Raw genomic sequence first — 72,089 nt, forward strand, 5'->3', positions numbered from 1 at the left:
CTCTACACAGAAGAGGGCACTCAGGAGCAATCATGTCAACCACCCTGGTCATTTCTGTATTCCACAGTTCAACCAGGGTTTCGACAGGAGCTCCAGCCCTATCAGCCAGAAAACTCCCCAGAGCCCTTTGGAAATCATCCAGATCCATTAGTCTCTGGGGGCAGACCAACTTAATAGGTCCCCCACCCTTGCAGAGGGGAAAAGCCACTAAGTCTAAACTTCAGCAAGCAGTGATCTGTCCATGACAGAGGAACTGATGTAAGGCCCCCCACATTCAGATCACCAACTCCATGTCCAGTTGCAAAAACCAAATCTAGAGTATGCCCTGCTACATGTATTGGGCCAATGGCATATTGGGACAGTCCCATGGTTGTCATGGAGACCATGAAATCCTGAGCCGCCCCGGATAAGGTGGCCTCGGCATGGATGTTGACATCCCCAAGAACCAACTGTCTGGGGGATCTCAACAGTACACCCGAAACTACCTCCGTCAGCTCAGCTAGAGAGTCTGTTGGGCAGCGGGGTGGGCGGTACACCAACACCAACAGAATCCCCAGTCTGCCCGCTGACCCATCATAAGGTGCAAACACTCCAGACCAGTAGTCACATGGACAGGGTGCTTGCAGAGGGAGATGGAGCTCCTATAGACCACAGCAACCCCCCCTCCCCGACCCTCAGGTCTACTGGATGCTGGACCAGGTACCCTGGTGGACATAGCTGGGAGAGACTGACTCCTCCCTGCTCACGCACCCAGGTCTCGGTTACACATGCCAGATCGGCTGCCTCATCCACAATTAAATTGTGAATGAGGGAGATCTTATTATGCTCTCTGGAGATATGAGAGCTGGCTGATATGGCAACCAACAAACCTGCGGGTGTGGGGAGGACTGGAACAAGGCACAGCCGTTAACTGCCTGGGCCTCGTTCCCCTTACCTGGCAAGTCCTCCTCACAATGCCATATCTCCCTCTACCCATCACTACACTAATTGGGCCTCCCTCAAATCTCCCCACATGGCTCTGAGTCTTCCAGGCACATGACTCAAAACCCACAAAAGGCGGGTAAAGCAGGAGCCCCCTCAGCCAGCCAGCTTATGTATCCCCTCCAGAGAAGGGACAGGTGGAAGAAATCAGCAACAATCTCCCTGACAAGGTGCGCCTGGAGCCAACACTGTTATCTTTTTCAGCGCCAGGTCAAGGCTTTCCTCTTCTCCCAGGCATGTGTTTTAAATTGTTTTTATATTGTTTTAAATTTTGAAATTGTGTTTTAAATTGTTTTTAAAATATGTGTTTTAAGTTGTATATTTGTTTTAATGTTTTTGATTGCTGTAAACCACCCAGAGAGCTTCGGCTATGGGGCGGTATACAAGTGCAATAAATAAATAAAATAAATAAATAAATAAACAGCTGGCTGAGTACCTGGGGGCCTGGTCCTGCAAGGCGTGACACCCACAGAGCAGAAGTCCAACAAGGAGAGGGTGGTGGTAGTGGTAGCTGAGCAGCAAGCAAGCAAGCAAGCAGGCAGGCAGCAGCGGCAGCAGCAGCAGCAAATGGTTCTCCTTCCCTGGATGATGGTGTTCCCCTTCTTCCTGCAGGCACTGGGTCTTCATGTCAAAAATCCTGGAAAATTTATGCCAGTTAGTGTAGACAGTACTGAGCTACATGGACCAATGCTCTGATTTGGTATAAGGTGGCTTTCTATGGTCCTTCCTAGGATGCCCTGGCTCAGTTCTTGTTCCTGCTGCCCTGTTAATTGCTGGCCATGGGCAGTTTGCTTTATACAGCTATTATGGATATTGGATGGATGAAGATGCAGAAGACTTCTTGGTTGCCAGGCCCAGCCTCCAAGAGGTCTTCTGCATATTTAAAAGTTGTGCAGGGGGAAGGGAGAATTTCACCTTGTGGTTTTTCCCATTACAGTGTTGCAAGAAAACCTGCACTTGGCTGAATTTTCTCTTATCTTAAAGATACAGAATCATTCTCAGGCCCTGAGCCTGGCAACCCTATTCCTGATGTTTGGCAGCTGAAAAGAACTCACAGGCACCCTCTTTCCCCACTGTCCCTTGCTTTTTCTGAGTTAATTTTTCCCAGCTGGAAAAACAAATCAATATAGTATCAATATTTTAAATAAAATATAAATATTTTCTCTAAGTATCAATATTAATATCAATGTTTAAGAGGAAACTTTTAATAAAAAAATCCACTAGATTGTTTAGGGGAAAAATCGGAAACCAGGCACAGAGAGATGTTACTTCAAAATTCTCTGTGCAAAGACAGAGAATATGAGAAAGAATAATAAAATCCAATGGCAATTCCCATCGCTAGTTACAAGGAGTGAAGGAAGTTTACTTAGGAAGAAATAACGGAGAGCTGCAGCAAACGGTGAAGGCGGGGAGAACAGAGCAGTCAGAAGTTGCTGGATAAAGCACCGGAAACAAAATGGAATTCATGGGAGAGTTAGTGGACAGAGAAAGGGGAGTAAGTGAAAGTGACAATTCACCCACCCACTAAAAACCATCGAACCAAACCGTCTGCAAAGATGTGTGCAGCGGAGTGGAGCTGTATTGTTCTAAACTTTTCATATCAGCGGAATGGGTTGGTACAGATTTACAGGGGGAAAACTGAGTGATAGCTTCTGTTTGCCTGTAATGTCATGTGAACCATGCGAATTAAAAAGAGATGTGAGTAGCACCAAAAACACCAAACACCGTGTAGATTATCCCCAGCTGTACATGTTACAGTGGCTATAGAGTTAAATGATCACACAGAGGCTATTGCAATCTGCATGATATTTATAAGATGGAGAACAGTCTTAAAAGACTGCGTATAATAATAGTGTGCCCATGATACCAGTGCTTTTCACTTCAGACAAGCTCACACACCAACCACCAAAGGAAGTCTCAGGAAACTATTCCACCCCCTCTGGCAGGCTTCCATCGGATTTTTTTCTGCCATGGCAACTGACCATCATGTTTCTACACCCAGCACCCAAGATATGTTCATACTATTTCCATCTACAGTGCTCCCATGGACTATTTGCATCACAAATGCCAAGAAGACAGTGAAACAAATTACCAGGAAGCAAGACTCTGTGGGATTACCCAAACATATTCAAGGTGCAAATCTATGGACCTTAGTTAGATGCAAGTCCCATTAACTCAATTGAACTGAGCAAACATGCCTACCATTCATAAAATGCTAACCACATTGTAAGAACTGATGTGTGCTTGCAATAATAAATAAATAATATTATCCTGTTCCAAACACAGGAAATAGCAAGAGTACTGGGCTCCCTAGAACCACAGGAGGAACTTGAAATACAATCCCATAGGATCTAACAGTAAACCCCAGGCCATTATCACACTTGATGGCATTCAGTGTACTTTCCAGCATTAGGGTTCTATGATGGGACTGCATGTTCCTAATATGCTTGCAGTCCATTAATTTTTAATGGGCAAAGGTAATTTAAGAGCTTCACTATTTGAAAACTCATGTCTCATTTTTCATCTTCCAATCAGAAGGATAAATGCAATAGTACTATTATATCAGCAGAAGACAATATGTCTAAATGGATCCAGTCTAATAAACAAGGAGGATCCATCCAAATCCAATATCAGTTTGGACACAGCTATTCAAGCTCTGAATGTCTCATAGTTTACATAAGGCCTCTCACTCAGGGTCATTTTCCAGGTTATTCTATAATTGTTCTTAAAACACATGCCGCTTTAAATGATGGATGAGTTCTCCTACACAAGAGCCACTGAAATGAGCAGAAGTGCAAGAACACTACTCTTTGAACAGGGGATTGCACAGGAGAGTCTCGGTGTACTGTGCCCCACATTAGTATGTATTTGTGTGTGTGTTTCTGGGGATGCCATTTGTATTTGTATTTTCTGCCTTAGGCACAAAAATGTCTTGGATTAGTTCTGCCTCTTTGGATGCATGCCTTAACGTGGTGAGGGGGGTTGCGTGTGTTGAAGAAGCTGAGAGCAAAGCCGTCAGGAGTCTCGACCAAGAGGCTAGACTCCTAGCAGGGGCACCCAAGGCGGAATGGTCAAAGCTGAAACACCAGACTAAGATGCATCCAAACTCAGAGGAAGGCAATGGTAAACCACTTCTGAATATCTCTTACCACGAAAAGCCTATGAACAGAGTATCCAAAATGCAACACGAGATAGTGCTGGAAGATGAGACCCCCAGGTCAGAAGGCACTCACCGAGCTACTGGGGAAGAACAAAGGATAAGTACGAGTAGCGCTGTGACTAATGACGCAGCTGGGTCAAAGCTGAAAGGAAGCCCAGAGGCTGATGTGCACAGATGCAAAAGGAGAGTCCAGAGTTGTACGACACACACAATAGGAACATGGAATGTGAGAAGCATGAACCAGGGAAAGTTAGAAATTGTCAAGCAAGAAATGGAACGCATCAAGATTACAATACTTGGCGTGAGCGAACTAATATGGATGGGAATGGGATATTTCCAATCAGGCAACTCCAAAATATTTTATGCAGGAAATGAGAAATTAAGAAGAAATGGGGTTGCTTTAATAGTGAGAAGTGATGTAGCAAGAGCAATTAGGAGCTACAATGCAAGGTCTGAGCGAGTTACATCAATGAGATTAAATGGGAAACCCATCAACATAACCATCATCCAAGTCTATGCTCCGACGGCAAATGCAGAAGAAGAGGAATTGGAGAGATTTTACGCAGAAGTACAGGAAGAAATTGATCACACACCAAAACAAGATGTGCTGATAATCATGGGGGACTGGAATGCAAAAGTAGGGAACAGAGAAGAATTAGGAATTGTGGGGAAATGGGGCTTAGGAGACAGAAACGAAGCAGAAGAAAGACTTGTTGAATTCTGTGAAGCCAATGATTTGTTTCTTGCAAACACATTTTGTGAGCAACCGAAAAGATGACTGTGCATGTGGACATCACCAAATGGTCAATATAGGAACCAAATTGATTATATAATTGGTAGCAGAAGATGGAGAAGCTCCATACTTTCTGCAAAAACAAGACGAGGAGCAGACTGCGGTACAGATCATGAACTGGTCATATCGAAAATCAGAGTAAAGCTAAAGACAAACAAAGCAATCACAATGCCAAAAGACAATTTAAATAACATCCCAGAAGCATATAAAGATCAAATAAGGAACAGATTTGAGGCTTTAAACTTAGTTCACAGAGAACCAGAAGAACTATGGAATGAAGTCAGAGACGTTATCAGAGAACATAAGAACATAAGAACATAAGAAGAGCCTGCTGGATCAGGCCAGTGGCCCATCTAGTCCAGCATCCTGTTCTCACAGTGGCCAACCAGGTGCCTGGGGGAAGCCCGCAAGCAGGACCCGAGTGCAAGAACACTCTCCCCTCCTGAGGCTTCCGGCAATTGGTTTTCAGAAGCATGCTGCCTCTGACTAGGGTGGCACAGCACAGCCATCATGGCTAGTAGCCATTGATAGCCCTGTCCTCCATGAATTTGTCTAATCTTCTTTTAAAGCCATCTAAGCTGGTGGCCTTTACTGCATCTTGTGGGAGCAAATTCCATAGTTTAACTATGCGCTGAGCAAAGAAGTACTTCCTTTTGTCTGTCCTGAATCTTCCAACATTCAGCTTCTTTGAATGTCCACGAGTTCTAGTATTATGAGAGAGGAAGAACTTTTCTCTATCCACTTTCTCAATGCCATGCATAATTTTATACACTTCTATCGTATAAAAGCTTTCTTTTTACCAATCCCCTCATTTTTGTGAAGTTTCCTCTTTTGAAGTCAAATATGACCGTGTTGGATTTTCTTGGCAATTGGCCAGTTACATGTATGTTTAATTTAATAGCACTGTGGTCACTGCTCCCAATCGGTTCAACAACACTTATATCTCGCACCAGGTCCCGGTCCCCACTGAGGATTAAGTCCAGGGTTGCCGTCCCTCTGGTCCCTCTGAGCCTCAAGTGACAAGGAAGGATCGAAAAGAACCCCCAAACTATGAACCTGTTTCTTCAGGGGGAGTGTAACCCCATTCAGAACAGGATGAACATCCTCCATCTGTGCGGAAAAGGCATTCACCAACAGCGTCTCAGTCTTGTCTGGATTGAGTTTCAGTTTATTAGCTCCCATCCAGTCCATTATCTTGGCCAGGCAACGGTTCAGCACATCAACAGCCTCACCTGAGGAAGACGAAAAGGAGTAATAGAGCTGCGTGTCATCAGCATACTGATGGCAACGCACTCCAAAACTCCGGATGACCGCACCCAGAGGCTTCATGTAGATGTTAAAAAGCATGGGGGACAGAACCGATCCCTGAGGGACTCCACAATGGAGAGTCCAGGGTATCGAACAATGCTCCCCAAGCACTACCTTCTGGAGACGATCCGCCAAGTAGGAGCAGAGCCACTGCCAAGCAGTACCCCCAACTCCCAACTCCGTGAGTCTCTCCAGGAGGATACCATGGTCGATGGTATCAAAAGCAGCTGAGAGATCAAGGAGAATCAACAGAGTTACACTCCCCCTGTCCCTCTCCCGACAAAGGTCATCATACAGGGCGACCAAGGCTGTTTCTGTGCCAAAACCAGGCCTAAAACCGGATTGAAACGGATCTAGATAATCGGTTTCATCCAAGAGCACCTGGAGCTGGCTGGCAACCACCAGTTCCAAGACCTTGCCCAGAAATGGAACATTCGCTACCGGTCGATAGTTGTTCAAATTATCTGGGTCCAAGGACGACCTCTTCAAGAGAGGTCTCACTACAGCCTCCTTGAGACAGCGAGGGACAACTCCCTCTCTCAAGGAGGCGTTGATCACTTCCTTGGCCCAGCCAGCAGTTCCAGCCCAGCTAGCTTTTACTAGCCAAGAGGGGCAAGGGTCCAGTACCAACGTGGTTGCACGCACCAGTCCAAGCATCTTGTCAACCTTCTCAAGCTGCACCAACTGAAACTCATCCAATAATTGAGGACAAGACCGTGATCTAGGTACCTCAATGGATTCAACTGTCCTAACATTAGAGTCGAGATCCTTACGGATGCATGCGATTTTATTTTGGAAGTGCCCCGCAAAGTCGTTGCAGCGGGCTTCAGATGACTCTGTGATATCCTGAGGGCCAGAGTGTAAAAGCCCTCGTACTATCTTAAAAAGCTCCGCTGGGCGGCATAAAGATGATCTAATAGTGGCAGCAAAATAACACTTTTTTGCTGCCCTTACCGCTTCTACATACAACTTAGTGGAGGCACTTACCAAGGCATAATTGCATCCGTCAGGAGTTCGCCTCCATCTGCACTCAAGCCTTCTCCTCTCTTGTTTCATCACTCTCAGCTCCGGGGTATACCACGGAGCTGTATGAGCTCTACATCGAAGGGGGCGCGCAGGAGCGATCGTGTCAACAGCCCGGGTCATTTCCGTATTCCACAGTTCGACCAGGGCCTTGACAGGAGCACTAGTCTTATCAGCCGGAAAGTCTCCCAGAGCCTTCTGAAAACCCAGAGGATCCATTAGTCTCCGGGAGCGGACCAACTTAATGGGTCCCCCACCTTTGCAGAGGGAAAGGGACGCCGTAAGCCTAAATCTCAGCAGGCGGTGATCTGTCCATGACAATGGGGTAGATGAAAAATATCCCACCTGCAGATCACCATCTCCATGTCCAGTGGCGAAGATCAAATCAAGAGTATGTCCCGACACATGCGTTGGACCAGTAGAAAATTGAGACAGCCCCATTGTTGTCATGGCGGCAATGAAGTCCTCAGCTGCCCCAGATAAGACAGCCTTGGCATGGATGTTGAAATCCCCCAGCACCAAAAGTCTAGGGGATCTCAACAACAACTCCGAGACTATCTCAGTCAGCTCAGCTAGGGAAGCTGTGGTAAGTGGAATGAAAGAGGAGGGGGGAGTAAATGAGCAGTAGAATGCTGGATGATTGGCTGAGTGTTTGGATGGCTGAGAGTATAAATGGAAGGATGACAGTTGAATCTGGGTGGACATGAGTGGGTTGTTTTGGTGGAGTTTGGAGGTGGGTGTGAGTTGGTGTATGTCAGGAGAGTGTGGAGAAAGAGGGAGGTGGAGTTCGGATTAGTAATAAGTCAAATATCACAGTAATAGATGAAACCATAAGCTTGTAGATCATTATCAAAGTTATCTTGTTATTAATGTTATTTAATAAATATTATTTTGGTTTACCGAAGGCCTGATCCTTGGCTGGGGTTTCACAGACCAGAAGGGAGGGTAAGGTAATAACCAAGGCTGAAGGGAAACAGTAACAAATGGTGGCAGCGGTGAAGAGGAGAAGATAACATTATAAGTATCCAGAGAAACCCCGAGTTATGAGTTATCTGCATTGATACAAGGGGGTTGGGAACAGCATAGGCACGCAGTCACGAATGTAACCGGATAGAGAGACTCAGGCAAGGTCTCTGGGAACATTGGTTGTAGAACATGACTGGTGGTGCTGCCTAGCAGGGGGATCTATTGAGATCTGTGCTAGAGCGGAGAGAGAAACCATAAAAAAGGACAGTCCGGACTGGTGGAGTCCCTGGTGGTGCCTAGTGAAAGGCAGTAGCCACGAGCAGGTAGGAACCTGACAGGGAGAGCCAGGGAAGGGCATCACAAGGGCAGCTGTAAGAGAAGTAGAAAAGGTCCTCAAATGTAAAGATGTATCACTGAACACTAAAGTCAGGATCATTCAGACCATGGTATTCCCGATCTCTATGTATGGGTGTGAAATTTGGACAGTGAAAAAAGCTGATAAGAGAAAAATCAACTCATTTGAAATGTGGTGTTGGAGAAGAGCTTTGCATGTACCATGGACTGCAAAAAAGACAAATAATTGAATGTTAGATCAAGCTAAACCAGAACTATCACTAGAAGCTAAAATGATGAAACTGAGGTTATCATACTTTGGACACAAAATGAGAAGACATGATTCATTAGAAAAGATAATAATGCTTGGAAAAACAGAAGGAAGTAGAAAAAGAGGAAGGCCAAACAAGAGATGGATTGATTCCATAAAGGAAGCCACAGACCTGAACTTACAAGATCTGAACAGGGTGGTTCATGACAGATGCTCTTGGAGGTCACTGATTCATAGGGTCGCCATAAGTTGTAGTCGACTTGGAGGCACATAACAACAACAACATGCACCTGCTTGGTCCCTGTAGCAGAGAACGGCTACGGTCTGAAATGCGTGTGTGGCAGTGTGTGTGTTTACCTAAGAAAGCAGGCTTTTACCCTGCATTGAGATCACTGAGACTTAAGACTTAGTAAAATAAGAAAAGCTACTTTATTTATAGAAATACATAGTAGATAGAAAGGCATACCTAGTTCTAACTAACTAAGTTGGAGGTGCAGTGCGCAGGCTTGGGAGTTGCCCTCATGGCTCAGGAGAGAGAGAGCAGAGACAAAGATGTCTCCTCTCTCTCGGACAGTTGAAGAAGAGAAGAAAAGGGTGGAAGGAGGAGGGGCAGATAAGCTTCCCTAAGACATATCAGTCTAGCGATGGAAGGAAGTCAGTCAGAGCATGACAGGTAAAGCTAATCAAGCCTATCCATCTGTAGGACCCTAACTCTATCTCCCTTCTGGAACATAAACAAAAGTACAAAACAGGAGTTGCTCTTGCCCCACTTCCAACACCTAATACCATCTGCACAGAGAAGTTAATGTGATCCAGTAGAAAGAGTTCTCAAGTGGGAGATCATGGGGCAATGGAGGATGGATTTCTTGTTCTGCCTCTGGACTTTTATGTGATGTAGACCTCTAACTTTAGGCTCATATATACAAACACTAGTTAAATCATGCACAGTGTGCTTACAACCATGTTCAAATTGGGAGAGAATAAATGCGTTCTGCTCTGCAAACTCCAGTCTTCCCTAAAAGCTTTGGAGTAGGATGGAAGGGACTACAAAGGGGATTATCTTTTTGTGCTTCTCCTGAATCTGGGGCGGAGGAGGCTGTATGCCAAAAGGTATGCCCCTTCTTCATATTAACAGACATCTGAGCAATTGGAGACGCAAGAAAGATGGAGGTACATGCAGTAGCGTGGTGGCAAATTCAGAAGTGCAGGGTCCCTTCATCATAGTCATAGCTCCACCTCCTTCCAGCTACTCCTCCTTTTACGATTATATAACCTTCTAAGATTATAGAATAATCTGGCCAGGCTTCCCACTTCTCTCTCACTGTCACAATTTGATTGTCCTATTTCACTGTTAGAGATATTGTTTGAATGACTGAAATCTGTGTCTGCACGTTTATCTCCTGCTGCTGTCAACGGATGATGTAGATGGGATGCTATTTTTAGGATTCACCATCTTGTCTTCTACAGTTACAGAACACAGCTTGGCTTTTTGAAGTAGGAACTAATAGAGACTCCTTTCACTCTGATTGGCTCCAATCAACAAGAAACGACAAGGAAGCAAGTTAAAAGACTCTTCTTAGTGGCTAATACACTCCCCTTTCATGTTGGGTAGCTCATAGGATGCTGGAGACATAGAAACCTTGCTGGGACCTGACTTCCCAAAAAGTAAGGGGTCTAAGACCTCCTGAGACCCTGGACAGCTACACCCCTTGGTACATGTCTTGCTTCTCCATTGGAGAACAAGGGGAGATGACCAGAGGGGATGATGGGAGAAACATTTCTTGTTAGTGAGTAGTAAATATCTTTCTGCCCTGTCTTGTTAATTTTGTTGTTAATGTATGCTTTGTGTATACATTGGGGAGGGCCTTTTTCTTCTTCCTACTCTACCACCTGTGCCTTCTCTGTCACTTTAGGTGTATTATCAGTAATCCTTATTTGCTCTCAAGAACAGAGCAGGTCTCCTGCTGGAGTTGAGGCCGATCCCACCTTGAAGACTACTGCCATCCTACAGCAAACAATATAAAGACTGGAGTGATGAGTCTTGGACACAAGCATGGCAACACTTCACGAATAGGCTTGGCTGGGTAGACAACAATGGTGAGAAGCTAACTTAGCCATGTGGCTTGTTATGGTTTTATTTTATGACTCTGTTTCGTCACTGTGAGAGGGCATGTTGATAGCACTGGACTAATCTTCCTACCAGGTGTATGCACGTTATTTATTTGTTTGTTTGTTTGTTACATTTCTACCCTGCCTTTCCTTCACCATGGAACCCAAGATGGCATACATATGGTTCCCAGGGAGTCTCCCATCCAGGCACTGACCAGACCCAGACCTGCTTAGCTTCAGCAAGGTGGTGGCCTTCCCATACTTTCCCAACCAGTGTGCCTCCAGATGTTGTTGGACCACAGCTCCCATCAGCCTCAGCTAGCATTGCCAATGGTCAGGAAGATGGGAGTTGTAGTCCAACAACATCTAGAGGCACACTGGTTGGGAAAGGCTGCTTCAGACCATAGCCTGGGTGTAAATATGCACATGGTGTAAATGTGCATGTACAATGCTGTGAGGAAACCACAAACCCATAATATGTGTGTCCAGTTTATTTGACTTTAGAAAGACATATTGGCTAGCAATTCTTTTAACTTTTCCCATTTGATACCGTACAAGCATCATGTTGTAACCTGATCTAGGGGAAATACTTGTTTTCTCCTGAACTATTTTAAACAAATTGCCACCCAAAGCCCCAGACAAAATATCTGCTCAGCTATGAAGTTCACTGGGTGACCACGGACTGGTCATTTCTCTCTCAGCCTAACCTGCCTCAGAATTGTTGTGATGACAAGATAGGCAGGGGAAGAACCATGTATGTTGCGTTGAGTCTCCCTGGAGGAGTATATAAATGTAATCAATAAATAATAAAATTAAATAACTTATTTATGACTAGGACTTTCACCAAATTGTTCTATTTAGACTAGTATGCACCATGGGTTGCACTAGTTTGCAGAAAGCAATAAAATACAAGGAGCGGATGATCTGTGTTAAGAAGTCTTTTGAGGGATTGCCCAAACATTTGCTAGCAGAGAAAAATAGTTTTGTCCTCAGAGTGTTGCCTTCTGTGTCCAAATTGTTCCAGAAGAAGGCTGCTCCAGTTAGTTACCCCTAGCAATGAGCACATTTGGCAAAGGTCTGAAAAATCAAGACAGCTGTGACATCTGGAACATGGGCGTGTTACTATGCATGTGAATTATTTTCCTTCATTGTCCAACTGGGTTAGCAACCCATTAAACATAGAGACTAGAGGGTTGGATCTAGCCTCATCCTATTCATTTTGCCCATTGCTGTCCTAGATGATTCTCATTTACTTCTACTGTAATTACTTTCACTGCTTGAAATATATTTGCAATGCAGGGGTCTGTGCAGGGTTGCCTGTTGGTGTCTACATGACTGGGATTACCAGGTATCTCCTGTTTTAAAAGACATTTACTTTAAAAAAAATGTCATTAACAATACGATTGTCATAAGGAGCATTGCTAATATCTGCATATCCCCATGAAAAAATGAAATGAACTGCCTTCAAGTCGATCCTGACTTATGGCAACCCTATGAATAGGCTTTTCATGGTAAGCGGTATTCAGAGGTGGTTTACCATTGCCTCCCTCTGAGGCTGAGAGGCAGTGACTGGCCCAAGGTCACCCAGTGAGCTTCATGGCTGTGTGGGGATTAGAACCTTGGTCTCCCAGGTCATAGTCCAACACTCTAACCACTGCGCCACACTGGCTCTCACCGCCATACTCCATTCTTTTTCTTGGTCACAGTAGAATGTGACACTGTAGTATGATGGAATCTTGGGACCTGGCTTTTATGAACCAAAGCAAAACAATTCCATAGTATCCAATGAGCATCTCTTACACAGTTCCACGAGCTTGATATAATGTTTCAGCTGTGTATATCATTTTTGAAATATTGATAAGATGACCTACTTTAAAGACTGCTTTCAGCATGGATTTGTTGTAAGATGCATCACAGTGCAATGAGTGCTTATTTAATTGCTGACCAGAGTTCAACTGATTGGCTTACTGGATTTTTCCAGTCTTGTACATCTCTGCATATGCTAACAATACACAACCCTGTACAGCTTACTGCCAGATATACCTTGACATAGATTGTGTGATTTTAAATCTGGGGTGTTGAGTAAGTATGTTGACTGGTATAGTATAAGTTTCTGAGAATTGCTCTACCTAATGCTTGGAACTTAAGAAAAAGTTATAGGACTGAAACCTGGGTAATGATTTGGTAGTCATGTTAGACAAGTTATTGTCTCTTGGTCTCAGTACCCCATTTGTGAAATGAGAATAATAAAAGCAGATCTTCCAAGTTTGGGCAAGGGAGATGAGATAAACCATCTAGGGGTGGTATTCAATGCTAGGCCTACTCACAATAGGCCCACTGAACAGGGGCGTCACTACCGGGGTGCGGAGGGTGCGGCCCGCACCCGGGTGTCACCATGAGGGGGGTGACACCCAGAGCTGCCCTGCCCCGTGCCGTTGCCCAGCAAGGCTGCTCCAACTGCTCAGAGACGGGCGAGCAGGCAGGCGGGCGAGACCGGGAGCAGCATCAGCGGGGCGAGGGAGGCGCGCCGGCATTCCCAGGCCTTCTTGGGCTGGGTGCCCCTGCGTCGCGCACCCTCCCAGGGGCATGGACGGGGTAGCTGCCCTCGAATGCACGCACGCAAGCCCAGCCACCTCGTCCATGCCCCTGGGAGGGCGCGCACCAGAGGTCCGCTCCCCCCCCACACTCCTGCTAGTGACGCCGCTGCCACTGAAGTTATCGAATACAACAAACTTTGGTTTATCTATCAATCAGAGGGCCACGTGGCATAGTGGTTAGAGTGTTGGACTACGACCTGGGAGAGCAAGGTTTGAATCCCCACATGTCCATGAAGCGTACTGGGTGACCTTGGGCCAGTCACTGCCTCTCAGACTCATGGTAAACCACCTCTGAATACTGCTTACCATGAAAACTCTTTTCATAGGGTCACCATAAGTCAGAATCGACTTGAAGGCAGTACATTTACATTTTATCAATCAATCATTTATTACAGTCAAAGGCCAACACTATAAAGCATAGGTTCATTAATTGCAGTGGGTCTTCTCTGAGTGGGACTTAGTTGAATACAAACCCTTAGACTTAAGACGAAAACTATTGTCAGCAGTTAACCTCTGTGTGCGTGTGTGTTGTGTGTGATCACAGGATCCCTATGGAACTTTTTTTTTTTAATCTGGGAAGGGAACATTTACTATTTTGTTAACAATATGTTCTTGATGGGTGAACTGGAAACACCACCGTTAAGCAGCCTACAGAGGAGGTAGAGTAGGGACTACTTTACTTTTTGTCCTGAGTGTGGGATTGAACATAACCTCTCTGAGTTCTGAACTGATTTATGTAATTTGGAAGCGAGAAATTGCATCGACAGGCTAGACTCCTCCCTTGCCTACAAACCCCACCCAGGAGAAGAATTGCTCCGCTCCCCAGACGAGATGCCTAAACTGCTGTCGCTGCTGTCAGTGACGGGGAAACCTCGAAATAGCAGTTAGCCCAATTCCTCCCGCCCCGCATGGCCCAGATCCTTTGCCTGGCGGCAACCCCGTAACAGCAGTAGCATCATCAACTGCTGCATTTGGCCTATGAGCTCAAGTGGCAAGAACGGCTGCTGGCTGACTTGGCAGAGCGAAGCTCCTCCCTTGCATAGAAACTGCGCCGGAGAGAGCTTCTGTTTGTTCATAAACACACCACCAGGTTCGCCTCGCTCGCTGTTGCGGCCTCGCAATCTCCGCCTCATTGGCTCTCGCGACGGGCGAATGCGGTCTGGCGCAGTTCCCTTCCTCCGTCCCTCGCTTGTCATCTCTGTGCGGCGGCGGGTGGGTGTTTCTGGGCTTCCCTGCAACAAACAACCAAGGATCATAACATATTCCAGCTACGGGAAAAGTGAGAGCCCTCCCTTGCCTCTTACCGCACCTCCTTGGCAGCCTCTCAAAAACGCTGCCCGCCCTCCAAGCAGACTGAACGCATCCCATCACCAGCTCCTTCCTCCTGGCAAGGGACCATTTCTGGGACATTCCATTAATAATAAATAGCTGGAACTCCGCACACTTTTCAAAGCGCTGCAGACACTTTCCGTTGCAAGCCAGTTCTTGTAGTGAGAGCCCTGTATGATTAAGTGTCTCGTGACCATGGTAATACTGAACGTGCAGAATATTCCATAGCTCCGTACACACACCCCTCCCGTCAAAGCTTCAGGAAGGACGTTAGGTTACATTTTCCATATGTACAGTACAAGTGTGGTATTTCTTCCAATCCGAAACTTCACGCAGAAACAATTCTGCTCCAGAGACAGGAATTGTATGTGCATGGCAATAGCAATAAATATACGTTCCCATGGTAATAATTACACGCTTTAGATTATATACCATAAATTTCGTTTATTTGTTTAGTTTTTGCAGCATGATGAATGGATGCTAAAAGAAATAGAGTGAAAGTGAGGCCCCATTTTGGGAAGAAAAAGGTCATACAGAAATTTATTTATTAAATTTCCTCCTAAGAAATTGCTTTGAGATGTTGCCTCTTGTCTGGAGAAATTTTCTGTGTAAATCAAAATCTTGCTATCCTATCAACACAACTGTTTAAGTGGATACATCTTTTGAACCATTTGGTGGCTGATCAGGTTATATTTCCGGTCAACTGGAAATCTGCGCACCCTGATGGCATAAATCTAGTGTCAGCAAGGGGAGGCTACACCTATTATCTCCAGTTTTATTCTGTTTTATTATTAAAGCTTAAGTAACATAGTGGATGGGCAATGACCTGCATGGAGATCACTAGTTCAAATCTCAGCATTGTTGTGAATTTGGTGGCTTGTCTTAAATCAGCCTCTATTTTAGACTAAATTCTATATTATTTTTATTAATTAATTTAAAGTATTTTAAGCCACTTTTTAGAGCTATATTCTCATATACAAAGGAGTGAGACAAGTTACAATAGAAAAATACAGTAGAACAAATGTACAGATCAATATGAGAAGCTGCTCTGGAGACACAAGCTATTTATTAATGAATTTATTTGTTTATTTTATTTATAAAAATATTTGTATATATATTTCTATCACTATTTCATTAAAAACATCAAAGCAGTTTAAAACAAGTTTAACACAATAACAGAATTAAAAAAAATTAAAATACAATAAAAACAAAGGTCCATTGTTGCAAAAAAAAGAGCATGTTTTTCATTGCCTGCATAAGCCTGGCGAAACAGAAAGGTTTTCAGCAGGCTTTAAAAAGTTAAAACAGAAGGTGCCTGCTGAATCTCTGTTGGCAGAACATTCCAGAAAACTGGGTCCATGACCCTGAAGGCTTGATTTCATGTCGATGTTAAATGAGCCTCACCAACTCAGGGGACACCAAAGCTGTTCCTGCAGAAGATCTCAGTGAGCTGGGATATAAGGCTTCAGGCCATCCCTAATATACCCTGGCTCTAAGTTGTTTAGAGTTTTGTAAATTAATACAAGAACCTTGAACCTGGCTCAGTAGCAGATGGGCAGCCAGTGTAGATGTTTTACAAGTGGTGTCATGTTGTCAGCCATTTGCTCCCATCAGCAATCTGGCCACTGCATTTTGCACCAGCTGGAGCTTCCGAACCAGGGCTAAGGGCATCCCCACATAGAGCTACCAATTAAAAGCAGTCATGAACGTCTTCAAGGCCTACCTAGATACCGGAGTTGAAGGGATTAGGGAATGGAAGTTCCATAGCTTTGGGGCCACCTGTCTCTCGTACATACCAATCTAACTGATCTTTATGGAAGGCACTTGAGAAGAACCCCAGAGGTTTGTAGCACACAGGCAGGATTATGTTAATGAAGGCATTTTTATAGATAACCTGGACACAAATCATTTAGGGTGTTAAAGTTTAAGACTATTATGTGGATTATAATGCTTGTCTACTTACAGTATTATGCAAGGATCACAGATATAATCTATGTGAAGAGCATCGAGCACAAGGAAAAGTGTGAAAAGTCTTCAGAAGTTCCATTGAATCTATGGTACTGGTTTACAGCAAGTTGTACAAGGAGTCAACCTGAAATGAACCTTCCTCTCATAAGTCCCTTTAGCCTAACCTATAAATGGTGACCTCAGAAATGATCAGAAACCTTTTTGGAAAACCCTGAGCAATCAGATTCTCCAGTACTGCTTTGAGTAAATAGTATCATATATGACCTAGAGTGCTAGTTTCTTCACCTGTTTTTTTTTTGTATGTGATTACTACAAGGTAAAATGCTAACATAGCTGAAATGAATGGAAGTTTTGTAACTGCCTACAGTGGAGTCAGGGATCTTCCCTTGTGTGAACCAGAAAGATGTGGGAAGCATAATATATTGTCAAGAAAAGGCAGTGAAACAAAAATCTGGAAATAGTGCCAGAGGTTGCACATCTTTTCTCTTGATACCTTTCCAATGTTACATTGTGATACAGCTTAAAATATCATCATGTATTTATGTGCTGCCCTTCTGCCTTTGTATCCAGAGTGGCATGCAGTATAAGGATATAAACAGTAGCAGTAATAATAAAAATACAAAGGTTAGACAGATTGATAAAATACGTAATACATGGGTTTGTGTGACCTACATCAGTTTGTGGCCTGCACAATAATATTTTCTAAAATATCAAAAGTTACCCTTAAAATGTTTTAATATGTTGAACAGTCTGAGCCTATGCATGTTTACTGGGAAGAAAGTTCCTCTGAATTCAGTGAGACTGACTTGTGGGTAAGTATACATAGGATGGCAGCCTCATATATTGAAGATATGGGAGCATCATTTTCTATAATTATGGTACAAAAATTAATAGATGGGTGTAAAGCATTTTACAATTCACTTAATCTTAACAAGAAGTGAACTGATGATAATGAACCAAGGTATGTGCACTTATAGCAGGATCCTTTTTGTCTATTCAAAAGTAAATCCTATTAAGTTCTATAGGGCTGACTCCCAGGTAAGTGGGTATAGGATTGCAGTCTTACTAAATTTCATTAAATTAGTGTGATGGCTAATATTGACATTAGAATATGTTTGGTTGTAAACAAAAAAAATCTTAAATGTATATATACATTAGATATGGATTTGATAATAATGCCCATATTAACATTTTTACTCTGTATAAGTAGAGCTCACCAGGGCTTGAGTGGGGAGAAGGACAGATTCACTTAATAAGAGGCTCAGGGCATCAGGGGCAAGACTTCTTCTCATTTCTGAAATAGTCATATGGGGATAATGACAACTGAGAACTGCTGCTAGGATAAATTGGATAAGGACTGCACTATCTATGTCCAGAAGAACAAATGTTATCCAGAATAAAAAGCATTATTCTTGTATGATAACTGCACTCTTTCGACTTAACACCAAAAATCAGAAACGTAATTACTAGCCTGATGCAATTTAAATCTCTCTCTGTGTGTATAAATCTGCCATATACCCCCATTTAATCACCCTGGCTTTATGCTGCATATCATCACCGTATTTTACAGCGGGGAAAGGAAATATTGCTGAATGTTGTAGTATCTAAAATTTAGAAATATTTCAAGAGGATATATTCGGGCGCTGATAGTAATGAAATCATAGAACCAATGAATTCTGCAAAAGTCTGTGGAGGTGGTGGGCAAAATTGCAGCTCTGTCTCTTTAAGATGCCACTTCAATGTCTGGGCAGCACTAAATGGACAGAATCTGCATGCAGAAGCCGTTGCTGCAGTTATTGCTGCTTTTACTCTCCACTCCCCCTACCGTTGCTACCACAGGCACGCACTATCCCTTGGCCTCAGCCCTGAAGCGTTCCCGTCAGTTACACCCCTTTGCACAGGATGTATGCCATATAAGGATATTTACGTCAGTGGGTTCCCGAGCTTAGATCGTTTGGCTTGGGTTGAGAGAGATTCTGATAGGGCCAGAAACTCTGGGCCGTCTCAAAGGCAGTTCGTGACTGCTACTGCTCTCCTCCCATGAGGATCGGTTCTGCCCGTGACGTAGATCTCATTCACAACTCCTAACCGTACAGAATAAAAGGCGGAGGTACCACTCTTACTCCAGCAGCAGAACGAGAGTGACTGAAGCGGCCAAAGGGCTGGGTGGCTTGGGTTTACAAGTAACCCGTTCGCCTAGCCGAGGAGTCGCTCAATTCGGATATTCATCTGGGAAAGATATACCACCCTGAAGGACTCTTACACCCCCAGATTATCCGACATGATGTATCAGGGCTTCACCGCTGACTACGACGCGTCTTCCTCCCGCTGCAGCAGCGCTTCTCCGGCTGGGGATAGTCTTACATACTATCCATCTCCAGCGGACTCTTTCTCCAGCATGGGCTCGCCTGTCAACGCACAGGTGAGAATCGGCGCACTACTCATGGATTATGGGATGTGTCGGGTAGGGAGAATAGCTGTCTATGTCTGTTTTTCTGTTACTATCGGGCACAATGACAGGATAGTAGCACCTCTTAACTTAGATAGCCGAGGCTTGGAATGGCTGACCCGGCCTACACGTGATGCATGCTTTTTTCTTTACTTTTAGTTGTACAGTACGCTACATTGTATGGTGTATTTCAAGCTTCTCTTCCCAGGGAAGACAGTATTAGCTATATAAGAAAAGAGAAAGGGGGTAGGGGGGTGGCACGAATCTGACTCTTGTCTGGTGCTGTAAATGATGATGGGAGGACGGGATTTTAACCCGGGAGGTGCTCTGTAGCGGGTGCGTAAAGCAGTTTCATTGATAAATCGCGGCTTCATTCAGGAGACTCCGGAGCGGCGTTTGCGTCAGCGTAGACGTCAGAGATATTTATAACAAGCCCCTGTTCATGTGTAGTCTGATGATGGCGGCAGCAGCGTCCGAGCCAATCTGGCCCCAGGGACTGCAGGCCCAGCTCAAAATAGTGCACCGGCCTCTTGGGCATAGAGAGTTGTCATAGGATGAATTGCATTTTTCTCTCCTTCCCACCCCCTCAGCTTCGTAACTAACAGGGTCTCCTTTTCGTGGTTTTCCAGGAGTTCTGCACAGACCTATCTGCCTCGAGTGCCAACTTCGTTCCCACAGTGACTGCTATCTCCACAAGTCCAGACTTGCAGTGGATGGTCCAACCAACTCTGATCTCCTCAGTGGCTCCTTCCCAAAATCGAACCCATCCCTACGGGCTCCCTGCTCCTCAAACTGCTGGTGCCTACTCCAGGGCTGGGATCGTCAAGACGCCAGGAAGCAGAGGGCAAAGCATTGGCAGAAGGGGCAAAGTTGAGCAGGTGTGTATGCAGCTGTTGGTTGCAAAGAAGCCTCTAGTCATGCCAAGCAAAGAGAGGGAGTGTGAGAAGGTTGTGGGCCAGGGCCTATTTCTGGCAGGGGAGGGGTATTTGGGGTCGCTAGCCAGCTGTTCCCTTTCAAGGGTAAGGGCACCTCGTATAGGGGCATAAAGAAGCGGGAGGAGAAGATACTTTTTCTCCTCCCTTGAGATCCAAAGCGGAATCTGAGTAGTTCGTTCCCTGTATGCCTAAATCTTGCACCTGCTGGCTGCAATTCGAAGTTAGGACAAGCACTTTCTGGGCTCAGACGCTGGATACTGACGGATGCGACTTTCTCTCTCCATAGCTGACGCCAGAAGAGGAGGAAAAAAGGAGGATCCGGAGGGAGAGGAACAAGATGGCAGCCGCTAAATGCCGCAACCGGAGGAGGGAACTGACTGATACCCTGCAAGCGGTGAGTATCTCCGGTCTGGGCCAGCCGGCGGGCCTTCCCGTCAGGCGCTCCTGTGTCTAGTTTCTCTCCCACCCAGAGGAGATCTTGACTGACGCCCCTCCCCTTCTCTGTGTCCCCAGGAGACCGACCAGCTGGAGGAGGAGAAATCTGTGCTGCAGACTGAGATCGCCAACCTGCTCAAAGAGAAGGAGAAGCTGGAGTTCATCCTGGCCGCCCATCGCCCCGCTTGCAAGATCCCGGAGGAACTACAGTTCTCGGAAGAGCTCGCCGTCTCCTCTCTGGACCTGCTAGCTGAGGCCCCGGTGCCCAACTCTCCTGAATCCGAGGAGGCCGCTTTCGCCCTTCCCATGCTGCAGGAGCCGACCCGGGCCGAGCCTGCCAAGGAGAGCAGCGGCCTGGAGCTAAAGGCCGAGCCTTTCGATGAGTTCTTTTCGCGCTCCACTCGCGAGATGCCTCGCTCCGTCCCCGACATGGACCTGTCCGGCTCTTCTTCCTTCTATGCGGCGGACTGGGAGCCCCTGGGGACCGCAGGCAATGTGGATCTGGAGCCGCTTTGCACTCCGGTGGTGACCTGCACGCCCTGCCCCAGCGCCTACACCTCTTCCTTCGTCTTCACGTATCCGGAGACCGATTCTTTCCCTAGCTGTGCAGCCGCGCACAGGAAAGGGAGTAGCAGCAACGAGCCTTCTTCTGACTCGCTCAGCTCGCCGACTCTGCTGGCCTTGTGAAGGGTCTGGATCCAGAGCCACAACTACGGGGCTAGGGGCATCACCATGGTGGAGACCGAGCCCATCCCCCTTGCTGCTGCTGCATGGGGCCTTAGGCTGCAGAGGAGCTGCTCTCTCCTTCCTGTGGAGATCCCATCCAAGGCGTAGGGAAGACGAAATTCCTCCATTCCGGAGGTTGGTACCGGCAGCCCATTTGGAGCTAAATGACTTTGTTGAAGAGCTGATCCGCAGCCTGCCACAAGGCCTGATACCTCTTCCAGAGATGTAGCAAATCGCATGGAATATGTCTTGTCCCCATCAATGAGAACTAGTAGTTTTGTAGCATGTTCAACATGGCTGGGTGGTGACTCCCTTCCCTCCTCTTTAATATTAACTAGCATTAACTAATTAATCTGTTGGTTTAATGACTGGGATTTTTAATATGGTGCTGGGTATCTTCAACTCGTATCTAGTGCAGCTGACTAACAGTAACTACTGTGCTCCCGGCAATATCGTGTTTTGATGACTTAGCAATGACCCAACTTAACTGCAAAAAGAGACTATTTTATTTTTTAGTAGATTAATAAATAGCTATGTTGTCCATGTACTAAAGTTCTCCGTGTACATCAATGTTCATTGTAACTTTAACTGATCATACATTGTTGAAGTGGTCCGAATGGTTTGACATAAGTTTTCCATGAAAACGTTTTTATTGTGTTTTTAATTTATTTATGAATATATTTATATTTTTATTTTAATTTTTTCTACCTTGAGGTATTAACATGTGGAAAGTGAATTTGGATGAAATTTAAGCATTGTTTGCTTATTGTTCAAGACACTGTCAATAAAAGCATTTAAGTTGAATGCTATAAAGTCTCTGGAATCTCTTTGCTGTAAAATTTCCCTATGTAGTGGATTTATATTGAACACAATCCATGTCCAAATCTGCTGTGGTTTTCTCAAAGGGGTTGGATACTGGTAAATGGTATTAGGATTATACTCGCTTGTCAACACATACTTGACTACATCATTATATTGCAAAAATGTGTTGCACCTTTTTATTAATCTATTCTGCTATATAAAGAATTGTTCAGCACACCAATATAGCCATGAATAAAAATCAAATAGCCCAGGCCAGGTATTCTTGGAAGTGAGCCCCACTTTGTTGAGCAGGACTTATCCCCAGGTAAATGTGCAAAGGATTGCCACCTTATACTGAGTTTTTATAAATTTCAGTAAAGAACACAGGCTGAATTATCAATAAGTGGAGACAGTTAAATAACTCCATCCTACGGTGGAGAAATTACACTTCCTTTAGGCTTGTGATTATTTCTGTTCAGATAATTGCTCTTTCGTCACATCAGACTTCCTGTTTGTGTCCTTCTCCCTGAGTATATCTGACTTTGTTCTTTTATCTTCATTGTTTCCTACATCTATGCAGTCTTTCATTTTCCTTTGCCTCATGTCCTCCATGCTCCACACACACACAAACATGAGAAAAGAGCTTTCTTCTGTTGTTTGTTGTGGAAGGATGAAATAATCTATTACTGAGTTTTGTTCAGGTGTCTGGCATTGGGTAGCTGAGTGCTGCTTTAAATGTAAGAAATGAAGCAGCCCAATAAACATGAGACTCAATAAAGCGACCATGCCAACTAACTCATTCCTCATGTTATCTCTCAACCTGCCCTGTACCGAAGCATTCCCTCTAATAGTGAATTTGTGTCCCTACTACAACTCTACTTTTAAGTAATATTACCCAGACTGAAACTGCTGCCTACACACAGTCTAACAATAACCTTAGTGTTTATTTCTCAGAAATACAATAATTTATTATTGGTCAGCTTCTAATATGAACTATAAAAAAATACTTGTCCAGGAGCTGGTTTGTTCCTTTGTCCAGACTTGACAGAAGTATTTTAGTGGAGACTGTGGGACCTGGTTAAGTGTGTAAGTGTGAGAGAGACTGTCTGCTCCCACTCATGCCGCTTAAAATATAAACGAAAAACGACCCAAATTGACAGACAAAAGCATTTCTCATAAGCACCTGGAAAGGCAATGTTCCACAGCCTCATAGGAGGAAATGAAAAACTGCTTACAGCTTACTTTGTTCTGCTGAGCTCTGACTCATCAAACAGGGACCTGGAGGACCACGAGGAAGGCCCTACCATTGTGCGAAAATCAGCCCGCACTTCTAAGGAAGATACAGACCCAGTGCTTGAGCTGCTTCAACAATTTAAAAAAGAACTTAGTGAAGAGTAGATGGCTATAATTAATCTTTTAAAGACGGAGATCAAGAGCCTTTCAGGGATGATTGGCGAGATCACTAAAACAGCTGCAGTCCTGGATCTAGGCCTAAAACATAAAACCACCATTTCAGCATTACAAAGCAACTTCAGACATTCACCTCAGAAATAACCTGAGGGTGGGGTGGGGTGATTCCTGAATTAGTAGGGAGCTAAAACCTCCTTTCTTTATCACTTGGGCTAATGATACCTTCACTGATATACATTTGGAAGAGAAAGACATTGAACACATTCACAGGACTTTAGGTCCAAAGCAGCCCCAGGGACAGCATCCTAGAGACATTATAATTAGATTCCATCATTACCAAGTCAAAGACAAAATAACGCATGAAGCACCAGCAAACCCTGATCTCGTGTGTTGGAGAAAAAAATTACCTTTTTCAAGATCTAACTAGTGAATATACAGATAAAATAAGGAACAGATTTGAGGCTTTAAACTTAGTTGATTGAGAACCAGAAGAACTATGGATTGAAGTCAGACACATTATCAGGGAAGAATGCAAAAAGACAATACCTCTACTTAAAAAGAGAGAAAGACCTCAATGGATGAATGCCTAAACTCATATCATACGAAAAGTTGGATTGGACCAAGATGGAGGTGTGAAAACTGGAGGGAGAAATATCAATAATTTAAGATATGCAGACAATACCATACTACTAGCAGAAACTATTATTGATTTGAAATGAATGCTGATGAAAGTTAAAGAGGAAAACACAAAAGCAGAACTACAGTTGAACATCATAAAGACTGAAGTAATGACAACAGCAGACTTATGTAACTTAAGTCGACAATGAGGATATTGAACTGGTCAAGGATTATCAATATCTTGGCAGTCATTAACCAAAATGGAGACAATAGTCAAGAAATTAGAAGGCTAGAATTGGGGAGGATAGCTATGGAAGAACTAGAAAAGGTCCTCAAATGCAAAGATGTATCACTTAACACTAAAATCAGGATCATTCAGACCATGGTATTCCCGATCTCTATGTATGGATGTGAAAGTTGAACAATGAAAAAAGCGGGTAAGAGAAAAATCAACTAATTTGAAATGTGGTGTTGGAGGAGAGCTTTGCTGGTACCATGGACCATGAAAAAGACAAATAATTGGGTGTTAGAGCAAATTAAACCAGAACTATCACTAGAAGCTAAAATGATGAAACTGAGGCTATCATGCTTTGGACACATAATGAGAAGACACGGTTTATTTATTTATTAATTATTTTATTTATATCCCATCCTTCCTCCCGGCAGGATTCACTAGAAAAGATAATAATGCTCGGAAAAACAGTAGGGAGTAGAAAAAGAGGAAGATCAAACAACAGATGGATCAATTCCATAAAAGAAGCCACAGACCTGAACTTACAAGATCTGAACAGGGTGGTGGTTCATGACAGATGCTATTGGAGGTCGCTGATTCATAGGGTCGCCATAAGTCATAATCGACTTGAAGACACATAACACACATTCTTGAATGACAGAATAAATTATCTCAAGTTTGTAATTATAGTTCTTTTGCTACAGAGATCATACAGATTTCAAAGGATGCGTTATACTCAATGATTTGTCTTTCTAGGGTTTCAATCCTGTAAACAGCCACTTAGGAGTAAGTTTAATTGAACTCCCAAATTAACTTTGGCAATTTCTACTTTACATACATATTCCTAAACACTCTTACCAGGGAGTAAATAATACTTAACTCAGGAGGGTGTACTTCTGAATAAACATACTTTAGAATTACACTGTTGGATATACTGTGTATGTGCTGTAAAAGGGGGTGGGAGAAAAGGAGGAAAATACTGTATAGAATGAGGTTATGGTAAGTAGATGTAGAAAGCTTATGGATGCAAAGACCTGTAGAAGATGCAGGGCCAGTCAAGAATCATTGGCATATGTATCACTGTAATCAGCTAAATGTGCATTTTCCTTAAAACAATGGCTTTTGCAGTATTTATTTCAAACAGTTCAGGAACCTAGCAAGGAACAAGAGTTGTAGCTCAATCAGGCCTTCTAAGTGGCAAAAAAGAAAAGTCATATTAAAACATTGGAAGATAAAAGGTATCTCTAAAATGTCCAGGACAGGATACAGATCGTTGTCTATTGGTGGGATGAGAGAAAACTATACACTAAACAAAGAAAACTACTTGATCTGCCCATCCTCCTTTGTTGTTTATGCATGATGTTTGTTCCTACACCTATTGGATTTATTTTTAAGCTTAGACATGATCTATAAGGAATGAAATTGAGGGAATCACCTCATAGTTTAAAAAAATATTTTTAAAACCCGCTTGATTTCTTTTCAAGCTTAAACATGATCTGTAAGTAATGAAACAGGGGAATCACCTCATGGTTTTAAAAAAGTCCTTATTTGTTTATTTTGTTTACCACATTTCTATACTGCTTTCTAATATCAATGCTTCAAGACAGTTCCAATTCCTCTAAAAATTTAATACATATAAAATTATGAAAAATAATTTTGGGGGCTCCTGCTGAGAGAAAGGGTGGAATATAAATCAAATACAATAATAAATAAAAACAATAATTCAAAACAAAAGGAACATTAAAAAGAACTTCATCAAATACTAAATTATGCATTATTGTACAGCTCATTTTTAAAAAACAATTATATAACAATACAGAATAATGGTGATTTAACATATTAATCAAAAAGTATATTAATCTTTCCTGGGATTTGTTTTCCAGGAAGCAATAATTATTTTTGACAAGTTTAGCATGAGTACTCTTATCTATAGGAATATTTGTTAATATGGCAATATCAACAAACATGCCTTTAGAGAAGAGTACTCATGCTATAGAATGGAATGGAAGAAGGAATTGGATTTTTCTCCTAGGAGTGATGCTGTACTATGTGTGGATGTAGTTGCATCCAAATCACATTTCACCTTCCTTTCACATAATCCTGAACAATTAGATAAAATTGCTTTCTTGACAATGTTAGCCTGTAGAATTATCTCCAAAGCAAACAAGAGCAATTGTTAGTGATACAGCAATGGTATTTATTGCACAACAAGTAGGATGGAGTGGATCCTGAAAGGCAAAGAAAGATGTCTGGGGTTCCCAAACATCTGACCCATTTACAATCTGTTCCATTTCAGCAATTCCACTGCTGACATGTGCTCCAAATATATCTGAGGTGCTCTACTGGTTTTCATGGGGCTTCCATGAAATTTTACAGCCTCTCAGCTGATGGATTTTCAATATAGGATTTTTCTCTAAAGTGTTGAACACATGCTTTTGAAATCCCCCTTCAGCCTTCAGGGACAAAGATACTAGATATTAATTACTGGTAAAAGTTTGTTTCTAACCCATCTTTTAAGAATCAACACTTTCATTTTGTAAACCGCCCAGACAGCTTTGGCTATGAGACGGTACATAAATACAATAAATAAATAAATACACCAACTGTGAGGAATCCCAGACACAGGGCCAGAATGTGGCACTACAAACCTCTCTGGCCACTGAAACTCTCCCTAGGTCACATCATCTTATTAGCCCTGGTTTGCACCCTCCTCTGGTGTTTTTGCAGGGCTGGATTGTGTCCTTGTACTCCGATAATTCTTTTTGTTTGCCTGATCTGGATAGAGAGGAGTGTGTGAGCACGTGCAGAAAGTTGCCTACTGTACAAAGATAAGATTCACATTCCTTGCTCTGTTCACTTTTGCCTCTGCCCCATCCACCACTGGCATGTGGCCCCCAGAAGGATGCCCCAAAGGAAATGCATTCTCAAGCTGAAAAGCTTCCCCAATACTGGTCTACACTTATTCAGAAGCTTGGAAAAAAAACAAATATGGTAAGCAAATTTAATTTAGTGGCTTCCCAATTTTTAATTTTCTTCATAATCTAGGAGGGGCTGAAAGGAATTTTGCAAGGAAACCTTCAGAGTGAAAAGAAATGAAAACAGAATTAGCTGAAAGCAAAAGTTAAAAGTTAGTATTTCACTCACTGTCTCTTATTTCATTTCCCTCTGAATTCACTCCTCTGTTTTATCTCCCTCTCCCTCCCCCCCCCGCCAATTTAGGATTACACTTCATGCTGTTGATGGAGTGTGGTCCTTGAAAACGTATGATCAGTATATTTCTCAAAGCTTCCCTGCTTATACGTCTCAAGCCAGGAAGCGATTTTAATCAAAACCATCTCTGACTTCTTTGATCTAGAAGGAAAAAAACTAACGAAGCAATTTCCAGAGCTCTCCTCAAGTTCCAAGAAAATAAGAAAACAAAAGGAATTCCAAGCTGGGTTTAAAAAAAAAAAAGGACTGATAAGACACTTTGACCAGGGTTCCACACATCGCCTCCGCCCTCTCTAACCACAACGAATGTCTCTAGCTGTCTGTCCTCGTTCCTAGCGCGCTTGCTCTTGTTTACTGTTTGGTTTCTAGGGCGCCTCACGGGGCACGTCAGCGCCATGACGTTAACAGCCCGCAGAGACGCGGCGAGCCGACGGCGTGACGAAGATTCTTCCGGGGATGACCATATATGGAAGTGGAGGCACGTTTCTTTGCCTTGATCTCCTGCTTTCTCCTCCTTTATATGGGGAGGAGTACTCGTTTCTGCTTAGCGAAGGTTCCAGAATGGAGCATTGTCGCGCTGGTAGTGGAGAGCGGCGGCGCGCAATAATTTGACCGACTTTCTAGAGTCACGATTATGACTTAATGCGCAGAGCCTCGCATTTATCAGAACTACCGAAATGGACAATCCGACATAAGCAGAACTGATATATTAATATGGGGTTTTTTTGCTCGATACAAGGAAGTCTTAAAACATCTGCCCATTTGTAGAGGTCTTAAAGCAAATAAAATAAAATAAAATTCAGAAAGCCCTCTAAAACAAGAACCTGTCACCTCCGGAACTATAGGGCTGCCCGCTGTGATGTTTGGGAGTGCCGCATTTTAAAAAGGATCAAGTTTTTGGAGCTCCAGTGCTGTGAAACATGGGCTACTCAGTATAGTAACAGCATTTTTTTTTTTACATTTTCTGTGCCTGTAGTTTGAAATTGTATTTGTTAGAGTATGTGGTATTTTTTTTTTTTACCCACAAAGAGCTATTGTCCACACTGTCATGCCTGAACAGCGTTCATGTATGTACACAAGTACTCAAGATCTTGTGAGGGAACCGCTTAAGTATTAAAAAACGCCTCGTGGCACCTTAATTTCAGTAGAGCTTATTCTCACTTACTTGGAAGCGTAAGTAAACTAAAAGATTAGTTGCGGCAAGCTTTTGTGGACTACAACCACTTCATCAGATAGCTGAAGGGTAGTGTATCCGCAACAGATTGATACACGCGTACTTAGGGGGGGGCAATACATAGAAATATAGACGATAGGTCCAGAAGGCCATCAAATGCAAAAGGTCCAGTATGACATTTTAATGCAAAACACAGATATATAACGAGAAATGCAGTAAGAACTGCAGAAACTGGCAATGAAACACAATATCCCTAGCTTTTCTATGTTTATTTAACACTAGGAGTGAGAAAGAAACCCTGATCTGAATGAATACATTAAAACAAGATATGTTTTTGATATTCAATCATTTTTATATTGCCTTTAATGGTTAAAACCCTGCTCGAGGCTCAGAAATCCCTGCTAGTCTTGCAGGGTTGCTCTCTCCACAAACACGCATGGAAAGTGGATCTCCATAGTAAAACCGGTAACTGCTTTGCCTCTAAGGGAAATGTCAAAATTACTAAACTGTGTAGTTCACAAACATCCCCAAATGCCAACCAGAAATATATCTCACAATGATATAACAAGGACTGAACTGGTTTCCTGCCTTCCCTCCCTCAACCATTTGGAGAAACACATTAAAAAGCTATCAACTGAAAATGTGTAATGTTCTTGTTGGTCCCATTGTATTTTATATAAAACAATACTATTACATTTGGGAAATCAACTTCGGTTGGTGGCCCAACTATGTCCCTATCTGGACAGGGATAACCTGGCTTCAGTTGTCCATTCTCTGGTAACCTCCAAATTAGATTACTGCAATGCACTCTACGTGGGGCTGCCTTTGAAGACGGTTCGGAAACTGCAGCTTGTGCAAAATGCAGCGGCCAGATTGGTAACAGGGACCAGACGGTCCGAACATATAAAACCGATTCTGGCCCGCTTGCATTGGCTGCCTGTATGTTTCCGAGCTCGATTCAAGGTGCTGGTTTTGACCTATAAAGCCTTACACGGCTTGGGACCACAATACCTGATGGAACGCCTCTCCCGATATGAACCCACCTGTACACTATGTTCAAGATCAAAGGCCCTCCTCCGGGTGCCTACTCCAAGGGAAGCTCGGGTGGTGGCAACAAGGGAGAGGGCCTTCTCAGTGGTGGCCCCCAAATTATGGAATGATCTTCCTGACGAGGTGTGCCTGGTGCCAACACTGTTATCTTTTCAGCGCCAGGTCAAGACTTTCCTCTTCTCCCAGGCATTTTAGCATGTGTTTTTAAATTGTTTTTATATTGTTTTGAATTTTGTGTTTTAAATTGTTTTTAAAATATGTTTTTTAAATTGTGTATTTGTTTTAATGTTTTTGATTGCTGTAAACTGCCCAGAGAGCTTCGGCTATGGGACGGTATACAAGTGCAATAAAGAAAGAAAGAAAGAAAGAAAGAATTCTGGGAATGGGTGATTACAGAAGACTACATGGTTGCTGTATTTTTAAAAAGAGAGACCTTAGAAGATGTTACATAAACCCAATAATCGTAGGGCTACTTCCAGACAATTTGTTTATTGAGCATTCATCCTGATTTGTTTGTGGGGAGGTTATATGTTGTCATCTCAAATTGTTATTGCATGCTTTCCTGTCACTCCTTACTGCAAAAGGCCCCATTTCTGAGGCGAAGCAGGTTAGTTGCACAAGAATCCTACCTGCAAAACTACAACAGTTTGGAAGTGCCTTATGATTACCTTTGTCTGTATCTAGAAATTGTTGTTGTTGTTATGTGCCTTCAAGTTGATTACGACTTATGGCGACCCTATGAATCAGTGACCTCCAAGAGCATCTGTCATGAACCACCCTATTCAGATCTTGTAAATTCAGGTCTGTGGCTTCCTTTATGGAATCAATCCATCTCTTGTTTGACCTTCCTCTTTTTCTACTCCCTTCTGTTTTTCCCAGCATTACAGTCTTTTCTAGGGAATCATGTCTTCTCATTATGTGTCGAAAGTATGATAATCTCAGTTTCATCATTTTAGCTTCTAATGACAGTTCTGGTTCAATTTGTTCTAACACTCAATTATTGGGCTTTTTCGCAGTCTATGGTATGCACAAAGCTCTCCTCCAACACCACATTTCAAACAAGTTGATTTTTCTCTTATCTGCTTTTTTCACTGTCCAACTTTCACATCCATACATTGAAATCGGGAATACCATGGTCTGAATGAGCCTGAGTTTGGTGTTCAGTGATACATCTTTGCATTTGAGGACCTTTTCTAATCCTCTCATAGCGGCCCTCCCCAGTCCAAGCCTTCTGATTTCTTGACTGTTGTCTCCAATTTGGGTAATGACTGAGCTGAGGTATTGATAATCCTTGACAAGTTCAATGTCCTCATTGTCACTTTAAAGTCACATAAATCTTCTGTTGTCATTACTTTAGTTTTTTTGACATTCAGCTGTAGTCCTGCTTTTGTGCTTTCCTCTTTAACTTTCATCAGCATTCTTTTCAAATCATTACTCGTTTCTGCTACTATGGTATCGTCTGCATTTCTTAAATTATTGATATTTCTCCCTCCAATTTTCACACCTCCTTCATCTTGGTCCAGTCCCGCTTTCCGTATGATCTGCATACAGATTAAACAAATAGGGTGATAAAATACTGTTGCGAATTGCGTGTGTAGGTCAGACGTGGTTTGAATCCAAAAGCCATTTAGAACAGGAATAAGACAGGCCAGGCAAGTTTCATGTAAGAGTCTTTACTAGGCAAAGACATTAGAGACATCTTCCTCCATTGACATTGCTTCCCCCACACTCTGAGATCCTGCCAGTTCCCACCTTATCACACTCTCAGTCAGCCACACTGACCTTGATTGTCTGGAACTCTGTTCTCACAGCTTAACCCTTCTGCTTCAGGTTTCTCTCTCTCTGCTAAAAACCTTGTCTGTGAGTCTCACAACCTGCGTCACTGACCAACAGCCCCCACCTGAGACTTACAGACTACAAAACTTCATGTTACAATTATTACATTTCTACAACATTAACTTTTCATTACAAATACATTTCAGTACATGGTTTCTTACAGTTTCTATTTACATTTCAGTTCAGTTCTGTTTCTCTTTATTCTTTATTTACACAAGTTTCACATATTCATGTTTGCTTTTATTTGATGATACATTTACATTTCATTCTTCAACACAAAACTTCCACATTAGATCCATTGTTTCTTTATCAATTGGTCCCTCTTTTTCCCATTTCATCTGTCTCATTATTCTGTTGTGTAACATTAAATGCAAATCTTTGAGGAGGTTGACCTTTCATTTTTCTCTCTGATTTCCTGACATTATCTATTTCCATTTCTTCTTCACTTTCAATTTTACTCGGACCAGCACCACTAGTACTAGGTATTTCTGTATCATGTGTTGTTATGTCTTCACCTCTCAGTCTTTTAACAGTACGTTTGCCACTATGAATTAAATCTTTTAATGCAGTTTTTAATGGAATTTGTTGTCCAAAAGGAACATCAGCAGCTTCCTGTTTGCTTTCACTCTCTAAGATCACTGTTTGACTGTCTCTCCAAGGTTTATCTATCACCTTTATGTTTCTGCTTAACACCACTTGTTGTTTCTCAGGTAACCAAACTCTATAATATGAATTCTGAAATCCCAAAATGCGTCCTGCCTGCTCTCTTGACTGTTTTGCAACATGTACCCAGCATTTTGCCCCAAAACGTTCTATGTGTTTCACCCTGGGTTTTCTTCCAGTCAGTTTCTCATAGGGAGACATGCCTATTGTTCTGTGCATTAGGCGGTTCTGAATATAAACAGTGTACAGAATACATTCACCCCAATAAGTGTTATTCATATCTGCATCTGCTAGCATTGCTCTCAATGAATCCTGCAATGATCGGTTCCTCCTCTCTGCCGTTCCGTTGGAGGATGGGCTGAAGGGAGCAGTTAGACTTTGAATTATCCCCTTCTTTTCCAAATATGTTTGAAATGAATTACTGGTAAATTCTCCACCTCTATCTGATCTGATATTTTTGATAACAACCCCATGTTGTGTTTCTGTTCTCTGTATGAATGCCTTTAATTTATCTTCTGCTTCACTTTTCTTTTTCAATAAGAACACATGTGTAAATCTGGAGAAATCATCCACAATCACTAAATAAAACCTTGCTCCACCTTTTGAGCACTGAAAAGGTCCAGCTAAATCCACATGTATGAGCTGATAGGGTTCTGTAGTCGTGCTTTCACAGCTCTTATTTACTGGATTCACAGTCATTTTTGTTTTATAACATACCTCACACTCATCCACATGCTCACAGTGTTTTAACTTCAAATCTTGACTATATTTTGGGGTGTTTTGTATCTTTTGGAAATGGGCGTGTGCTAGTTTTCTGTGCCATTCATGGACACAATTATCACGTTTCTCTTTATTTACTGCTATCCAAGCACACATGTCTTTATCAAGCTTGCACTCAACCATAAACATATTGTTCTGTAATTTCCCTTGCATGCATATTTCACCATCTTTTCTCACAAAACATCTATCCCCTTCAAATGTAACTTTACAACCTATTTGAGCCAATTTTCTCACTGATAGAATGTTGTATTTTAAACCAGAAATCAATAATACATCTGTTAAAATTCCCAAATTACCCATCTTCAGCGTTCCTCTCGCAGCCGCGTCCTGAGTTGATCCGTCAGCCAGATAAAGCTTCTCCTGCGTCGGCTTTGAAGTGAAAAATAAACTAGAGTCTGTGATTAGGCAATTAGACGCTCCACTGTCAAGAAGCCATTTAGAGTTAATGAGTTTATTGCTCTCCTTAGAAACAAAGTTCACGCTTGCTCTCTGACTTTCAAAGTTTCTGTTATTCCTCTTCTTTAAACAATGTCTCTGTATATGCCCACGTGATCCACAAAAATAACATGTTTTAGTCTCTTCCCTGCTTCTTTGATTTCGTTGTTGTACAGACACAGTCTCAGCCTCTTTTAATTCTATTTTCTTGTTCTCTTTCCTCCTATTCCACTCTTGTTGAAGTTTTTGTTCCACAAAGTCCAAAGTTAGAGTCCCGTCAGGTTGACTTTCCAGACCAGCGACCAGCACGTCCCATTTTTGATCAAATGAAGATAACAGGAGATAAACCATCTGCAAGTCATTATGATGCACGCCTCGATCTTGCAGCTCTGCATTTAATCTACGAAATTCAGCCAAATGCTCTTCCATAGTCACATCATCTGTAAAACGCATCTGATATAGCTTCCGTGCTAAACACAGCCTGCTTCCCGCAGTTTGCTGTACATGCGCGGCTCTTAACTTTTCCCACATCTGATTAGCAGTCAGCTCATTACTCACCAGCAACAGTTGTGAATCTGATAGCCCCAGAGTAATAAAAGCCTTCACTTTCTCGTCTTTCTTCAGCCACGCTGCTGAAGGAGCTGCCGGAGGGGTTTTTTCCACGACATCATTCAAATCCTCTTTAATCAGAACAGCTCTCATCCTCCACTTCCAACTGGAGTAATTTACAGCATTCAGTCTCTCCATCGGCATCCCGGAAGACAGATTTACAGCCATGTTGCCCACTCTTACTTGCCTCTTACTTGCGCTTTGTTTCTCTCTGCAACAACGCCACTTCACCGGCTCTCGAACCCGCTACCACGCCTCATAATCTGGGCCCATAACCCCTGTTGCGATTGCGTGTGTAGGTCAGACGTGGTTTGAATCCAAAAGCCGTTTAGAACAGGAATAAGACAGGCCAGGCAAGTTTCATGTAAGAGTCTTTACTAGGCAAAGACATTAGAGACATCTTCCTCCATTGACATTGCTTCCCCCACACTCTGAGATCCTGCCAGTTCCCACCTTATCACACTCTCAGTCAGCCACACTGACCTTGATTGTCTGGAACTCTGTTCTCACAGCTTAACCCTTCTGCTTCAGGTTTCTCTCTCTCTGCTAAAAACCTTGTCTGTGAGTCTCACAACCTGCGTCACTGACCAACAAATACACCCCTGTCTCACCCCCTTTCCAATGGGGAACCAATCGGTTTCTCCATATTCTGTCCTTACAGTAGCCTCTTATGCAGAGTATAGGCTGAGCATCAGGACAATCAGATGCTGTGGCTCCCCCATTTCTTTTAAAGCATTCCATAGTTTTTCATGATCTACACAGTCAATCTATAAAGCACAGGGTGATTTTCTTCTTACATTCCTTGCTCCATTCCATTATCCAACTTACGTTTGTGATATGATCTCTGGTACCTCTTCCCTTTCTATATCCAGCTTGGACATCTGGCATTTCTTGCTCCATATATGGTAAGAGCCTTTGTTGTAGAATCTTGAGCATTACTTTACTTGCATGGGATATTAAGGCAATAGTTCGATAATTACTGCACTCCCTGGGATCCTCTTTGTTTGAAATTGGGATGTATATTGAACGCTTCCAGTCTGTGGGCCATTGTTCAGTTTTCCCTATTTGTTGACAAATTTTTGTCAAAATTTGGACAGATTCAGTCTCAGTAGCTTGTAGCAACTCTATTGGTATGCCATCTGTTCATGGTGATTTGTTTCTTCCAAGTATTTTAAGAGCAGCTTTTACCTCACATTCTAAAATTTCTGGTTCTTCATCCGTGAATCTGCCATCCTGGCATCTCTTTTATAGAGTTCTTCAGTATATTGCTTCCATCTTCCTTTTATTTAATCTTGATCAGTCAGTGTGTTCCCCTGTAGATTATTCAACATCCTCATGGCTTAAATTTCTCTTTCATTTCTCTCATCTTTTGAAATAGGGCTCTTGTTCTTCCCTTTTTGTTGTCCTCTTGTATTTCTATACAACTATTGTAATAGTTTTCTTTGTCTCTATGTACTATTCACTGTATTGTTGCATCTAGGGTTCTGACCGTGTTTTTATCTCCTTTTGCTTTTGCTTTCCTTCTCTCTTTAACCATTTGAAGAGTTTCTTCAGTCATCCATCGAGGTCTTTCTCTCTTTAACTAGAGGTATTGTCTTTTTGCATTCTTCCCTGATAATGTCTCTGACTTCACTCCATAGTTCTTCTGGGTCTCTGTGAACTAAGTTTAAAGCCTCAAACCTGTTCCTTATTTGATCTTTATATGCTTCTGGGATGTTATTTAAATTGTATTTTGGCATTATGATTGCTTTGTTCTTCTTCTTTAGCTTTACTCTGATTTTCAATACGACCAGTTCATGATCTGTACCGCAGTCTGCTCCTGGTCTTGTTTTTGCAGAAAGTATGGAACTTCTCCATCTTCTGTTGCCAATTATATAATCAATTTGATTCTTATATTGACCATCTGGTGATGCCCACGTGTACAGTTGACTTTTCTGTTGCTCAAAAAATGTGTTTGCAAGAAACAAATTATTGGCTTCACAGAATTCAATAAGTCTTTCTCCTGCTTCGTTTCTGTCTCCTAAGTGCCATTTCCCCACAATTCCCAGTTCTTCTCTGTTCCCTACTTTTGCATTCCAATCCTCCATGATTATCATCATATTTTGTTTTGGTGTGTGATCAATTTCCTCCTGTACTTCTGCGTAAAATCTCTCCAATTCCTCTTCTTCTGGGTTTGACATCGGAGCATAGACTTGGATGATGGTTATGTTGATAGGTTTCCCATTTAATCTCATTGATATCACTCGCTCAGACCTTGTGTTGTAGCTCCTAATTGCTTTTGCTACATCACTTCTCACTATTAAAGCAACCGTTTCTTCTTGATTTCTCATTTCCTGCATAAAGTATTTTGTAGTTGCCTTACTGAAAATGTGTCATTCCCGTTGATACATTCCATTTCTTGCTTGAGAATTTATAACTTTCCCTGTTTCCATTTCTATGTAACTGGCAGTTCAGCTAAACAAATTTATTAGGAATTGGTTATATTTATTTAAGATATAGTTTACACGGATATGTGTAGATGACCCAAACAGATGTGCAGTATTTATTTTCTAGGACTGAAAACATGACCAATGGGACAAATACTAGTGATATTATTTTGCTATTTGGATTTTTGGTTGTGTATGTAGGCCTATGGTTCTAACATTCTGAGCTCGATTCAAGGTGCTGGTTTTAACCTATAAAGCCTTACATGGCTTGGGACCACAATACCTAATGGAACGCCTCTCCTGATACGAACCCACACGTACACTACACTCAACATCAAAGGCCTTCCTTCGGGTGCCTACTCGGAGGGAAGCTGGGAGGCTGGCAACAAGGGAGAGGACCTTCTCAGTGGTGGCCCCCAAATTATGGAATGATCTCTCTGATGAGGTCACCTGGCACCCACACTGTTATCTTTTCGGCACCAGGTCAAGACTTTCCTCTTCTCTCAGGCATTTTAGCATGTATTAAAAAAAAAAAAAGAAATTGTGTTTTAAATTGTTTTTAAAAGATGTGTTTTTAAATTTGTATATTTGTTTTTAATGTTTTTAGGTATTGTAAACCGCCCAGAGAGCTTCGGCTATGGGGAGGTATATAAATACAATAAATAAATAAATAAATAATAAATCCCATGATAGGACATGGGGCTTTAAAATTTGAACTATTTGAATTCAGAATCTGGTATGATTTATGCATATTGAACTCATTATTATATACATGAACTCCTAAATACCTTTTATGTGTATTTATAGGCTGTAGTTTCTACACGCACACACACTTCTACTCAGTTATGTATCTACTTGCTACATAAAGGTGAACTCCCTTGTTAATGTAGACTGATGACAATATCATCTCTAAGAAGAGAATTTAAGTGTCATATTTGATTTCTGTTCATGTTGGCCTTAGTTACCTAATCTAATAATACATAATTCCCTGTTAGCCATACAGGTGTGAGACAGAAGAGGTATATTTCCCTTGGGTGTACACCTAATCATTAATTACTTTGTGGAAGCCAACGCCTCTCTGGTGTTTGAATATCGCCGGGCACGAGACTTTCAGCATTAAGAACCCTTAAAAACCTGTCATCTAGAAGGAATTGGAATTATTAGCATTTCTCAAGCTGATATGAAATAACTAACATTTCTAAAGCCTATTGACATCAATTTATTTATAATATCTGTATCCAACATTTCCAAACATCTTCAAAGAGTTTAGGGCAGCATACATGAGCTATTTGCACTTGATCTGCGAGGTGGGTTAGGCTAAACGATAAAGACTACGTCAAGATCACCCAATGCATAGGTCTCCATTAATGTCAAGAAATGTGTTCTGGATCACGGGAGTGTATAAGAAAATAGTTCTCAGTATTTTCTCCTACTAGATTAATTGTCTGTGTAGCCATTCCGTATTTACTGTTTATTTCAATTGCTATATGTTTTTATGCTAATTAGGACTTCTGTGAAATGCACTCAGAGCTACAAGGCTGTATGTAAAATCAATACAATATTTTTAATTAAATATATTTGTATCAGTTACAAGCACTGAAAAATACTTCTAACTCTAAATGAAATTGTAATGTGGTTGAAAACTCAACTTAGCTTTAATTATTTTTCACACTGCATATAAATTGTAATTTACAGTTAGTATAATTACAGCTACATAGATCCCAAAATAATTTATTTTCAAAAGAAGAGCCACAATCCAGCACAGAGTTAAACACACTTAAGACTATTGATCTCAGCTCTAGGACAATGAACTCTGTGCTGGATTGCCAAGGTATTTTCTCCCTTAAGATCATGGTGTTCACATGGGTCAAAATGCTGTGTGCCAAGCAGTTTACACTCTGTTTTTAGAACTGATTATGACAGTGATTATAGATACAAACTAGGAGGGAGAGAGCCTGAAAATGACAAAGAACCCTATCACATGATACGGCATGTGTTTGTTGTGATTATTCAATTAAAAGAAATGTAATCCATTGGGAATGTTGGATCCTACTAAAAGAGGGAGTGACACAACAGAAAGGGGCAAGGAGAGAGACAGAGAAAAGGTTGTTATACAGCAGTTGTGGGAAACCTTTGGGCCTCCAGACATTGCTGAACCAAAACTCACATCAGTCCCAGCCAGCATGGCCAATGACCAGGGATGATAGGAGTTGTAGTTCAATAACATCTGGAGGGCTAAACATTCCCCACACCTGCTATACAGGAATTATATTTTCAAATTTGAAAAAGAAAAGAGATGAAGACTGGCTGAAAAATATAGCAAACAGAGATTCCCACTTAATTAAGGCTGTCATGTTCACAGCAAGTTGAGTCAAAGTCACTGTAACCCCCTTTTCCAAACTAATTTCCACATACTGTCAGATTAACACAAGGACCTTAGTCTGTATTTGCCTCATAATTTATTGTTCCTGGGAAGCCTGTTGCGTCATGTGGTAACCACTATTTAATATTAATTTAGCCCCACGCATCCTCAATCTTGCCATAAGTGTGGTTTAATTAATGGTTGCTGTGATAGTTGTTATGCCCTTAAGACAATCTTGCACATCCTGAGAAACGTGATAATGACTAGCTTTGAATACCTATGCCTTGTTTTACGTTTAAAAATTAAGTAAGACATAGCTATAAATATAAGAATTTGTAATAAATACTTTGTCCTTGATTAGCACTTTCTATTTGAGTGTCTTGGAGTGCTTGCAGGCATTAATAAATAACATAAATTTCTCCTATCCTCCACAGAGGTGGAAAAGGGTTAAGGCACATGTAGTACATAATTAAAAATGTACTGTTGCTTGTTCCCCCAGTTGGGGCACTGCTATGGCTCTTGGTATGGTCTCTGTGTATTTGCTTTCCCTCCACCCCCTATGGTAGCTTGTATAATGTCATCCATTTGTGGAGGATAATAAATGTAAATAGTTTTCAAATGGAAGAAGTACATGCATGTACATAAACAGGATGTGCACATACATGCTTAATTGCAATGCTCTCTGGTCTCCTGTTGCTGTGTGTGTTGAATGTGTACACAGCAACTTTGAAAAATCTTTATTGTTGATTTCTCCTTACAGAGAAAAAGGAGCATGGGAATAGTGGGACTTCTGAATGATGGCATAACTCTACAATGCACAGCTCTATCTTGTTAGAAAAATGTGTACCACAGTGAAGAACAGTGTCATGGGTCCCAAGGAGAACCTTTGGCAAGAGTGGGAAGATGAAGAGTGGGGTAAAGATCTTGGGCAGGGTGCTGCCAGTACTGCAAAAAGGAATGAAGTAGGCACAGGGGAAAGGTCTTCAAAAGCATCTGGGCTTGCTAATAGAATTACTGAGAACACCTCAGAATCCCTCATCCTTTCTCCTGAACCGTCTAGTGATGAATCTGCCTAGGCACCCTGCCCATATTTAGCTATGGAACAGTTAAAACTCAATGAACCACTAAGAGAGCAAAGTGAAAGCAGTCAGTGTGAGCCAGAGTTTATGCTTTCATAAGAACATAAGTGGCCCATCTAGTCCAGCATCCTGTTCTCACAGTGGCAAACCAGATGCCCATGGGAAGCCCACAAGCAGGACCTGAGTACAAGAGTACTCTCCCCTTCTGTGGCTTCCGGCAACTGGTTTTGAGAAGCATACTGCCTCTGACTATGGTGGCAGAGCAAAACCATCATGGTTAGCAGCCAATGATAGCCGTATCCTCCATGAATTTGTCTAATCCTCTTTTAAATCCATCCAAGTTGGTGGCTACCACTGCCTCTTGTGTGAGTGAAATCCGTAGTTTAACTATGCTCTGTGTGAAGAAGTACTTTATCCACTTTTCTCTATCCACTTTCTCCATGCCATGCATAATTTTATACATGTCTATCATGTCACCTCCGACTTGCCTTTTCTCTAAACTAAAAAGCCCCAAATACTGCAACCTTTCCTCATAGGGTAGTCAGTCCATCCCTTTGATAATTTTGGTTGCCCTTTTCTAAACCGTTTCCAATTCTACAGTATCTTTTTTTAGATGAGCCGATCATAACTGTACATAGTATTCCAAATGCGGCTGCACCATAGATTTATACAATGGCATTGTGATATTGGCAGTTTTATTTTCAGTACTTTTCCTAATGATCCCTAAAATGGAATTTGCCCTTTTCACGGTTGCCGCACACTCTGTTGACATCTTCATAGAGCTAACCACTAGTCACTGTCCGTTCAGTCCCCATGAGCATATATGTGAAATTAAGATTTTTTGCTCCAACATGCATGACTTTACACTTGTTTACATTGAATTGCATTTGCCATTTTACCGCCCATTCACTCAGTTTGGAGAGGTCCTTGGGGAGATCTTCACAATCCCTTTTTGTTTTAACAACCCTGAACAATTTAGTATTATCAGCAAACTTGGTCACCTTACTGCTCATCCTTAACCCTAGGTCATTTATGAACAAGTTAAAAAGCACAGGTCCCAATACTAACCCTTGGGGGACTCTACTTTCTACAGTCCTCCATTTGGAGAACTGTCCATTTATTCCTACTCTCTGCTTTCTGCTACTAATCCACAAGAGGACCTCTCCTTTTATTCCATGACTTAGGAGTCTTTGGTGAGGTACCTTGTCGAAAGCTTTTTGAAAGTCTAAGTACACTATATCCACTGGATTACCTCTATCAATATGCTTGTTGACACTCTCAAAGAATTTTAATAAGTTAGTGAGATAGGACTTTTCCTTGCAGAAGCCACGCTGGTTCTGCTTCAGCAAGACTTATTCTTCTATATGCTTGGTTAATTTATGTTTGATAATATTTTCTACCAGTTTTCCTGGACAGATGTTAACCTAACCAGCCTGCAATGTCCAGGATCCCCCCAGGATCCCTTTTTTTAAATTGGCATTACATTGGCTACTTTCCAGTCCTCGGGTATAAAGGCAGATCTGAGGAACAAGTTACTATTTTTGTTATAAGATCAACAATTTCATATTTGAATTCTCAAAAAACTTGGGTGGATGCCATCTGGACCTGGCAGTCTGTCAGTTTTTATTTTGCCTATTAAGCCTAGAACTTCATCTCTCATCACCACTATTTGCCTCAGTTCCTCAGACTTTCTTCCTGCAAATGCTAGTTCAGATTCAGGCATTTGCCCTATATCCTCTACTGTGAAGACAGATGCAAAAAATTCATTTAGCTTCTCTGCAGTCTCCATATCCTGCTTTAGTACACCTTTGACTGCCATATCATCCAAGGGTCCAGTTGCTTCCCTAGACAGTCTCCTGTTTTAAATATATTTAAAGATTTTTGTTGTTGTTCGTTTTTAATGTTCTTAGCAATGTGCTCCTCAAATTCGTTTTTAGCATTCCTTATTGTCTTCTTGCATTTCTTTTGCCAAAGTTTGTGTTCCTTTTTATTCTCCTCATTCAGACAAGACTTCAATTTTTTTGAAAGACGCCTTTCTGCCTCTAATAACTTCTTTGACTCTGCTCATTAATCACACTGGCATCCTCTTGGCCTTGGTGGTACCTTTCTTGATCTGCAGTATACATTTCAGTTGAGCTTCTATTATTGTTTTTGAACAATTCACAAGCATTTGGGAGTGATTTGATCCTCTGGACTTTTAACTTTCAACTTTTTTTTACCAATCCCCTCATTCTTGTGAAGTTTCTTCTTTTGAAGTCAAAAGTGACCATGTTGGATTTTCTTGGCAATTAGCCATTTATGTGTATGTTTAATGTAGTAGTGCTATGGTCACTGTTCCAAATCGGTTTGACAACACTTACATCTTGCACCAGGGCCTGGGTGCCATGTAAGATTAAGTCCAGGGTCACCATTCCTCTGGTTGGTTCCATGACCAACTGTTCTAGGGCACAGTCATTTAAGATATCTAGAAATTTTGCTTCTTTGTTGTGACTAGAACACATATGTAGCCAATCTATGTCAGGGTAGTTGAAGTTACCCATTACTACATTTCCTAGTTTGGATGCTTCCTTGATTTCATTTCTCATCTCAAGGGTTATTTATTTATTATTTGATTTATATCCCACCCTTCTTCCCAGCAGGAGCCCAGGGCGGCAAACAAAAACATTAAAAAAACCTTTAAAACATTACCAAAAACAGACCTTAAAATACACTAAAACAAAACAACTTTAAACACATTTTTAAAAAAGCTTTAAAAACATCTTAAAAAGGGAGTTCCCTGAGCATTTGATCAGGGGGCGATAGACCATGCTCAGTACCCCGTTACTCTTGGGGTTTTGTTTTGCCAAGTTCAAGGAGATTAGATAAGTGACGGCTTCAGAAGATGCTTTCAGCTCCTAGAAAGAGGCTTCCCTTACAGCAAAAGCAAGAAAGACCTAGAATTAACCTGTAGAAGTAAGTCCCTGCCCCTCTCTGATATAAAAGTCTGGTAATATCTGTTTAGCGCTGATGTGGCAACTCCTTGCTGTTGCCTCCACACCTTGTTCCTGAGATAAGCCTAGACTGTTTGGTATCCTGAGATATGTTCCTGAAGAGAGTTGCTTTATGCCACAGAGTTAATTGAAGATATAAAAGAATATGAAAGATTGTGGTGTTTATTTTAAACTCGTTTAATTAAGAAAGTACACATGGATAGGAAAGCCTAACCATACACTAGCTGAATTCAAAATGTAGGGAGAGAGAGAATTGTGGGAAGGAGGAAGAGGAACTGGAAGTGATGATAAGCCTGAGAATATCAGTCTAACCAATCAGAGGCATGTTTAAACTTGAGGAAAGCAGCAAGGAAAGAATTCAAGCAGGTGCACTTTCAACTGACTAACTATATCTATTGCCCCTAATGGTCAGTAGATTGAGAGCACACAGCAAGACAATGCATTGACTGAAGTGAAACTTCCCACAATGATACCATATCAAATTTGGAACCCCAAGTCCTCCCAATTTTGTTGATTTATATAAAGTATTATTCCTAAGCCTCACTCTCTTATTTTGATAGATTAATTTGTTTATTAAATTTTGACATTTTTAAAATATTTTTATATCAATTCGAATTGGGAGGATCTGGAATAGAATGTTGAAAGTGGTAATATTGACATTTTTACAGCAGCTATCCTGCCTAACCAAGAAAGCTGAAAATTGTTCCATTTTCTCATGTCTACTTTAACAGATCTTAGCAAGACATCAACATTTATTTTCTTCATTTTCCAATTTTTTGGTAATAAGTACACCAAGGAACTTTATGTATTTAGGTCATAATTTAATTTTAGATAATTTGTTTAAATGTGATTGATCAGGTGATGATACATTGATATTCAGCATTTTGGATTTTTTGTAGTTAATTTCCATTCCTGATACACCACCATAACCTGCAATTTCTTTAAGTGCTGCTGGTAAAGAAGACAATGGGTTTTCTAACATGAAAGCAACACCATCTGCAAAGAGATTTATTTTATGTTTTGAATTTATTTATTTTATTTATTTATTTCGATTTCTATACCGCCCACAGCCAAAAGGCTCTCAGGGCGGTGCACAACATAGAGTAAAATACAATAAAATTACAAAGGTCAGTAAAAAGCATATATATTAAATAGTAAAATAGCCTGGTATAAATTGAAAGCTAAAAAATAAATTAAGTTAAAATGCCTGGGAGAATAAAAAGGTTTTAACCTGGCACCGAAAAGATAAAAGTGTAGGCGCCAGGCGTACCTCATCGGGGAGACTGTTCCATAATTCGGGGGCCACTACTGAAAAGGCATTGGATCTTGTTACAACCCTCCGAGCCTCTCTGTGGGTCGGGACTCGGAGGAGGGCCTTTGATGTTGAACGTAGTGAGCGGGTAGGTTCATATCAGGAGAGGCGTTCCGCTAGGTATTGTGGTCCCACGCCGTGTAAGGCTTTATAAGTCAAAACTAGCACTTTGAATTTAGCCCAGAAACAAATAGGTAGCCAGTGCAAACAAGCCAGGACAGGTGTTATATGTGCGGACCGCCTCGTCCTCGTCAACAGTCTAGCAGCTGCGTTTTGCACTAGCTGTAGTTTCCGAACTGTCTACAAAGGCAGCCCCACATAGAGCGCATTGCAGTAATCCAATCTAGAGGTTACCAGAGCACACACGACTGAAGTGAGGTCATCGCTTTCCAGATAGGGGCGTAGCTAGGCTACCAAACGAAGGTGGTAGAACGCATTCCGCGCCACCGAGGCCACCTGAGCCTCGAGAGACAGGAATGGATCGAAAAGAACCCCCAAGCTACGAACCTGTTCCTTCAGGGGGAGTGTAACCCCATCCAGAACAGGTTGAACATCCACCATCTGGGCGCAGAAGGCACTCACCAACAGCGTCTCAGTCTTGTCAGGATTGAGCCTCAGTTTATTAGCTCTCATCCAGTCCATTATCGCGGCCAGGCAACAGTTCAGCACATTAACAGCCTCACCCGATGAAGATGAAAAGGAGAAATAGAGTTGCGTGTCATCAGCATACTGGTGACAATGCACTCCAAAACTCCTGATGACCGCACCCAGCGGCTTCATGTAGATGTTAAAAAGCATAGGGGACAGAACCGATCCCTGCGGGACTCCACAGTGGAGAGTCCAGGGTATCGAACAATGCTCCCCAAGCACTACCTTCTGGAGGCGGTCCACCAAGTAGGAGCGGAGCCACTGCCAAGCAGTACCTCCAACTCCCAACTCTGTGAGTCTCCCCAGAAGGATACCATGGTCGATGGTATCAAAAGCAGCTGAGAGATCAAGGAGAATCAACAGAGTTACATTCCCCCTGTCCCTCTCCCGACATAGGTCATCATACAGGGCGACCAAGGCTGTTTTGGTGCCAAAACCCGGCCTAAAACCGGATTGAAACGGATCTAGATAATTGGTTTCATCCAAGAGCACCTGGAGCTGGCTGGCCACCACACGTTCTAAGATCTTGCCCAGGAATGGAACATTCACTACCGGTCTATAGTTGTTCAAATTATCTGGATCCAGGGAAGGTTTCTTCAGGAGTGGTCTCACTACCGCCTCTTTCAAACAACTAGGGACCACTCCCTCTCTCAAGGAGGCATTTATCACTTCCCTGGCCCAGCCGGCTGTTCCAGTCCTGCCAGCTTTCACTAGCCAAGAGGGGCAAGGATCCAGTACAGAAGTGGTTGCACGCACCAGTCCAAGCACCTTGTCAACGTCCTCGAGCTGTACCAACTGAAACTCATCCAATAAATGAGGACAAGACCGTGCTCCGGATACCTCATTAGGTTCAACTGCCATAATATTGGAGTCTAAGTCCCGGCGGATGCATGAGATTTTGTCTTGGAAGTGCCCAGCGAACTCGTTACAGCGGGTTTCTGAAGATTCTATAATATCCTGAGGACTAGAGTGTAAAAGCCCTTGGAATATTAAAAAGCTCCGCTGGATGGTTGAGGGATGATTTAATGGTGGCAGCGAAGTGTCGCTTTTTCGCTGCCCTCACCGCTTCTGTATACAACTTAGTGGAGGCACTTACCAAGGCATAATTGCATCCGTCAGGAGTACGCCTCCATCTGCACTCGAGCCTTCTCCTCTCTTGCTTCATCGCTCTCAGTTCCGGGGTATACCATGGGGCTGCATGAGCTCTGCATGGGATAGGGCGCGCAGGAGCGATCATGTCCACAGCCCGGGTCATTTCCGCATTCCACAGTGCGACCAAGGCTTCAACAGGACTGCCTGTCTTATCAGCCGGAAAATCCCCCAGAGCCCTTTGAAAACCCTGAGGATCCATTAGTCTCCGAGGTCAGACCAACTTAATAGGTCCCCCACCCTTGCAGAGGGAAAGGGTGGCTGTAAACCTAAACTTCAGCAAGCGGTGATCTGTCCATGACAATGGGGTCGATGAAAAACTCCCCACCTCCGGATCACCATCTCCGTGTCCAGTGGCAAAGATCAAATCAAGAGTATGTCCCGACACATGCGTTGGGCCAGTAGCAAATTGAGACAGCCCCATGGTTGACATGGAGGCCATGAAGTCCTGAGCCGCCCCAGATAAAGCAGCCTCGGCATGGATGTTGAAGTCCCCCAGTACCAATAGTCTGGGGGACTTCAACAAAACCTCCGAGACTACCTCTGTCAGCTCAGTTAGGGAAGCTGTTGGGCAGCAGGGTGGTCGGTACACCAACAAGATTCCCAGTCTGTCTCCTTGACCCAGCACACGGTGGAGGCACTCCAAGCCAGTTGTTACCTGGACAGGGTGCTTGATGAGAGAGAGAGAACTACTATAGGCCACAGCCACTCCACCTCCCCGACCCTCAGATCTACCACAGTGTTGAACCAAATACCCAGGTGGGCAAAGCTGGGAAAGAGTAACTCCTCCCTGATCACCCTGTACTAACTCATTCTGGCAGATTTTATTTGTCAAAGACTCCATAGAGAGGGCAAACAGCAGGGGCAACAAAGGGCACCCCTGTCCCTCCCAATGCTGAATTGATCTGTGTCCCAGTCATTTAGTTTAATAGAGGTTTGGCTGCCTTTATATAGGTGTTTAAAACCATGATGGATTTCTTTGGGAATGACTTTTTTTCTCATAAAGCATATAGGAAATGTATTTATTTATTTATATCCCACCCTTTCTCCCAGTAGGAGCCCAGCTTAATTTGTCAAACACCTTGCTAGAGTCCAGTGAACCTATGGAAGTGGGCATTTTTGCCCATCTGGAATGGTGAATTATGTTTATTAATCGTCTAATTGGGTCAACTATCTATCTGCCCCTAATGAAGCTAACTTGATCTTTATCTGTTACAATAGGTAAGATCAGAGCTAGCCTGTCTGCCAATATCGTGAAGGAGACAGTGGTGAGACCCCTTCTCAAGAGGCCTTCTCTTGACCCAGATGTATTGGATAAGGGCTGTTCAGTTGCAAAGGCCCCTTTTTGAGCAAGGTGATTGAGAGGGTGGTGGATGGCTAGTTCCAGGTGCATCTGAACAAAGCTGGTTATCTAGATCCATTTCAGTCTGGCTTCATGTCTGGGTTTGGCACTAAATGGCCTTGGTCATCTTGATTGATGACATTGATTGGTAGAGGGACAGGGGAAATGAAACTTGCTGGTCTTCCTTAATCTTTTCATGACTTTTGATACCATTGACTATGGTATTGCCTGGATTGGCTCTATGGGCTGAGAGTTGGAGACATTGTGTTATGGTGGTTTGGCTATTACTTGCAGGACCAGACTGCTGAATTAGGAAACTCCTGCTCAGTCCCCTATAACTTGTCCTGTGGTGTCCCACAGGGTACCATCTTGTCACCATTACGTTCTTTAATTTCTATGTGAAGCCATTGGGAACTGTCCACTGGAGATTTGAAGTATAGTGCCATCAGTATGGTGGTGACATGCAATTCTGTCTCTCCATTCCATCTGAATCAAAAGAGGACAGTCAGGTGCTGAACTGGTGTCTGGAAATAGCAATGTGCTGAATGAAGGCCAATAAACTGAAGCTGGATCCTGACTAGACAGAGGTACCCTTGGTGAGCCATTCCCATTATAGGGATCTCTGCAACTTTTTTATTATCCCAATTTTACAAAGCACCCCAGACATACCTAGTGAGCTTTACTTAACGCACTTACTGGCAGACAGGAGTCCACAGGTTACAGTAAGAGTAGCTAGTTTCTGTGCTGCTGCTATCGCATGTCGGAAAACAATGATAAATGACCTTATATAGGAAATTTTATACTGATTTTAATTTTGTACTTGTTACTCATTTATGGTTTTATGTACTTTATATGAACTTGTTTACTCATGCTTTTTTATGTACTGATCTTTGATCGAAATAAATTATTCATTCATACCAATTATATACAAACAACAACTACCACTTTCTGTGTATCATGTGATTTTTGTATAAAGAATTCAATGTGAAAGATCACTTCTTACATTTCTGTGTGCTGCTTTGATGTATTGTTCTAAGTTGTTGTTTTTCCAAGAAATGAGCTCTTTATTTTAGTATAATTTTATTTAATCTTGCTTCTTATCTTTTTCATGGGCTGTGTAGAACGCTCAATATGATAAATGAGTTAAGATGCAAACCAATACAGGTCTACTCAGAAGTAATCTCTATTGGATTCAGTGGGATTAACTCCCAGGTAAGTGTGCATTGTTATATGGTTCTAGCCTGCCCTTGAAAAGTGGAAGGCTTTTGAGCATAGGACTCCTATTTTGCTGAAGGTTCTTTAGACATGGCATGTCTCTACACATATGGTTTAAATGCATCTTTTTGCATGCAACATTTGAATGAGAGATAAAATGTAGAAAAAGCAAATGTATATGTTGTGTGAAAAAATACCTATAGATAGCTTTGCTTCATGTGCATCTAGATAGCTTTATTTCAGTCTGCACAAGGTAATTGAGGCATATCTGCTGTCATAGTGGGAACAGATCGGAAAAGGGCTTATAGTGTTGGTTTATGACAAGATTAAACAAGTGTAAGAAAGAAAAAGCACACATTGTTTAGGTGAAAGCAAAATGAGAATGTTTTGAAAGTTAAGCCGTAGTTACTTGGCAGTTTAGTAGCCACTGTGGGAGAAAAGAACTTTCAGAATAAAATTTTGGAAAGGATTTTTAAAAAGGATAATGTGGTATCTTTATGGATTTCCTGGAAGAGATTTTCCCACGCATGCTCATGCTGTCAAAGAAAGTGTAGAGGCATTTGCCTTTCAGGAGATGTAGTGTTGTTATATTTATAGTGTTGAAAAGTTGTTTTTTGTTTGCTGTAATTTGCTGTTAAGTTACTGTTTTATTATTGTTATTTCTGCTCACTTTGTCGTAAGCTGCTTTGAGCACATTTTTTGTGTGGAAAGGTGGCATACGAATAAAATGATGATGATTCAACAAAGAAACTAACTAATGGTCATTAAAAGGAGGAGAGCTTGTTGAAGTACACTGGCAGGGTAGGGAACTTGTGGCCCTCCAGATGTTGCTGGACTACACAGCTCCTATGGTCCTTGATCAATGGCCATCCTGGTTGGGGCTGTCAGGAATTGGAGCCCAACAGCATCTGGGCCACAGGTTCCTCACCTCTGCAGGACAAGCATTCCAGAGACACTGTAATGAAAAGTTGCTAGATGTTTAACAAGCATGTACATGTGGCTTGCCCCAGAGCTTCCCTCCCACTACTGCTCTTGATGCCAGTGATTGAACCTGGAGCTTTTATATTTGAGGCACCCCATATATGTGGGTCATCTCTCCTACCACTTTTCCCGATATAGCAAGGCAGTTTATTTATTTATTAGATTTATATCCCACTCTTTCTCCCAGCCGGGGTGGCAATTTACATTCTTCCTTCTTCCCCAAACCTAAATTCTGCCTGCAATGTAAATATGCAAGTTGGTAATATTTCTGCCAGTATATTTCTGCCTTTTTCATTTTTTCTGAAAAAATCTAAAACTAATATTTTAGAGAGTTTTTTTTTTTTTTTAAGGATGAAATCAAGCCTAGCGGAGTCTTCTCCGATTATCAGGACACTAACTTGAGGTATTCTGGAGAACACACAAACAAGCTCCTCTCAAATGCTTATTATCCTGGCCTCTATTCTTTAATAGTGATCAGGGAGGAATTCGATTTAGTTCTCATTTAAAGCTGAATGTATGCTATTTGCACTTTCCAAAACAATATGAGAACCAAAATACAGCCATCCTTCAAAATTTGCACTTATTCAAATTTTGCAATGCTGTTCTCCAACCAAACAATGTTTATATTGTGGGAAAGTGTGCATAAAAATGAATGTATTGGTGAAAATAACATACAAAAGTGCATTGAGGTAGAAAAAAATTGCATGAAAATGCTGGAGAATTTTCATGAAGATTTTTTTAAAACAATTCACAAATTGCTGCAGAAATGTGGAGAACTGAATTTAAGATTAGAAAAATGAGAAACTGCGACAACCAAAACTGACAGATCCTTCCATCCCTATTATTGAGTAACCATAGCAGTACCTGCCCCCAATCCAAAGCTCCCCCCTTTTTTTCTGGGTCATTGCATAGGAAATCTCTGTGAGACTAGCTTGTTCTGTTTCCCCCTTCTGCTAGGACAGATTAAATTCCAAAGGCAGTTTCACCCTTCCTTTGTCATGCTGAATGCTCAACTAGTAAAGGTATTTCTCAAAATAAAAGAATGAGCCAAATAAGAAGAGAGACCAGCTTAATCCATGCCTGTGAAAATGGGGGCAAATGTCTGGCCTATTCATTTTTGGTGGGAGCCAGGGGACCTCTAGGGATCGCTCCTGTCATAATAGAGAAGTAAGAAAACCTCAGTGGAGACCGCATTGGATGGTTAAGTACAATTTTGTTGCATTGTAAAGCTACTATTAACAGATTAATAAACTAAAGGACTCCTAAGTTGCGTAGATTTGTACCCCTATCTCATTTATTTTAAATATTTATATATCACTTGTGAAAACATCTCAAGGTGGTTTACATAAGAAAAACCCTGCCACTTCAGACCAAAGCCCCATCTAGTCCAGCATCCTGCTTTCAAGTTGCCAACCAGATACCTACAGGTAAGCAGATGATGATGATGATGATGATTTCCTTGCCCTTCACTCTGAGGTCCTGCGGTGGGGTGGGAGGGTTCCAACAGTTTTTTTTTTTTAAATCCTTTAAAAACTTATAATCACAAATCACAAAAATTGGACGGCTCTTAAAAATATACATCTCAGGTGTCAAAAACTGTCTAGTGAAGATGCCAGATGCACCTCTGTGGGGAGTTCCACAACTTAGGGGCTGCCACAGAGATATTGCATTTGAGTGCAGTACCACACTGTTCCCACTTTCCTTCCCAGCCACTGATATTTAGAGGCATGACCTACAATACTGGAGGTTTTACACAGCCACCATGGCTAGTAGTTATTGATAGCCTTATCCTCCATGAATTTGTCTAGTCATCTTTTAAAGCTGTCCAAGTTGATAGCCATCACTACCTCTTGTGGGAGCAAATTTCATAGTTTAACTATGCACTGTGTGAATAGATACTTCCCTTTGTCCTGAATATTTCAACATTTACCTTCACTGGATGTCCCTGAGCTCTAACATTATAAGTGAGAAAAAATTCCTTATCCACTTTCTCCACACCATGCATACTTTTATACACCTCTATCACATCACCTCTTACTTGCTTTTTCTCAAAACTAAAAAGCACCAAGTGTTGTAAACTTTTCTCAGATGGACAACCCCAAGATCTCTTTCCTGATAATTTATCACCAGTTACGATTCCATAAGCAAAAGTAAGGTAATTACAACATAGAACTTCAATATGCAGATAATAATGTGGTCTCCGCACATTCAGAGAAAGATCTTCAAACTATCCTACATGTCTTCGCAGAAGCATATGGAAAGCTTGGGCTCTCACTTAATATTAAAAAACCATAGTGCTTCATCAACAGGTGTGAACTAGTCCCTCTGTAGCACCATCAATCCAGCTTAATGGTGTGATGCCGGAGAAAGTAGATCACTTCCCCTACCTTGGCAGCCATCTCTCTGTAAAAGCTGACATCAATGCTGAAATTCAACATCGTCTGAGCTCTGCGAGTGCTGCATTCTCCCAAATGAAGCGTAGAGTGTTTGAAGATCAGGATATTCACAGGGAGACCAAAATGCTTATTTACAAAGCCATTGTACTACCGACCTTACTGTACGCCTGTGAAACATAGACCATCTATAAACTTCTTGAAAGACTCCACCAATGCTGCCTCCGGAAAATTCTGCAAATTACTTGGGAAGACAGATGGACTAATGTTAGCGTTTTGAAGCAGCAAAGACTACCTGTATTGAAACAATGATCCTTCAACATCAGCTTCGTTGGACTGGCCATGTTGTTCGAATGCCTGATCACCATATTGCAAAGCAACTACTTTACTCCCTGCGTAAGGATGGAAAATGGAATATCGGTGGACAGCAAAAGAGGTTTAAAGATGCTCTTAAAGCGAATCTAAAACAATGTAACATGAACATCAAGAACTGGTAAGTCTTGGCCCATGAACGTCCCAAATGGAGGTCAGCTATTATCAAAGGTGCTGTGGACTTCGAAGAAGCACGAATACAGGGCGAACGGAACAAACGAGCCAAGCGGAAGGCACATCAAACAAATGCTCATCGTGACCATCTTCCATCTGGAAACCTATGTCCTCACTGTGGGAGGTTATATGGATCCAGAATTGGCCTCCCCAGTCACTTACAAACCCACTGTTAAAGACCTTATCTTGGAAGATAATCTTTCTTGGCCACGAGTGATCGTCAATGAATAAATGAATGAATATGTGAAGGTAGGATTTTTTGCCCCAATGTTCATCAATTTACACTAACATAAAACAACCTATTTATTTATTGTATAGGCTTATTTGTTCTTGTTGTGTGCCTTCAAGCCGATTACGACTTATGAATCAGTGACCTCCAATAGCATCTGTTATAGACCATCCTGTTCAGATCTTGTAAGTTCAGGTCTGTGGCTTTCTTTATGGAATCAATCCATCTCTTGTTTGGTCTTCCTCTTTTTCTATTCCCTTCTGTTTTTCCCAGCATTATTATCTTTCCTAGTAAATCATGTCTTCTCATTATGTGTCTAAAGTATGATAACCTCAGTTTCATCATTTTAGCTTCTAGTGATAATTCTGGTTTAATTTGTTCGGACACCCAATTATTTGTCTTTTTCACAGTCCATGGTAAAATACTTGGAAGAAACAAGTCACCGGGAACAGATGGCATACCAATAGAGTTGCTACAAGCTACTGAGACTGCATTTGTCCAAATTTTGACAAAAAGTTGTCAACAAATAGGGAAAACTAAACAATGGCCCACAGACTGGAAGTGTTCCATATACATCCCAATTCCAAAGAAAGGGGATCCCAGAGAATGCAGTAATTATCGAACTATTGTCTTAATATCCCATGCAAGTAAAGTAATGCACAAGATTCTACAACAAAGGCTCTTACCATATATGGAGCGAGAAATGCCAGATGTCCAAGCTGGATTTAGAAAGGGAAGAGGTACCAGAGATCATATCGCAAACATAAGTTGGATAATGGAACAGACCAAGGAATTTCAGAAGGAAATCACCCTGTGCTTTATAAATTACAGCAAAGCCTTTAATTGTGTAGATCATGAAAAACTATGGAATGCTTTAAAAGAAATGAGGGTGCCACAGCATCTTATTGTCCTGATGCTCAGCCTATACTCTGCACAAGAGGCTACTGTAAGGACAGAATATGGAGAAACAGATTGGTTCCCCATTGGAAAGGGTGTGAGATGGGTGTATTTTATCACCCTATTTGTTTAATCTATACGCAGAACATATCATATGGAAAGTGGGATTGGACCAAGAAGAAGGAGGTGTGAAAATTGGAGGGAGAAATATCAATAATTTAAGATATGCAGACGATACCATACTACTAGCAGAAACGAGTAATGATTTGAAATGAATGCTGATGAAAGTTAAAGAGGAAAGCACAAAAGCAGGACTACAGCTGAATGTCAAGAAGACTAAATTAATGACAACAGAAGAGTTATGTAACTTTAAAGTTGACGTAATCGACTTGAAGGCACATAACAACAACATACATCTGAAAAGGCCTGTGTAATCAGCAGAATCTTTAGCCGGCCTTTGAAATAAAGGACTGACAGTGCTTGCGCAGACATGCTAAACACACTTTTTCTTGTAGGTGAACGTTATACATCTGAAAGTAAAGATTGGGCAGGTGTATATGGGGCAAAGCTATGGCACATTTGCCATTTTACTATCTATTCCTCCAATTAGGAGAGAGCCTTTTGAAACTCCTTACCATCCCTTTAGAGTTTTCAGGCTATGGAATCAAGTAGTCTCCAGAATGGCAAGATTCTTGTAACCCTAGCAAAGAGAATGATAGATTCTGATTTTTTTCCCAACATTAGGGCAAAACTTGATTGTTAGCATCTCATGCGTTGACTTCTCTTCCCCATTGTGGATGAGATATGCTCAGAAATCTGGTGGTTGTAGGGCACAACAATCTGCATGCTTGTAGTTAAATTTAGTGATTATACAGAAGCCACAAAGTCTATCATGTCTGGCTTCAGTCAGGCAATGCATAGGTGTGGTGTTCCTTGTCACACAAAATGTGCTGACTCCAGACCACTGATTTTTTTTGGTTAAGCATTGTTAGAAAATGATTGCAGCCAAGCATTGGAATCTGGCAGGGGCCACCCACATGGAGGATGAAGCAACTGCTCTGATCCAGTGGTTGCCTTCAACCAGCCTGATTATTGGGAATGGATAATCTATGTTTTAGAGAGGGCTGAAAGAAGTCTGTGCAGTAGCACATGAATAATTTCCTCCTCCTTTCTTTCATTTTCCAGGCCTATCCTGAGCAGTGTATCCCCTGCTATGGAGCTTCTCAAGTATACCCATCCCAGAAGCTCTACTATTGCAGTGCTTTACCTACAACCATAATCTCCGTCCAGCCTAAAATTGCCATTCTATACAAATTCAAATCTTACAAATTAAGTGCATTTGTTTAACCACCTTAATTTACATACTGTTGTAACGAGACTGGGGGGTAAGCTTGATAACCTTAAGTTCTGTTCCAGTCCTGTGATTGTAACACCATAGTCTGCCAGACTGGTTGAACTAGCAAGACTGCAAGCTATTATCTTAGTGGCTCTGGCAGAGTGGTTAAGTAACTTTTTTGTTATGCAGACTGTTCTCTAGCTGGATTTTTCTGGAAGAAGGCTTACCTTCCCTTTCTCTCGTCCTATCTGTGGTTTGGAGCCCTTCCAGATCTTTTTTTTTTTTTTTTGGTAGGACGGAGCAGTTGTATTCTGTGACATGTCATTGACACAATAACAGTGCATTAGTGGTGAATTTATATTGGACACTCTATACATTCTGCTTTATTAGTTATTCTGCAATGTTTCCCTAATGTAAGTGCATTACTGCAGTCTGGAGGAGCATTCTTGCACTATAGTAACAAAAGCAGGACAAAAAATAAATCAGGGTAGGTATAAAAAAGTTACAAGAGCTACTTCTCTCAGAATTCCATCATGTTGTGCCTGCTGCTGTAGGCAAATGCCAATTTTAAATCTGTTTGAGCAAGTTTTTTCTTTTTAAGCTAAACAACATAGGTAAATTTTAAATTTGTATTTATTGGAATGAATCACTATTTGCAGTGAGTAATTGCATATTTGACAGAGAGCAGAACATGAAATAATCTTTCTCTTTCAACAGTAATGATGGCATTTTCTAGAAATGTAGGACAAAGCTATTTGTTTTTTGTTGTTAAGATAACTATAAAGAAATAATCGGGTGAAACATTATGTCACACTTGCCAAAATGGCTGGTGTCAAAGAGAATCTTATCTGTTGGGCCCAGTGAGGGGTTGCTATCTCACTTTCTTTGTGGCATCACTTTGTGGCAAATCCTACCTGCTGGGCATATTATGAGGATTTAGTATCTCACCTGTTGCCACAACTTTGTGGAGACTCTCCTCCTTTAGACATTATACTTACTGATCATGACTTTGTGGAGGATTGGACCTAGAGGGTCTTACTATCCCACCAATTCTTTATAAACTCCTTCATACAGATTAACTAAAATGTGCCTATTTGTTCCAGTCCTTTTACTTCACTGGTGCCAACATTTAATTCTAGCTTGTTCCTTGAACCACCTTTTACTACATACAGCAGCAGGGTATAGGCATGGGATAAATAGACTCAGAGACTTGTATCGAACAAGTATGTTACAGTTTATTAAAGCTTATTTAATATAATATAATAATCGTCATGGCCATTGTGGTGGAGCAGAGCTGTGGAGTTGTCCTCCTGACAGTGATGTCACTGCAGATTACCTGGATGGGGAGAGGCAGGGTGGCAGCAAGGTCAGGTCTGTATGACTGCACCAGTGGAAGTGCCAAATTATCTGTACCAGTGTGCCCACACAGCCCAAGTCTTGCCACCACCATGCCTCGCCCCAACTCCCTCTAGGTATGCTGCAGCAACATCAGTGTTAAGAATAAAAATAGATTTACTTGCAAGTTGGTTATCTAACAACACTTGGCTTGTTGCATAAATTAATTGTTTAACTGTTTTTACTGATAATTTTAAAATTCCTTGTAAGTCACTTACAGGCTTTGTCAAGTGGTATATAAATTTTATTAATAAATTAAATAAATAAATAAATTAACCAGTTACTGTTACTTTATGTCTGCTAAGGTCTCTGTCACTGTTGTTTTCATACTGATATTGTTGCTTCAAAAGAGGTGATCATATGTGTTGTTATTACATTTAAATCCCACCTTTTCTCCCACATGGTTTTCCCCCTCTCAATTTTATCCTTACAACAACCCTGTGAGGTAGGTTAGTCTGAGAGACAGTAACTAGCCCAAGATCACCCAGTGAGCTTCATGGCCAAACAGGGATTTGAACCCTGATCTCCCAGGTCCCAATCCAACACTAACAACTACAGCACATTGGCTCACATATGTGCTGTAGTTCCCATTCCTATGCAAAGCAAGTAGCCAGTATCCTTTTTTGTCCTTTCCTAATCAATTCACAGGGACTTGGCAGAATTCACTTGAAGTCCTCTCTCTGGTCAGGGTCTCATGGAAAGGATACCAGGTAGAATAGAATATCTCAGCTGTCACTCACACTAGACTCCACCTCTTACTGCTGCCTGACTGACACACTTGTTTCAGTTTTCCTCTGAAGTCCTTTTTCTGGTCAGGTAGTTGAAGACCAGGACTCAGCAAGGTAGATATCACAGTTGTTTCCTCTGAAGGCTTCTTGAGGCTGGCTGTGTCATTAGCCATCACTCTGGTCAGAAACTATCCTGGAGAACTGACCAGATTCTTGAGACTCCCTTTCTTGGCTGGCTTCTATCAGGTTCTGGCATTCTGCCTTCACCACTGCTCAGCTCAGCTGTCTTTGTTCGCCCACGACTAAACCTCCCCACCAACTGAGCATGTATGTTCTTACTGGGGCTTCGCCGTACTTTGCATGCCAACCACACACACAGACACACACACGCATGCATGCATGCACGCACACACACACACACTCACACTCCCAACCCCCTGACTCTCAAACATACACACACACACACACCAGGCACTCCCAAACATATACACAGGGACTTCCAAACACACACAGAGGCAACTCCCCAAACCCCACCACCACCAGGCAACTTCCAAAATGGCCCCCCAGGCACTTGCCGCTGCCTCATGTAGGCAGCTTATTGGCCTCCTGCCTGCCCAAGCTGTTGCTGCTGCTGCCCGCTTCAACCACTTCCCTGCCTCCCACTTTGTCACTGCCACCTGCTCATCTGCCCTGCACTCACTCACTCGCCCAACCCCACACTTGCCTCCAGTCCTCACCTGCCCCCCATGCTCACTTGCACCACACCCATACTCACCCCCTTGCCCACCTCCTCATAGTTTCCTGCCCGCCCACCTGCTCACTTGCCTGCCATCCTTGTCTCCCTCTCTCCCTCACCTCACTTACCACTGTGCCCCGCCCCCATACATGATGGCATGACGGTTTACAAAAATATTATATAGTTAGATTAGATAGATATTTCTAATCATCAGGTTCTTCCTGGAATTCTGAATCCCCATTGGCCTATAATTATGGACCAATGATTTTGAACAGAATGTCCACAAAAGGACCTATCCCAATTTGACACTTTTCAGTTCTGCGCATATAAAAGCGAGATTCTGTTATAAACTGCCATAACTCAAACCTTCACAAGTAGGTAAATGAAATACCTCTTTTGAGACAGTAACAGTCTAACTGCTTCTTGGTAGACTGCTGGTTGAACCCACATACATTATATATTTTCTGGCTTCAGTCAGAAATGAACTCCCAGGTTATTTCCCCACGTAGTTAACCCTTTATAAAACAAACAATGTTTATAACAGAATAACATTGTTACATTTAAATTTTCCCTTATATTGTAACTATTTCTACATAGCTGGCCATCAAGTCAAGTCCCACAAGTTATGAGCTGGTGCCATTCTAGGATGTGTTAGAGCAGGAATGGCTAATCTGTGGCCCTACAGAAATGGTGTTGGACTACAGCACCCATCATCCCTGACCACTGGTCATGCTGGCTGGAGCTGATGGAAGTTGGAGTCCAACAACATCTGAAGGCCCACAGGTTCCCCATCCATGTCCTAGGGGCAACAGATAAGGGCAAAACAGCAGCTTTCCAAGAGTATCTCTGGGATTTCACCTTCTCTCTTCCAGCATTTATATGTGTACTCGACCTGCTCCAAAATCAAACACAGTCTCATTCAAAAGAAACAGATCTGGGTGTTGGAAGTGAACTTTGCTTGATGGTGTCATACCGGCCTGCTGCCGGTAGGTCACCACAGGAACAGCTGGATTATTTTACGATTCAGTTGCAAAGCCAATTCTCTGAACTTCAGGGCGGAGGAGAGAGAGAAGGGAGGCAAAAGGGAGCAAGGTTGCCTTTAAGCCAGAATCTGTAAGGATACAGTAACCAAGAAAGAGGCTGAACTCAGTCCTTATCTGCTAATTGGTGCTTGCAAAGTGCAGCCCTGTCGCTTCAAAGGAAGAAACTGGAGATTGACCTCCTTGCTGCGGTTAGTTCTCTTTACAGCTCACATAAACCCTCTGAGCAGAAGGCTGGCTTATGCTTTATGTCAGATGTCTGTGAACATTTTATTTAGAGTGCCTTCCAATGAAATTCTGCCTTTAGCAGCTGCTGATCAATTGCTGCCCCAGAAGAACTAATGCACTTTTGCCAGCATTCAGCTTTCTTTTACAACTCCAGCAGCCTTTTGACCTAATCAAAATGCTTGGGATACATCGCAAAATGGTTTTGGCACATCATTTTGGAGTTACTACTTCACACTACAACAGAGAGTCTTCCAGGGAGTGGTTACCCCTCTGCAAATTGCTTCTCATTAGCTGGAAATGCAGCATTGTGTTGGAAGGTATGCAGCAAGGGCTTTCCCACCAGGCTTTTTTGTTGTTGTTGTTATATGACTTGAACCTACCCAAGTTGAGGGGAAAAAATTGTTTGGGACTCCACAAATTTATTAGCACAAAGAAGCCTATTCAACCAATGGAGCTCACTTACATGACAGGATAGGCCTACAAAAAGAAAAGATGAAGATTACAGTGAGGCATACAACAGGACTAAAGCCCACAAAAAAGGGCTTTAGCAAAAATCATTTGAAATATGGGGTGTTGTATTGCCACTACCAATCAACACTACAAGAAGTGAAGGAATAAGCAATTTCCTCTTTGCACTTGCCACCGAAGGGGTCAGACAAATCAGGTCAGGGCTGCAATGCTGCTACTAGTAGGATAATATCTTTTGACAGTTCTCTGAAATCACCCTCACAAACGCTGCTAATAGCCCTGGACTCCTCTCTGTCTGTTAACACTCCTTTTCTCTTGCCATTCCACAGTTTTATCTTTCTTGTCATAAGAATATAAGAAGAGCCTGCTGGAGCAGACCAATGGCTCATCTAGTCCAGCATTCTGTTCTCACAGTGGCAGACCAGATGCCCAGAACCATACTGCCTGTGATTGTGGTGGCAGAGCGCATCATGGCTAGTAGCCACTGATAGCCTTATCCTCCATGAATTTCTCCAATCTTCTTTAAAAGCCATCCAGGTTGGTCGCCATCTATGCTTCTTGTGGGACCAAATTCCATAGTTTAACTATATGTTGCATGAAGAAGAATTTTCTTTTTTCTGTCCTGAATCTTCCAGCATTCAGTTTCATTGGATGCCGGAGTTCTAGTGTTATGAGAATGGGAGGAAAACTTTCCTCTATCCACTTTTTGTCTCTACATTTTGCTTCACACTTTCTTTCTAGGAGCACTAGATACTTAAACAAAAAATAATAATGAAAGTTCAGAGTCTGGGGCCCTGCTGGCTGTGGGCCTGACACACCAGTACCCCCTGTAACCACCTCTTGGCAGCCCTGCTCTCTGCACCCCTGTTTGCTACTGTCTTTTCTCTGTTTCTCAGACCCTATCTTCCAGCTACCTTTCTCTTTCCCCCTGCTACACAAGTCTCTCCACTACCCCATGGCCTCACCCAATTGGTCTTTCTGTACCCCATCAGACTTGATATACTTGAGAAACCTAAGAAAACAACAGAACACACACACACAGTTGAATATGAATTGTTTAATTTATTTTTCACAACAATTATGATCATTAACCTTAAAGTTCCAAAGAGTCTAAAGAGTAAAAAAAAAGTAAGAGAATGAACTTGAAGATTAACTAAAACTGAATAATTTTTACCTGTGTTCTACCCCAAAATGAACTTAATTCATGTTTCGTTCACCCAAAATTATGGGAACTACCTTGAGGTGTAGTGCAGAGATTTTTGAATTTTCAGTGTACATCGTTAAATGAACTATTTCATTCCAAGCTCTGATTATTATTGTATTTTACTTTAGGGAGGGGCATTTGTGGGATATTCTGTCTCAGGTGTCAGAATAGTTTAGCCAGCCTTGAGTACCATGTACCTTTAATTTGATGGGGAATGGGGGTTTACTATTCCACCTCAGGCAGCAGGCAGCAAAGTGTCTTGGGGCAACCCAGATACAGTGAGTGATACAGACATTTTCCCCAAGGCTGTAACTGTCTGACAGGTCTTCTGCTGTGCAGGCTTTCTTTAGATAGTTATCAACAGACTGCAGCAGAAACTGTATAGGGGAAATAGCTCTCTTTGTAGTCCTTTCATACACTGGACCAATTTTCAGTTATGTGGATTGGAAATGCAGATGTTCTGCTATACTTGAACTTCTTGATCCAATCGTTTTATTGTTCTTCTGTTTTAATTGGTATGCTTTTTAATGGGCTTGTTTTATTTTATATTTTAAATATGGGTGTTTTAATGGAATTGTTTTATTGTGTATTTTAATTATGTATGATTTATAATTGATTTTATGCTTGTAAACCACTTGGAAGGTATTGCAGCATGTAAGTGGCATATAAATAAATAAGGTTTTAATCGATTTCTATTAGACGCTGGTGTTCTTTTTTAATTAGTGGAATTCTGACTCCCTAGTACTGGAATGTTCTGCAAATCATGCACTGATTAGTATTGGCCAGTAGATGGTGCAGTGGGTTGAAGATGAACTTTTGACAACAGAGATCCCTGCCAAGTTCCTATACAAAAGTTAAGAAATGTTTGCTAAATGTAGTGGGGGAAGAGGTTCTCATAGGATGATACTCCAGATAGCATATCTTCAGTGCTGTTTTCACTTGTATCACCTCTACCAGTCCTGCTACCATGCCTGTGGTTTGCACTAGCAAGGAATGGATTAACATAGAGATTGGCACAATGATATCAGCACGTCTGATTCAGAATTGGCCTTTCAGCAAGTGATCCAGTGTATTTATTAGATCACATAGCCTTTTGCCAACAGCTGGTTCCAAGATTCAGGGCCTCCGGAAAGAGATCATTGTGGCAAAGGGCACAATCCGTGGCAAAGGACCACGTGGCTCAGCAATTAGGGATCCCAATCTCTCCCCAAAAGTTACCTGGAGAGCTTTTAGAGAAGTACATTTTTGCCATCTGTGCTGGAAAGCCAGGATGGCTGAAGCCAGCTTCTGAAGTACCATCTTTTCCTTAAGAACCAACAAGAAATTCCACAGCAACTTTAGGAAGTTTCTTCTGCTACAGAACTGTTAAGATTTACTGCAGAGCTTGGAAGATTACTTTTAAAAAGGAATTACAATTACTGTTACATGGCCCCCAAAAGACATAAATTACCATTACCATTACAATTGTATTACTTCACTGTTTCTCAAAAGTAATCACTATAATTAAAGTTAAGTTACTTTTCTAAAAAAAACACTTAGAGTGCCAACAAGGTGCTGCTGCACATCTAAGTAACCTAAAACAATATTAAAAATAAACACATCCACGCAGAGTAGTAGAATAATTCTTTTTACCCATAAGATAGCAGTGGTGGTCTATCCACTGGTAAGGGTGGTGTGGAGGGAGGCAGAGGCCACCACTCAGATCTTTGCATGTCAAACCAAAGGCAACCCCACACACATACTCTCAGCCAGCAGTGTCATATCTCTCACTCAACCACCTCCCGGATCCTGCCCTGCCACCAACTTAGTAAATATTTTCCGTGGGGGAATAAAAAAGTTAAACACGGCAAATGCAGCAAAGTAGCCAGAGAGGGCAGCGGAGGCCACTTCACACTCCAAGTGCGTGTGCGCGCACGCACACACACACACACACAGTTCTTTATCTCATTTTGCTGCTGCCTCCTTTTCCTCCATCCAAGTCCTTGCCCTCCAGCTCCTTTCTCCCTCCACTCCATTCTTCTCCACCACCATCCATTTTTTTACAACAGTGTTGCTTAGTGGTGTCCCATCCAGAGTTGATACCAGGAGACTGAGACGCTGGTGCAAGTAAATCTCATTTTATTAGAGTAATGGATACATCAAAAGCAGTGCGCTTCATAGAAAACCCTACATTAACTCACTAGGAATCCCTAACTCTCTACACTCTTGACATGCTCTGCGATGTTAGAAGAAAGTTGACTCAACACCCCCCTCAATACTCAGCAGACTTATATAAGGAAAGTTTTTGAGCGCAATCTCTCACTCCTTCGCACACCTGCCCTCTGCCTGGTACGCTTTTCCTGCCACCAAGAGCGAGGTGAGGGGGAGTGAGCCTCCATGGGCTCATCAGACGAAACAGGGTCCTTATCAACAGTCCAGGAAGTAGAGGGCTGAGAAGCGTCAGGCGCCTCTAAGTTACTGTGGGACAAAGGGGGGGGGGTTACTGCTAATTCACAGCTTGGTGAAGGAGGAGTTACTGCTCTTTCGGAATCCTCCCCTAACTGATCTGTTGGGATGGTTGAAGGCTGAGTGCTGTCCCCAAGGGGGGCTGGGTCACCCGTGGGAATTGGCGGAGCATCTAACACACTCCTTTCCCTAATGTCTGGAGTAGACACAACAGCTGGATCTTCCACACCTTCTGGCAGTTGAGGCGTCTGCAACTCATGCCTTCCCCCTCCCTGCCCTTCCAGAGAGAGCTGGGGCTCAACAAGTGGTTAAGGTGTTGGACTATGACCTGGGAGACCAGGGTTCGAATCCCCACACAACCATGAAGCTCACTGGGTGACCTTGGGCCAGTCACTGCCTGTCAGCCTCAGAAGAAGGAAATGGTAACCACCACTGAATACCGTTTGCCATGAAAACCCTATTCATACGGTAACCATAAGTCGGAATTGACTTGAAGGCAGTCCATTTCCATTTTATTTATTTATTTATTATTTGATTTATATCCCACCCTTCCTCCCAGCAGGAGCCCAGGGCAGCAAACAAAAGCACTAAAAACACAAAAATTATTTTAAAACACTTTTTAAAAAAAGCTTTCAAGACATCTTTAAAAGAAAAAAAGGGTTAAAAACATATCATTTTTTAAAAAAGGTTTAAACACATATTAAAAAGTAATTCCAATGCAGACTGGGATAAGGTCTTAAATTAAAAGGCTTGTTGAAAGAGGAAGGCCTTCAATTGGTGTCGAAAAGATAACAGAGATGGCACCTGTCTAATATTTAAAGGGAGGGAATTCCACAGGGTAGGTGCTGCCACGCTAAAGGCCTCCTCATAAGATGGCATGTGCAGAAGGCCCTCACCTGCAGAACGGAGTAATCGACTGAGTATATAAGGGATAAGATGGTCTTTCAGGTATCCTGGTCCCAAGCTGTATAGAGCTTTGTACACCAAAACTAGAACCCTGAACTTGGCCCAGTAGCAAATGGGCAGCCAGTTTTCTCCACTGCACCCCCATCTCGCTCGCCACCTCTTCCCTCGTCACCTCCTACCCACCCACAGAACACAAGGAAAGAGCGATGCTGCACAGAAGCCCAGTTTGAGGCACATGATTTTCATCCATGAATCAGAGGAGCAGAAGCTTCCTCTGCTCCCCCCCAGTAATGCCCAAAAGTAACGTTGGAAACATTACAATTACTCCTCAAAAGTAATAAAATTACTCCTCATTCTATTACAATCAAAATGTAAAGAAATTACCCACTCGTTCCTCAAAAAAGTAATAAATTACAAGTAATTCATTTTTTGTGACTAATTACTTATAAGCTCTGGTTAACTACTTACTCCCATTGCTTTTTGTCTTGTCTTCAGTTTTCCTTCTTTCATCTTTAAATGTTTGAAAATTTATCTCCTTAATCATATTTTCTCTAGGCTAAACCTATCCCCAGTTCTTTCCACTATTCTTCAAAGGACTTTGTCCTTTTTAAAAAATGGATTTAACTCTTTCTTGTTTATTGACCATCTCCGTGGAATGTGATGTGCAAGCTGAACATAATTTGGCCACAAATGAGACCTTTATGTTGAAAACAATGGATACAATGTTTTGTTTATACAGCCTAAAGTGGTATTGGTTTTTTGTATAATTGCACCACATTCTTGGCTCATGTTCAGTCTGATCTCCTCTGTGAGCCTTTCCATATAATCCTCCAAAGTGTTCAAGAACCTAATTTTAGCTCAAGGTAGGGTGTGGGTCTGTGGTTCTCCACATTTTGTTGAACTCCAGTTCTTGGCAGCCCCAGGCAGCATGGGATGACGGGAGTTGCAGTTGAGCAGCATCTGGAGTCACAGGTTTCCCTATTTTGGCTATTCCACAGTACTTGCACATCTATCTTTTTCCAACAGTAGCGTGGAATCTTGTCCACATCATCCTTGTTTAATAAGACAGAGGAAGTTGGTTGTCTCAGGGGAGGGAATGGAAAAGGGAGTGAAGGATATTCATAGTACTAGGATGACTGTGCTATCAGCAGTTACTGCTATTCTGAATGATCACTGTGCTTAGCTTGTATATAAGCTTTACATGGAATTGTTGCTGACTATCCCTCCTACATTTTGTGGCCTCACTGATTATTTATTGATTTAACAAAATTTATATACTGCTTACTAGAACAAAAGACTTCTACATGGCTTACAATAAACAGTTTAAAAAGTAATTAAATATACCAATAAAAATAAACATTAAAAACAAGTTACATTAAAAAGTTAAAATATAAATAAAATCAGTAATGATAAAACACTTATACTTAACTAAAGCCAACAAAAGGTTTTCAGCAGGCATCAAAACCAATGCAGTAAAGGCACCTGCCTAATTTTAATATGCAGAGAGTTCCAAAGTGTGGATGCTGCTGCCACATTAAAGGACTGATTTCTTGCAAATGAGGAACAAATATTATGGGGCACTTGTAAAATTGTTATTTCTACAGAACTAAGTGGTCAAGTGGGCATATATGTGATGAGACAGCTCTTCAAGTAAACTAGTCCCCAAGCTGTTGAGGGCTTTATAAACCAATAGTAACACATTGAGTCTAGCCTGGTAACAATTGGCAGCCAGTGCAAATCTCTGAGTATAGGTCTTGTATGCTGACAGGGTCTCACTCCTGTTAACAATTGTGTTGCAGCATTTTACCTTAACTGTAGCCTCTGGATCAAATACAAGGGAAATCCTACATAGAGTGCACTGCAGTATTACAACTCCACCCCTACACACATACACTATACATAGCTGCCATCTGAAATAAGAGTTAATTGTGCATCTGATGAAGTGGGCTCTGATCTATGAAGGCTTATGCCACAATAAATCTGACAGGTTTTAAGACACCTCAATACTCTTTGTTGTTTTTCAAAGAGAAACTCCAACATGAAATCACTAAACTAGAATTTATCAGTTACTTTGATTCTCTTTATTTAGGGCTGAATGTCTCCCACTACAGGGGCTTAAAATAGCATAGCAAAGTTAGGAAGGTGGTTCATTGTTAAGTGCTACAAGACTGTCTTTTGTTCTCATGAGTGAGTGCCTATATGAGAACACCTTTCCCACACTGGAGTTTGAACCCTCAGGGAGCCCATCAGTTCTCTATGCATTCCTCTTGCCCATTGAATTATGGAATTACTTGCATGAGATGACTGCAATGATACTTTTTCCTTCCCTTTCTAGCCTCCTGGCGAAAAGGTGGCATTTATGCTCTAAGGGGATTTGAACCTATGTCTGCAGGGAGCAGATTGTGGTTGCAGGCAATAGTTGCTGCCCTCCTGTCTGCTGTGCACAGTGGTCTGTACTGAACAATGTGCTGTGGTCTTTTTCTGGCAAAAGGCAGCATGCACAAACAAAAAATTAAAACCAAATTTAAACAATAAACATAATGTTTATTGCATTATGTTACATGACATCTAGCCATTCCTGTTCCTTGATTGGTGACTTTTATACATGGGTAATATTGGGTGTCACAAGTGACATTATGATTGGCAGTGAGTTGCAGGGGGGCATAGGAAGCTGCGTTATACCAAGTCAGATGATGGGTCGATGTAGCTTGGTATTTTCACTAACTGGCAGCAGCTCTCATGGTTTCAGGCAGGAGTTACCATAAATGCTATCTGTTGCTAAAGCTATTGCTTTTATTCTGTTATACTAGAGATAGCCCTGACATAGCTTCCCACTATATTGTAACCATAAGATCAATCTGCCCAAGAATGAAATGTAGGTGTTGGCGGTATTAAGTGTTACAGGAGGCACAGATCTGCTTTGTGTCTCTTTCTTTTCTCTTCCTGGAAATATTTAATATAACACAATACATTATGTGACATTTTCATATGCTTTCCTGCCCCTGCTTCACTTCATTAGATATCATCAGCTGGGATGAGAAAACATACAAGAGTTATGATGTCACATTATGCTTCCTGTTAAATGAGATGTTACCAGGAGAAGGGGAGAAAAGTAAGGTTGAATAGACTCTCACAATTTTTAATTTTTGATGAAGCAACTTTAGTGTTACTAATAAGATGTAGAAGTATTTTGTTGCTTATGCATTTTAGTGAAATTAAAAACAATTGTTGATTGGATCAGCCCAGAAAGATGAACAAGGTGATCTCATTGACTTTTTCTTTCCATTGCTAATATTTACAACTTTTAAGCCAGGCGATACTTCACATTATCCTTCAAATCCAGCCTGAACAAGTCCTTCTGTCACTCATTCTGAGAGATTTTCTGTACAGTCCTTTTTGCACATTTATTATTATTATTATTATTATTATTATTATTATTAACAACAATAGTAGTAATAGTATATACAAAATATCAGCAGCTCAAATCTTCAGTAATTAAGGCATAGCAACCAACACATCAGATTGCATCAAATGCCTGGGAGAGGAGGATAGGGTTAACCTGATGCTGACAAGATATTAATGTTGTTGCCAGGTGAGCCTCACTGGGAAAATTATTACAGAGGTGGGGGGCCACAAGTGAAAGGGCCCTTTCCTTTGTCACTGCTCTCTGAACCTATCCGGACGGGGTATTTGGAGAAGGGCCTCAGATTACAATTTTAGGGAAAAGGTACATTTGTGTTGGAAAAGGAGTTCCATTAGGCATTATGTGTATTTTCCATTTGTTATATATAACCTGCACATTTTCTTTCAAAGCAGCACTGTTGTTGTGGGGCGGCTGCATTTTCTGAGCACCCAAAGCACAATATTTTGTATCTCAGAAAATGCCATACTTCTCTCAGTTAATGCATTAATTGTCATTGTGACTGATGGATCACTGTGTGGAATGAGTATGTGCAGATGTCATAGGCACTTATTATATTTTCTGTGACATAATTAATGATAATGCCCATGTCCTTTTTATTCTGTTAATCTATTTTATTTTATTCAGAATAGATTCATTGATTTCACAAGCCAGTTAAAATGGTTCAGGAAGAGTTAGAAGCCTAGGAAAATTCTTCTTCTTCTTTAAAACAGGGACTGGGAACCTATGACCCTCAAGATATTGTTGGACTCCAGCCCCCATCAGCCACAGTCATCCATGGCCAATGGACAGAGATGATAAGAGTTGTAGTTCTTCAGCATCTGAAGGGTCATGGATGAGGAATGAGGAGAGTGGGAGAAGGGTAAGAGGAATGGCTGCTAAATCCAGATCCTATGCTACTGTATTGGAGTAGTCCACCTCACCCACCACTGTAGTGTTATGTCTACAAAACAGCTATCATAACTAAAAACACTCCCACTGGAGTCAATGGAAACTTCAGTTGCTCTTGCAGTTTCTGTTTATCCTCAATCTATGTGTCTTCCTCACTGTTATTCCCATCTCATAGTCACCAGTGCTACTGTATTGTGTCTAGCTGTATGAACACTGTCTGCATGCAAGTAGTGCACTGCAGCAAGCCTCAAATTCATCTCTGAGAAGTCTGCAGCCTAATTGGGTTCATACACAGGCAATTTTCTTAACTGGTGGGCTGTAGAAACTTGTGAAGGGAAAGCTGCTGCTGCCTGCTTATGTATTTTGTGTGGGAAGGTATGGAATGGTGCTTGCTGTTACTACTTGTTGTAGGTAATTTCCATGCATGACTAATGTGGGGGTGACATCAGTCATCATCAGCATTATTGTTGGGTGGCAACGTAGTTTCCAGGGGCTCTGTGCTGCTATTATACTTTTGACTTTGTAGCCAACAAATCTTACACCAGTGTAAGTCTCAAGGAAACAGAAGTCATCTTATTTATTTATTTATAAATATATTTCTATATCGCTGTTTTGTTAAAAACTTCAAAGTGGTTTACAATAAGTTAAAAACAAATAAAAGAAATAACAACCATACAATAAACACATTAAAAATGCAATACATCTTACTGAACCATATGACTGTAGGCTTACATTAATTTTTATGAGGGTTGAAATTAACATACAAAGATACCAGCAGTACTTTGAATATGTCTGAAAATATAAGAGAATCTCAGTTGACAGGCCTTAATGACCACTGGATTTATATTACAGGTGTTTTATTTATATAATTTCCCAGTAGTTTTATTAATCACTTTTGGGTATGTGTATCTAGGAAAAAAAGTATCAGCCCAACATACCCTAAGTATCCTTGGTATTTGGTTGTACATATGGAATCGTAATATGCATGTCTCAGCATTTAACCTTTTACAGAGATTGCACAGGTGTCATTGAAATCAACTGACTATGCATGGAAGATGCCAACTGTGACATTTTGAGATTTTCTCTCTCTCATTTTTGTGTCATTTTGGATGCTTACCAGTTTTTGCCATTTTCTCTTCCTTTTTCTGGCTCCATATGGAACAGCATCCACAAAGTATCATTTTCAAGAACCTATCATGTTGTTGCTGTAATACATGAAGCAGGACACAAACAGCTCCCAGTGTGAAAATGAGGTGGTAAACTCCTGAGGACTTTATCACGTCAAAGTAAAAGTGTAAATCAAGCTTCAGTTTAAATATGGGCCACGAATGGATATATCTGCTCAAAAAACAACAAAACAGAATAGCCCTGCCAAACCCACACCATGTCAAATGTCAAACCATTTCACGTCACCCCACTAACATATTCAGTGGAAACAATTTTGGGCTGAGGTAGATTAATTCCCACCCCCACTCTGCCCATGACATACCAAGCCAAGTCTGTAGCATTGTGCCAATGGGTCATGTCCAGAAAGGAAAAGTCCCAAAAAAAGGAAACAAAAAGGAGACTAATTAGTCTGTGAGTATCCAAAGTGAATGAAGGAGAAAAAAAATAAACATTAGTGAGGGAAGGCTAATTGGCTATAAGCAAGGTCTTTTCAGCTTTAGACATGTGGAATGCTGCAGTTATGAAACAAGAGATCTTACTTCTAAATATCTAATTTTATCCTGACCCTTTAACTTGAACTCTCCACAACTATTTCACATGACATGGGCCTAATTTTTCAAAAGAACAGAAGCTGTGAGTCATGGCATACAGTCTGCATGTTGATATTGAGCAAGCAGTTGTAGAAACTGTTGTATCTTGGTAGGAAAGGCTGTTGCTAGCGGATATCATCCAGCTTTGGACTCTTGCCACTTGCAAATGAGACCAGTGTAATTAAAGTTTTTAGAAATATTATGCATGATGCACCCCTATTAGCTTTGGGGATGCCATTTGTAGAAATATCTGGTCAATAACTTTGTCAATACAATGAACATTTCAAACACTTTATATTTCATCAGTGCTGAGAAGAAAGTTCAAGATAGTCTGTCTTGCCAATTGCTGAATTCCCAGATTTCTCATCATTACTTACATTTTTGCTTCCACCAGCAATGGTGAAAAGAGCTAAAAGAAGTTCACCTCTGTAACCACAGATAGTTGCAAGCTCATCCAAAAAAGTAAGCATAAAAATGATGCTGAATCATTCATATATTCTATATGGATAATCAGCTACCTGCAACACAGTCTTGATAAAAATTGGGGAAGATTCCTAGATAGTACTAGATGGTATACTCCATAATGTCAGGGCGGAATATTATGCTTCGGATGCTGGTTGGATTGATTAGCCTCAGCAAACACAATTCCCATGTAAGGTATGAGATGCTAGCCACAATGGCTATGCATGGTCGGAGGTAGTATGCTTCTGAATACCAGTTAACCACTGGAAAATAGAATGCTCATGCACTTATGCCCTTCTTGTGGGCTTTCCATAGGCATTTGGTTGGCCAGTGTGAGAATAGGAAGCAGCACTAGAAGGGCCATTGGCCTGATCCAGCAGGCTCTTCTTATGCCTGTAAGAGATGGTTCATACACCAGTAGCCCTTACCAGATTGCCTTAGGGGCACACAGATCCACTTGGATATGCCATCTGCATTCTTTATTTATTTTAGTGTATTAATTGGTTTCCATGACACTCCTCAAAGTGATTTACAATATAATAAAATAATATATAAAACATTTACATATATAAACACAGTGAAAACAATTGTATGTGGTAGAACACCCCCCAATTATATATAATAAACAGTTAAAACAACAATAGCACATTCATAAAAGAAATTCATATCCAATACAGATACCAACTGGGATAAAGAGCTCAATTTTAAAGGCTTGTTGAAAGAGGAACACTTGTAAGAGGCACTGAAAAGACAGTAGAGAAAAGGCATCGGTATGAAGCAGTCTCCAGTCTTTTTGTAGCTACCATGATTTGTGTATTGTGGCAGCCTTTTCATGTTGCTGCAGTTGTGCAAATCACACAGGTGCACAGACAGTACTATGTAGAGCCACAATCTAACAACGCTGCATTTCCTGTGTACAATCCCTGAGGCAGCCCCAATCCCAAAAACATAAGATTGGAATTAGGCATAGCCCAGGTGACTCCAGAGGTCCCTTGCAGTGCTGGGCTTGGGGGTGCTATGCTTGAGGGGCTCTTATCATGAATCAGAATCTGATTTTCAGCAAGGGGGTCCCATGAAGACATCAGTGAAAACTCAACAGCTGAACAAATAGGACAGACATTTCATACAGCCAGAGCTTGGAAAAGTTACTTTTTTGAACTACAACTCCCATCAGCCCCAGCCAGCATGGCCACTGGATTGGGCTGATGGGAGTTATAGTTCAAAAAAGTAACTTTTCCAAGCTCTGCTTATAGCATGAACAAATACAAAGTCACAGATCCCAATATGCACGTGTATCATCTT

At 41.8% G+C, this 72,089-nt stretch overlaps 1 protein-coding gene across 1 annotated transcript; it reads left to right on the forward strand.

Moving 5' to 3' along the window:
- Positions 1-18,935: 18,935 nt before the first annotated feature.
- On the forward strand, positions 18,936-22,120 carry FOS (Fos proto-oncogene, AP-1 transcription factor subunit). The gene is made up of 4 exons (XM_061611780.1): positions 18,936-19,260; positions 19,917-20,165; positions 20,509-20,616; positions 20,736-22,120. The coding sequence occupies exons 1-4, from the start codon at positions 19,120-19,122 to the stop codon at positions 21,342-21,344; spliced, it is 1,107 nt and encodes a 368-aa protein (XP_061467764.1). The 5' UTR covers positions 18,936-19,119; the 3' UTR covers positions 21,345-22,120.
- Positions 22,121-72,089: the final 49,969 nt, after the last annotated feature.

This window comes from Rhineura floridana, chromosome 2, assembly GCF_030035675.1.
Source record: "Rhineura floridana isolate rRhiFlo1 chromosome 2, rRhiFlo1.hap2, whole genome shotgun sequence".
NCBI classification, from domain to species: Eukaryota; Metazoa; Chordata; class Lepidosauria; order Squamata; family Rhineuridae; genus Rhineura; species Rhineura floridana.

Excerpts from the sequence above, each read along its gene's own strand:
- FOS (XM_061611780.1), top strand. The coding sequence starts at position 19,120 with ATGATGTATCAGGGCTTCACCGCTGACTACGACGCGTCTTCCTCCCGC. Across the intron at positions 20,166-20,508 it reads GAAGGGGCAAAGTTGAGCAG|CTGACGCCAGAAGAGGAGGA; the intron begins GTGTGTATGCAG and ends CTCTCTCCATAG. Across the intron at positions 20,617-20,735 it reads TGACTGATACCCTGCAAGCG|GAGACCGACCAGCTGGAGGA; the intron begins GTGAGTATCTCC and ends CTGTGTCCCCAG.